The sequence below is a fragment of the Myxocyprinus asiaticus genome, chromosome 18 (genome assembly GCF_019703515.2).
Source record: "Myxocyprinus asiaticus isolate MX2 ecotype Aquarium Trade chromosome 18, UBuf_Myxa_2, whole genome shotgun sequence".
NCBI classification, from domain to species: domain Eukaryota; kingdom Metazoa; phylum Chordata; class Actinopteri; order Cypriniformes; family Catostomidae; genus Myxocyprinus; species Myxocyprinus asiaticus.
The window spans coordinates 46,192,382-46,264,470 of record NC_059361.1 but is presented as its reverse complement, the minus strand read 5'-3'; positions in this window follow the sequence as shown (position 1 = coordinate 46,264,470).

Here is a 72,089-nt window from a genome sequence, read left to right as displayed (position 1 = left end):
GGAATGGCGGAATCTTTGCAATGTGCATGCTCGGCGTCATTACACTGACACACACTTCACAACACACACACAACAGCGCTTCAGTGTCAGTGATAAAATGATGGAGAAAGGATCTCTTAACATTATTTGATGTTCAAAACAAGCCCAGACTGGACTTGTGATGGTAAAGTATTTTTCAGCCTATGTTAGGCACATTTTAATTACCACAGAAGCACCCCAAGTCTTATCTATCACCAAAACGCTGAAAGAGACATTAATTATGTTTTCTTTTTCTTCCTAAGATGGAAATAAATGCATTTTGACAGGAAAAGAAGTATATGTAGTGTTGTATTATATATTATATATATATATAATTTCAGCACTTTCAAAATCTGCAATTAATTGCGATTAACTATAAAAAATTATGCGATTAATCGTGATTAAGAAACAAAATTGCTTAACTGGTTTTTATTAAGAAATAATAAAAAAATATTAATGCCAAACAACCTAATAATGTTTTTCAGACTTCAGACATTATGATCTCTGTCACACCAGCTGACCTCTTGACCTTTTTCACTTTATGTAATTAAGTTCATTCAGAAATGGAAAACATGTTTATCATCGAGGAGGTATATTCAAGTCATTGTCTGTTTGAATTAAATTTTTTATGCATTTTTTAATAACTTAATAGATCTAGACTGATGAGGATTTATTCATTCTCAAGTGGAAAGATACACTGAGTCAGTGTGTCCATACATGCATGTGTATGCATGTGTGTCTGTGTGTGCGAATGGCTCTTTCCACTTTTCAAGGAACCCCTAACCCTGAGGTCTGCTTCCCATCACAGTATTTATATCAGAAACTGACACGAGTATGTGTGTGTGTTTTGTGTCTCCATCTGTCTGTTCACACATCACAAGCACATACAATCTAATTTCACAGCATCAGATCTCTGTAATGACACATTAACACATTAACACAGCACTCTGCGCTGTCACACAAGAGCTTTATCACATGACCGCAGCACGTGGAAGGATGTAAACACACCGGATGTCGTAAAGTAAAAGTGCTGATGACAACGTATGAATGCTGTAGTGTAAACGCATTGCGTTTATGTATATGCATATGTCTGTGTTCTCAAGCTTTTCTCGGGAGGAGCATATTTAATTTATCTCTGTTGATGTGATGCAAGAGCTGCCTGGAAGCTCATCCCGCTTGGGATCAGAGGTCCTGGGTAGGAGGTCTTGGGCCAGTATTGTAACAGCGCAGGTCATTGTGGGGCTCGAGGTAGCTGCTTCCGGCATATCCCTGAAACAAATCCTCACCATTGGCAGGTCACGGGGTAAGCTCAAGCCACTTACCAAAACAGTTAAGATGGAGACAGGAAACACAATATTTACCAAATGACTGCCAGAGCGACCCTTATGAAAATCGAGAGTTCATGGCAAATTTGCCGCAAATTCGCCACTGATAAATTTCACATGCAAATTTGCTTTGCGGCAATCTTGCGGCAAGTTGTCCATTGTTGCCAAAGGTTTGCCGGAGGTTTACTACTACTGGCGAAGAGCTGCAAACTTCTGGCAAACATTTGCGGTGAATCAAAAGCTAATTTGCATGTGAAAATAACGAGCATCAAATTTGCTGCAAATTTGCAGCTAGTTTAGATTTTTTTGTAAGGGTATGTACTGCACAGCACAGACCACTCTGGGTTAATAAGCCTTTGTGTTTCTGCTCTTAAATGCTCAGAGAGAGAGAGAGAGAGAGAGAGAGAGAGAGAGCAAATGTTCTGTTCTGATGTAGATGATCGCTTGTGGCCCCTAGTGAAAAAGTAATATACCAAATTGTATATAAATATATTTATTTCATGACAAGTATACTACAAATACATGAACATATCTATGTACTAATTAAAAGTACCATGTAATTGCACTTATTTCATGCTTTCTTCAAATGCACACAGAGAAACTTTGATCAATACAAATGAAGTGGTAAAGTAGTATAGCTTTTACAAATGCAATTAGGGGAAGTATACATTAAGATCAAATATAGGGTACTTTAAGAAAGTACACTGGTTAGGTGCTTGTTTCCATCTTATGATTCTACAACTTATACTCATAATAATGTTCTTCAAGCACATGGGGGGTGGGGGCCTTAAACGGGCTGGTTGTGACATCATCACAACAACATTAAGTAGTCAGTATGCAGAGTGTGTTGTACACCCAATTTATACCAGACCAGTTTCCAAAATTGTCAAAACCACAGTGATTAGTTATTTATCTACATAAATATTAGTCAAAACCTGTCCCCTTACACAGTTCGAATGTCAAACTAAAAAGATTTAAATCTGCTTCCGCGGCTATGTGCTTGTCATTATTTTCAGTTCACACAAACCGCTGCTCAATTTTTTTTTTTTTCAACAAAATGAAATACTGTTTGTTAAGCCATCAATGATGATACTACTGCAACACTGAATTGGGTCAACTGCGGGATCTTGTGTATGGCTTCTTCTTCTTTACGTATCTACTAAAGTCTCAATCAGACAGTCTTTTGTTGTTTGAGTCTGCATTTAACAATGTTACACAAGTACAGTATGCTCTGTGTTTTATTCCATTTTTAAAGCATTATATTGCATACGATATTGTGTGACTTGAAGAGATAAGGGTTAAAGTAATTTCCTCATCCCCAATAATAGGGTACAAAGCAATATTTGTTCATTAACCTACTTTATCTTATGCTGCTTGTCTGCTCAAACTTGTCTCACTTTCCCTCTTGAAAGAAGAATAAACCCAAACCAACAAAGCATGAAAAACTGTTAATTTGCTTGTTAACATTGTGCTATCAGAATATGGTCATTCTACAACTATCACACAAGTCATATCATCTAAGTTATGACTATCTAAATAAACATCTGGATTTATAATATATTAGTGTATAATGGAGCATCTCATTGTTGTTCTACACACGTCTACAAACAACACAGAATGGCAGTGACAACTAGCTAGTCATTGGGAGAACCAGGACTTTTCCTGGTGGGCCGGCCACAAAATGGGGCCGCATGGGCCGGCGCCTTATGCAGAACGTGCCACAAAACAGTAACGTGATATGCGGAAGGGGGCAGCAATATGCAGAAAAGGACACCGACTGAGCACGATCGGTCGTAAAATATGCTTTGAGAATGACGAGTCCAACTCCACACTAAGAAAAGAGATGCTCTGCACAGGGGAGAGCTTGCTCTTCTCCCAGTTGACCTGAAGCCCGAGTCGGTCGAGGTGCTGAAGCACAAGGTCCCTGTGCACACACAATCGATCTCGTGTGTGAGCTAGGATTAGCCAATCGTCGAGATAATTGAGAATGCGTATGCCCTGCTCCCTCAGCGGGGCCAGGGCAGCCTTTGCGACCTTGGTAAAGACACGAGGAGACAGGGACAGACAGAAGGGGAGGACCTTGTACTGGAATGCTCATCCCTCGAAGGCAAACCGAAGAAAGGGTTTGTGTCCAGGAAGGATCGATACGTGAAAGTACGTGTCCTTCAGGTCGATGACTGTGAACCAATCCTGATGTCATACTGACACCACCATCCCCCTCTCTTGGGCACGATAAAATAAGGGCTGTAGAAGCCCTTGCACAAACCATGTGGGTGCCAAGGCCCAGAAGGCACTTGGCGATCTAATACTCACCACACGCTGGCCCAGGGGCGATGGTGGGGCTGGAGAGATGCCCCGGGCCAGACCAGTCAGGAGTAGTTGCCTCATCCCTGGGCGGCCCATGTCAGGACCACTTCGAAGCCCGTCTGTGGTTCTTGGGGTCCGGATGACGGGCAGGTGGATCCAACTTCCCGTGGAGTCTTCTCTGAGGCCGGCATGTGGGCTCTGATGGTACAGGAGCCGGGGCCAGCACCGCAGGGGAACGGCTCTGGCGAGAAGCAGATGGGGTGCGGGACCTCGGTGGCCTGAAGGCGGCCAGGACGCGCCGTGGCAGAATGTGTTTAATTGCCTCAGTCTGCTTCCTCAGCGTCGAGAACTGATGGCCAAAATCCTCGGCGGTGTCGCCAAAAAGCCCCCCTTGGGAGATGGGCGCATCAAGAATGCGGACATTCTCGGCGTCACGCATCTTCGCAAGGTTGAGCCACAGGTGCCGCTCTTGGACCACAAGAGTGGACATCGTTTGGCCCAAGGCACGTGCCGTGACCTTCGTCGCACGTAAGGTGAGGTTGGTCGCAGTTCCTGCATCAGCCCTGGGTCGGTCCTACCCTCGTGCAGATCTTTCAGTGCCTTGGCCTGGTGGACCTGCAGGATGGCCATGGCATGCAGGGTGGAAGCGGCCTGACCCACGGCCTTGTAAGCCTTTGTCATTAAAGAGGAAGAGAACTTACAGGCCTTGGAAGGGAGCCTTGTTCGGTCACACCAGGTGGCTGCACCCTGTGGGCATAAATGCACCGCTACAGCGCGCTCTACCTGGGGAAGCTCGACATATCCCTGCTCCGCTGTTGAGGGTAGTCAGAGTGGACGAGCCTGCAATGCGTGTATCAGCAGTAAAAGGTACCTTCCATGAATTCGTTAGCTCCTCTTGCACTTCCGGGAATAAAGGCACCAGGGCGGAGTGCGGCTGTGAGTCGCATTCCGAGCCCAGAAACCAATCATCCAGCCGCGAACTCTCAAGGCAGAGTGGAGGGTTCCACTTCAGCCCGATGTTCGCAGCCACCCTGGCAAGAACGGCTGCCATCTCAGTGTCCGCCTCATCCTGTGCTCTACCATTCATGGGCGGGAGCTCAGAAGATTCTTCCACTTCCGATAGCAGAAGCCCACCCTCCGATGCTGCGACCGAAAGCTCATTCTCGTCGCAAGCCGTGAACGGCACATTAAACCCGCCCTGAGGCAGACCGCCTGCATCGCTTGACAGTTCATCCGAACAGAACAAGCATGCTTGGGGATGGCAGGTCCATGGGGGCTGAGCCGGCGGAAATGCTCCCATGTCCACATCCAGATCGCCCGCGGTGCTTACCGACCCAGCCGACTGAGCAACAGCCCAGGATGGACCTGGTTGGGGAGCAGCTGCGGTGGCTCCTTGCTTCATGAAGAAGGAAGTGAGCCACGACCGCAACGAGGCAGGCAAGGATGGAGGATCTAAATGCAGCTTTTAATGTAAACAAAAGATGAACAAGGTAACTCAGAATAAAATGAAAACAAAACACAGGGATCCAGGTACAGAACTTGACAATATATGTGAAGACTGATAAACTAACCAGGGGAAACAAGGGCTTAAATACACAAGGGAAAACAAGGAACACCTGGGGAAACAATCAGGGAACGAGGAACACCTGGAAAAACAATCAGGGAGAACCAATCATGAAATAAAACTACAAAGGACTATAAAACTAACACAAGAAACAGGAACGGGAATTTCAGTATAAAAGTTTAGACAAAAACAGGGAATACATGACACTGCGCTCCCTGGACACATCTAAATAAAACGTCCTGGTTACTTTCATAATCTCTGTTCTCTGATGGAGGGAACAAGTCATCGTGTTGATGTAGTGACTTTTGGGGTCACTCTTGGGAGTCCAAAATACCTCTGCTTTTTTTTAAAAAGGCCAATGAGAATTGGCGAGTGGAATTTGCATGCCACTGCCCCGGACATACAGGTATAAAAGGAGCTGGTATGCAACCACACAACCAACTCTCTTCGGAGGTGTTTGGGGCTCCCAAGAGTGACCCCTAGTGTCACTACATTGACACAACGTCGAGTGAGTGACAGACAGGGAACTGTGTACTGCGGATGAATTGGGAATTTCTACCATTCGTCAGCAGAATAATCTATCAAACTATATACTATGCCCTCTCCAGACCGCATATCATCTAACAATTAATTGTGTATTTTTTCCTATGGATCCCGAGAAAATTTCACAATTCTCAAAATTAGCAGAGTGTATCAATGAAATCAAAGATTGGATGGCCATAAATTTCCTTCTACTCAATTCTGACAAAACAGAGGTACTAATTATTGGACCAAAAACCTCTATGCTGCTAAAATATAATTTGACTCTCGATGGATGTATTGTTACATCGTCTTCTACAGCGAAGAACTTTGGTGTTATATTTGATACCAATCTGTCCTTTGAAAATCAAATTTCCAATGTTTGTAAAACAGCATTCTTCCACCTCAGAAATATAGCTAAGTTCCCTATCTGTCACTCACTCGACGTTGGTGTCGATGTAGTGACACTAGGGGTCACTCTTGGGAGCCCGAGACACCTCTGGTCTTTGATAAAAGGCCAATGAAAATTGGCGAGTGGTATTTGCATGCCACTCCCCCGAACATACGGGTATAAAAGGAGCTGGTATGCAACCACTCATTCAGATTTTCTCTTCGGAGCCGAACGGTCATGCTCGCTGAGCTGAATACTACTGTTCATTCACCTGCTGGATCTGACGGCGCATTTCAGCGGCTTCTCCCTCCTCTGCACTGGTGCACTGCAGAGAATGCCCCTGGGTGCTTCGGCAGAAAAACTAGAGAGTATATTTTCTGAAAGAGCATTTTTCCCCTCTAAAAGAGTATATATTTCTCTAAAAGAGCGCACACACGGAACGTCTTTTTAAAGACGCGTCTTTTCAAAGATGCTTTTCCGATTGTGTGTTATTCCTGGTTGTGCTCGTTATCTCTCGCCTTCTAACGGTCACGATCACTGTCTTTCGTGTCTGGGCACTGCTCACGCGGAGACAGCGTTCGTGGATGGTCACGTTCTCATTGCGAGAATATGTCCATGGCAACGTTGTATCCCCCCGCGGACCTCCCATTCCCCAGCACGCTCATCTGCCCCGATCGGGCTTCCGGGTGAGTCCACCGGCTCGTCTCACGGCGAGTTCGACCTCTTATTCAGAGCCTGTGAAAGTGATGAGCTCTCGAGCGCAGCATCGGAGAGCGGGCTCGTCCAGTCGGAAGCCTCAGCTGGGCTCCTCCCTTCGGGGTCGATCGCCCAGTCACAGGCTGACGCGGAGATGACGACATGCTTTCCCGGACAGCTCGGTGATTGGTTCCTGGGCTCGCGGCGCCACTCAAAGCCACGCCCCGCCCCATTCCTTTCTTCCCGGAAGTGCATGAAGAGCTGACAAGGTCGTGGGAGGCACTTTTTACTGCCCGGTCCCGATCTTTTCAGCTTCCCCGCTCTCACTACCCTCGATGGTGGGGCGGCCAAGGGTTATTCGGCAATCCCCCGGGGGATAAAGGCGCTCGCGGTGCACCTATGCCCGCAGAGCGCCGCCACCTGGCGTGGGTGCCCAAAGCCCCCGTCCAAGGCCTGTAGGTTTATGTCGTCTCTGACGGTCAAAGCCTACGGTGCTGCTGGACAAGCCGCCTCCGCCCTGCATGCCATGGCTCACCTGCAAGTCCGCCAAGGCGCTAAAGGAACTGCATGAGGGTAGTTCCGCCCTGGGATTGATGCAGGAACTGCGCTCGGCGACCGACCTCGCTCTCCGAGCGACGGAGGTCATGGCGCGGTCTCTTGGGCGGACGATGGCCACACTAGTGGTCCAGGAGCACCACCTTTGGCTCAACCTGGTCGAGATGGGTGAGGCCGACAGGACACGATTCCTTGCTGCCCCCATTTCCCAGGCGGGTCTATTCGGCGACACCGTCAAGGACTTTGCCCAGCAGTTCTCGATGGTAGAGCAGTAGATGGATGCTAGCCAGCTTATCCTGCCCCGGCGCAGCTCAAGATCCCGCACCCCATCTACTCATCGCCGAGGGCGTCCCCCTGCGGTGACTGCACCGGCTCCGCCGCAGCCCGCCCCTTCGGCCTGGCCCCGGCGTGGGGCCCACAGCAGGAAGCAGACGCCACCCGTCTCACGGCCGCCCAGAACCCGTGAAAGGCTTCAAAGCGCCCTTGAGATGGGCGACCCAGGGACAACGAAACCCGCTGCTCTGGAGCTGGTAAGCAGATCTTCATCTTTTTGTTACCTTTTGCATTTAATTGTGCTGCATGCCCAAGTGGCTGCAGTACTCAAGAGCTCAGCAAGAGTGGTTTCCTTGTTCCCTGGGCCACTCCATTTGGCAGGTTTGCACTCCAGCGGCGGTCTCCCGCCCTGAGCGCCCAGCTGTGGCACAAATCCGCCCCCGATGTGACAGTCTCCACGGGTCACGAGGACAGGCCTCTTGCTCCCCCATCCCAGGCTGTTCCGGGGGTGGTCACAAGGAGCCAGGTAAGTGCTTCGATGTCCTCGGACTCAGCACGGCCAAGATGTGATGTGGCACCTCGAGCTCCGCCCCGCCGCGAGGCCCCACCTGCTGGTACATCCGAAGATGTTGTCCCTTTGGTCCCCCTTGCGTGGAACTTGGACGCATGGCTTGCGCTTTACAGTCCGTCACGAGGGCTGGTCTGGAACATCTGACTCGGCTGCGCGATTCACTTCGCCGGGCATCCGCCCAGGTCCAGCGGTGTCCACTTCACCTTGGTGAAAGACGGAAACGCTGCTACCATGCACGGAGATCGCTATCCTCCTACGGAAGGACGCGATAGAACCTGTCCCTCCAGCTGAGATGAAGAAGGGGTTTTACAGCCCCTACATCATTATACCGAAAAAAGGCGGTGGGTTGCGGCCAATCTTGGACCTGCGAGTACTGAACCGGGCCTTACACAGACTCCCGTTCAAGATGCTGATGCAAAGACGCATTCTAGCGAGCGTCCAGCATCAAGATTGGTTCGCGGTGGTGGATCCGAAGGATGCGTACTTTCACGTCTCGATCCTTCCTCGACACAGACCCTTCCTGCGGTTCGCGTTCGAGGCTCAGGCGTATCAGTACAAAGTCCTCCCTTTCGGCCTGTCCCTGTCTCCTCGCGTCTTTACGAAGATCGCAGAGGCTGCCCTTGCCCCGTTAAGGGAGGTGGGCATTCGCATTCTCAACTATCTCGATGACTGGCTAATCTTAGCTCACTCTCGAGACGTGTTATGCGCACACAGGGACCTGGTGCTCTCACACCTCAGCCGACTAGGGCTTCGGGTCAGCTGGGAAAAGAGCAAGCTCCTCCCAATTTAGAGCATCTCTTTTCTCGGTTTGGAGTTGGACGGTGCACCTTATGAACGAGCGCTCCCAGTCGGTGCTGGCCTGTTTGAAGGCGTTCAAACAGAAAACGGCGGTTCCACTGAAACTTTTTCAGAGGCTCCTGGGGAATATGGCATCCTCGGCGGTGGCCACCCCGCTCGGGTTGATGCATATGAGGCCGCTTCAGCACTGGCTCCAGACTCGAGTCCCAAGACGGGCATGGCGCCACGGGACACACCGCGTGGCCATTACGTCGGTCTGTCACCATCTTTTCAGCCCTTGGACCGATCTCTCGTTTCTACGAGCAGGTGTTCCCCTAGAACTGGTCTCCAGGCACGCCGTGGTCACGATAGACGCCTCCAAATCAGGCTGAGGCGTTGTTGGCAACGGGCACGCAGCCGCCGGCCTCTAGACGGGTCCGTGGCTGCGTTGGCACATCAACTGCCTCGAGTTACTGGCAATTCTGCTCGCCCTGCGGAGGTTCCGGCTGTTGATCCAGGGCAAGCACGTGCTAGTTCGGACAGACAGCACGGCAGCAGTAGCATATGTCAACCGCCAAGGCGGTCTGCGCTCCCACTGTATGTCACAACTCGCCCGCCGTCTCCTCCAACGGAGTTAGCAGCACCAAGTCGCTGCAAGCCACTCACATCCCGGGCAACCTCAACACTTCGGCGGACGCGCCATAACAACAGGTTACCCTCAAGGGAGATTGGAGACTCCACCTTCAGGTGGTCCAGCTGATTTGGAGTCGATTCGGTCAGGCACAGGTGCACCTGTTCGCCTCCCAAGAATCCTCCCACTGCCCACTCTGGTACGCCCTCACCGAGGCCTTCCTCGGCATAGACGTGCTGGCACACAGCTGGTCCCCTGGCATTCGCAAATATGCATTTTCCCCAGTGAGCCTGCTCGCACAGACCCTGTGCAAGGTCAGGGAGGACGAGGAGAAGGTCGTCCTGGTAAGCACCCTACTGGCCCGCCCAGACGTGGTGCTCGGACCTCATGCTCCTCGTGACAGCTCCCCCCGGGCAAATTCCCCTGAGGAAGGATCTTCTTTCTCAGGGAAGGGGCACCATCCGGCACCCGCGCCCAGACCTCTGGAATCTCCATGTCTGGCCCCTGGACGGGACGCAGAAGACCTAAGCTGTCTCCCACCTGCAGTGGTAGACACGTTCACTCAGGCTAGGGCTCCCTCTACGAGGCGCCTGTATGCCTTTAAGTGGCGTCTGTTCGCTAAGTGGTGTTCTTCCCATCAGGAAGACCCCCAGAGGTGCGCAGTCAGATCAGTGCTTTCCTTCCTGCAAGAGAAGTTGGAAGGGAGGCTGTCCCCTTCCACCTTGAAGGTGTACGTTGCTGCCATAGCAGCACACCATGACGCAGTCGACGGTAAGTCCTTAGAGAAGCATGATCTGATCATCAGGTTCCTAAGAGGCGCCAGGAGGCTGAATCCCTCCAGGCCGCGCCTTGTTCCCTCATCGGACCTCTGTAGTTTTTCAGGGTCTACAGAGAGCCCACTTTGAGCTTTGCAGTCAGCCGGGCTTAAGGCACTCTCCTTGAAGACTGCCCTCCTGACTGCACTCACTTCCATCAAGAGGGTAGGTGACCTGCAAGCGTTCTCTGTCAGCGAAACGTGCCTGGAGTTCGGTCCGGGCTATTCTCACGTGATCCTGAGACCCCCGACCGGGCTATGTGCCCAAGGTTCCCACCACTCCTTTTAGGGACCAGGTGGTGAACCTGCAAGCGCTGCCCCAGGAGGAGGCAGACCCAGCCCTGTCGTTGCTGTGTCCGGTGTGCGCTTTACGCATCTATTTGGATCGCATGCAGAGCTTTAGAATCTCTGAGCAGCTCTTTGTCTGCTTTGGTGCACAGCGGAAAGGAAGCGCTGTCTCCAAGCAGAGGATCGCCCACTGGCTCATTGATGCCATAACTATGGCATGTCTCGCCCAAAATATGCCACCCCCGGTAGGGCTACGAGCCCATTCTACCCGTGGTGTAGCGGCTTCTTGGGCCCTGGCCAGAGGTGCCTCTCTAACAGACATTTGCAGAGCAGCGGGCTGGGCAACACCCAACACCTTTGCAAGGTTCTACAACCTCCGGGTGGAACCGGTTTCATCCCAGGTAGTGGCACGCAACACAAGCGGATAAGCCCGGGATAGCCGGCCGGGTGTATCGCTTGCACATAGCGCCTTCCACCTCTTTTTGAGCTGAAGACGTGCGCTGTTAATTCCCAGTAGTGTTCACAAAAGTTGTTCCCTGGTTGACTTCCTCCGAGCCCTGTGGCAGTCGAGTTTTCAGAGAGACTCGCTGCTGGCCCAGTACACGCGCTAACTAAGAGCCCGGTTCTGGGGTAGGTGCTCCGCATTTGGCGGTTCCCTGTAAGGCTAACCCCATGCGATCTATATCTTCTGCTAGTTCGTTTCCCTACTGACAAACTGCGTCTTCCTTGGGCAGAGCCCCTCAGTCTCCATGTTGTAGTAACTCCTCCCCCATTGGGCAGGATCTACCTTGAAGGCTCTCCACATGGTTGGAAAGACCATGTGATGTATTCTTCCACTTAAATATCCCCCCCTCTCTTGGGGCGAGGTGTGGTCTCGCGGTGTCCTCCCCTTGGGAGGGACACCCCCCGACTAGACCTGGCGGCCCAGTCAGATAATCCCCCTTCTTTTTTAGGGAGTGGAAAAAGAGAAGGGGAAAGAGGCCACGACTGCGTTAAGCCTGTCTCTATCTCTGGGTAGTTGACTTGTCTCCAAAAAGGGCCGTTCGACACTCATAACTGTGTTGGGGGAGGTTACGTGTCAACCTGGTGCGCTGGCTATGAGGCACACAGCAAGTCTGCCCACCACACACTGCCAGTTCACGTAACACAGTTCAGCCTTGTGGCGTTTTGTATAGGGACCCCTAGTGTCACTACATCGACACCAATGTCGAGTGAGTGACAGATAGGGAACGTCATGGTTACTGGTGTAACCTCCGTTCCCTGATGGAGGGAACGAGACGTTGGTCCCTCCTGCCACAACGCTGAAGTACCCGCTGAAATGGCCGGACCTTATATCGGCTCCTCAGCGTAAAACCTAAATGAGTGGTTGCATACCAGCTCCTTTTATACCCATATGTTTGGGGGAGTGGCATGCAAATACCACTCGCCAATTTTCTTTGGCCTTTTATCAAAGACCAGAGGTGTCTCGGGCTCCCAAGAGTGACCCCTAGTGTCACTACATCGACACCAATGTCTCGTTCCCTCCATCAGGGAACGGAGGTTACACCAGTAACCATGACGTTATGACACATGCTGTCTTTTGCTGATGCCGAAAAACTAATTCATGCATTCATGACCTCAAGACTAGATTATTGTAATGCATTACTGGGAGGATGTCCAGCAAGTTCAATAAATAAACTTAAAATGGTTAAAAATGCAGCAGCCAGAGTGCTGACTAGAACCAAGGAATATGTTCATATTGGCCCCATTTTATCATCGTTACATTGGCTACCTGTTAATGTTTAAAGTTAATATGAAATTTGTTAACTATGTACAAAGCTTTGAATGGTCTAGCTTCACAGTACTTAAGTGACCTTCTACCACGCTATATTCTATCACGTTCATTACGATCACAAAATTTTGGCCTGTTAATAGTTTCTAGAATTCAAAATCCACAAAAGATTGTAGATCATTTTCCTATTTGGCTCCTAAACTATGGAATAGTCTCCCTAACACTGTTCGGGATGCAGACACACTCACTCAGTTTAAGTCTAGACTAGAGACTCATCTATTTAGCCAGGCATACACCTAATTTATCCACCAACTCACAATTAGGCTGCTTTAGTTAGGTCTGCCGGAACCAGAAATATTTATCATTATCTATAACTCTATAACATTGAATGGCATCTACTCTAATGTTATTCTATTTGTTTCCCTGTCTCAACCTCGGGATTTATTACCAGAGCCAGCCAGATCTACCTCCATTCCTGCTTGGTGTCGGACTCCACTGCTATGTATCTCTGAGTGATGATGACTAAATGCAGCCAGTGCCAGCCAGACATCACTTCAGTTTATTACGATGGACTTCAGGGGATGAACTGATGCCAACTCCAACCAAAAGACATGGGATACTACATATTCCACTGCCTGAACCTTGGACTTAGGATAGACCTCACCAAAATGACCTGCTGGTTGAACTGCGATGCATCACCTTGGTCTAATGATGGACTACACTCTTAAAATGGAATACAGAGACTTTCAATTATTTGCCAATAAAAGCCTTCATCGGCCAATTAACAAAGGACAATGCATCTATATGAACTTCCAGGCTGAACTTCAAAGACATTAGTCATTAATCTTACAGTTCAGACAAAATCTTTGTATAAACACTGGCCCTTAACACTTACTTAAGTTTAAGTTTTAAACCATGACCTGCACTGCACACAAATAACTATTATTGGCATTATATTCATGCTGGTTAGCCAGAGGGGAACTGGCCCCCACAGTGAGCCTGGTTTCTCCCAAGGTTATTTTTCTCCATTAACCAACATCTTATGGAGTTTTGTGTTCCTTGCCACAGTCACCTTTGGCTTGCTCACTGGGGTTCTAAATACAATCATGATTTAATTTTATTTACAGTTTTCAATCATATTTAATCAAACTACACATTGATGACTAAGACTTTATAGATATTATAGTTTTCATTTTCTGTTAATGCATGATTTTCTGTAAAGCTGCTTTGAAATGATGTTTGTTGTAAAAAGCACTATACAAATAAAAATGGCTTGACTCGCTGCAGAGAAAAAGTGGGGCATTCATGGGGAATCATGGCAATCGCAGGGAAGGTGTTTTGATGCTGTTGATGGGATGCACACTCGTTTCATTACATCAACACAGGATGAAGAAATGTTCATCAACCGAAAAAAATATCTATCTATCTATCTACTGTATATATATATATATATATATATATATATATAAATATATATATATATACACACTACTGGTCAAAAGTTTTGAAACACTTACTGAAATTTTTTTTTACATTTTTGAATAATAGTGAAGTCATCAAAACTATGGAATAACATAAATGGAACTATGGGAATTATGTTGTGACTAAACACAATCCAAAATAAATCAAAACTGTGTTATATTTTAGCATCTTCTAAGTACTCACCCTTTGCCTATAATTTTCAGAAATGTACTCTTGACATTTTCTCAATCAACTTCTTGAGGTATCACCCTGGGATGCTTTTTAAACAGTATTGAAGGAGTTCCTATCTATGTTGGGCACTTATTGGCTGCTTTTCTTTATTATTTGGTCCAAGTCATCAATTTCAAAAACTTTTTTGTTTTAAATTAAATGTTAGTTTTATAATGAAATAAATTAATATGGTGGCACAATTATATTTTTGTCTACAAAACTAATTTCAAACATTTAAACATACGCCTTCAGATCAAAAGATTTTTAAGATCATGTGAAACATTTCAGTCAAGTGTTTCAAAACTTTTGACCGGTAGTGTATATATATATATATATATATATATATATATATATATATATATATATATATATATATATATATATATATATACAGGGTTGGGGAGTAACGAAATACATGTAACGGGAATACGTATTTAAAATAAAAAATATAAGTAACTGTTTTCCACTAAAGTTACAATTTAAATCAAAAAGTATTTTGATTACTGAAAAGATTACTTTGCATTTTATTGTCATTTGTTTCATTTCATTCATCTGATTCATCAAAAATGTATACATATAAATGATGCGATCCAATGTGCATTTGAACAGCGATGAAACACTTAAGATGTGTTACATTCATACGAGCAGACAGAGAAGTACGTTTGAAGTAAGTTTGGAGCACAAGAAATAGAAATAAACCTTGTGTAAATTGTCAGCTTTACGCTAAGCTAAAATGCTATTTCTAGCCATTTTACATGCACATATTATTAGGCACAATCATATTTTTTATCAAGAAAATTCATGTTAGATCATAATTTCTTTTTTCTAGTAAGACATTTGATATTAGGGCAAAAATCATATTCTTGATCATAATTTTTTTATTGTTTTCCTGTAAAAATATCTAAAAATCCTTAAAACAAGATCAGTTTGATTTATCTTATTTTAGAAACAACACTGCATAAGATATTTAGGTTTTTCAGAGAATGTATTTTTAACATGTGTATTTTGTCTTACTGTACTGGCAGAGTTTTTATAGTCAAAACAAGTGAAAAAACCTACCAGTGCTGAAGAAGTAATCCAAAGTATTTAGAATACATGACTGACCTTGAGTAATCAAAGCATGTATTCTGTAATCTGTAGTGGAATACATTTCAAAAGTAACCCTCCCAACACTGTATATATATCGTTGTCTGTCTTAGCTGACAAATAGCAGTTCCCTGTCTACCAGTCACTGAGAGTGATTTAAAAGAGTGCACTAATAAAACATGATGTCATTCATAGCAACGAGGTCAACTCCGCCTTACTTTTATATTAAGATATCCTTACTAAAACTTGCCCTTTTGACAGTTTTGTGAATAGGTTTTATGCAAAAACTTCTAGCTAAGAACTCTTTGGAGAACTCCTAGTGGTAAGATAAAAATCTTTGCGAATACAGACCCAGCTCATCCGGGGCGGAGAGCGGCATGCAAGTTCCACTAATCTTTTAACATGAATATTAGGTTAATAGTAATAAAGTGTCATTATATCAAAATATGTTATGAAACCCCTTTAGGTAAAGAAAACTCTTAGTCACAATATACTTAGAATTATAACATCTTGGATACTGATGTAACCTCTGTTCCCTGATGGAGGGAACGAGATGTTGTGTCGATGTAATGACACTAGGGGTTCACTCTTGAGAGCCCCAGTCACCTTTGCTTTATTCAGAAAAGGCCAGTGAAAATTGGCGAGTGGAATTTGCATGCCACTCTCCACCCCGGACATACGGGTATAAAAGGAAATGGTGTGCACAACTCATTCAGATTTGTGCTGAGGAGCCAAGAGAGAGTCCCGGCCATGTCAGCGGTCAGTTCAGCGCCGCAGCAGGAGGGACACAACGTCTTGTTCCATCCATCAGGGAACAGCGGTCACATCAGTAACCAAGACGTTCCCTGTCTGTCACTCACTCGATGTTGTGTCACTGCAGGCGCTGAACCATGTCACGAGGTACAGAGGAGTGGACACGGGCAAGCTGCTGTGTGCCTCGAAGCAAGCGCTTGACCACGTCGTGACCTTCCAGCGAGTTAGGTAAGGTGTCTCCCTGGTCCCATTAAGGGTGGGAGGAGGCACTTACCCGAGGAGGCTACAGGCGGTGGCCTTTCCTGATTTTTGTATTAAGCAATTTCCCACCGAGCACCTGATAGAATAGCGCTGGGGAAGTGCTCTTCCCTCTCCAGGAGGAAGAGCACTACGGAGACCACATCCTACCAGAGGGAGTTTAACATGTGGAGAATACCTCACATGGACTTACTGACCGGGAAGTTCACATATGGAATGATGCCACTGGGGAGAACCCTATCTATGGAGAGGGTACACAGCAACAGTGGCCGAGGCAGAGGGAAGCTCTGTCGAGGGGAAACACAAGGTTCACCGAGGGGAAACCGAACAGTGGAAATACATCATACGGGATTACTGAGGGGGGGAATCACCACATATGGAGCACTGAGCCCAAGTACACAGGCTCACCTGGAAAGGGGCGTACCATGAGTACTGGTCCTGGTGGCGTTACTCCTCTGCTGAGTTCGTCACCGAACAGTGCTTAAGAAATTAAGAAGGCGTCCAGTGTTCACCAGTTGCGGGGAACTGTTGTGGACAAGATAGCGTACATTATCACCTTGAAAGGGGAAAGGCGCTAATACAAGCAATACACCTGATTGGCTGCCCGGCCTACCTGTTGTTACACTGTAACACTTGGGTCAAAACCAGTTCTATGTGCAGGGTGTAGACCTCACAAAGGTATTGGGTGTAGCCCAACCTGCTGCTCTGCATATGTCTTTTAGGGAGGTGCCCCTCGCCAGTGCCCAGGAGGATACAACACCTCTAGTGGAGTGCGCCCAGACTTCCAAGGGGCACGGCAGGTCTTGTGATTGGTAAGACAAAGAAATGGCATCCACAATCCAATGGGCCAGCCTCTGTTTGGAGACAGCTTTCCCCTTCTGCTGTCCTCCAAAACAGACAAAGAGCTGCTCCGAGCATCTAAAGCTCTTTGTGTGCGGTCCAGATAGATGCGCAGGGCGTGAACTGGACACAGCAATGACAAGGCCGGTTCTTCCTCCTCTGAAGGGAGCGCTTGCAGGTTCACCACCTGATTCCGAAAGGGAGTGGTGGGAACTTTGGGCACGTAACCGGGCCGGGGTCTCAAGATCATGTGAGAATGAGCTGGCCCAAACTCCAGGCATTCACTGGTGACAGAGAGTGCCTGCAGGTCCCCACCCTCTTGATAGAGGTGAGCGCCACCTGGAGGGCCGTCTTTAGTGACAGAGTGCTGAGCTCAGCCTGTTCCAGGGGCTCAAAGGGGGCTCTCTGTATGGCAGGTAGGACCACAGAGAGATCCCAAGAGGGAATCAGGCACAGCCTAGGAGGATTCAATCTCCTCGCGCACTTGAGGAACATGGTGATCAGGTCATGCTGCCGTGAAGGTCTCCCATCCAGTGTATCATGATACGCTGTTATAGCAGCCATGTACACCTTCAAGGTGGAGGGAGACAGCCGTCTCTCCAGCCCCTCCTGTAGGAAGGACAACACAGACCTGACCATGCATCTCTGTGGATCTTCCCTGCGGGAAGAATACCAATTTGTGAAGAGACACCACTTCATTGCGTACAGCCGCCTCGTGGAGGGGGCTCTGGCCTGAGTGATTGTGTCTATCACTGCTGGCGGAAGACCTGCTAGGTCCAGAGGTCTGGCCGTGGGTGCCGGAGCATGCCCTGCCCCTGAGTGAGAAGGTCCTGCCTCAGGGGAATGCACCATGGAGGGGCTACTGCCAGGAGCATTAGGTCTGAGAACCAAGTCCGGTTGGGCCAGTACGGCGCAACCATCAGGACTTGCTGCCCATCCTCCCTGACTTTGCACAATGTCTGTGCAACGAGGCTCACTGGGGGAAACGTGAACTTGCGCAGCCCCCGAGGCCAGCTGTGCACCATGGCATCCGTGACGCTGACATTAAGTCCGCCCTGAGGCGGACCGCCTGCATCGCTCATGAACTCTACCGGGCAGAACGAGCATGCTGGAGGATGGGAGGACCACGGGGACTGATCCGGCGGAAACACTCCCATATCCACATCCAGATCACCCACGGTGCTTGCCAACCCAGCCGCCTGAGTTTCAACCCAGGACAGACCAGGTCAGGAAGCAGCCGTGGTGGCTCTCTGCTTCACGAAGAAGGAAGAGAGCCGCGACCGCAACGTTCTCATGGGCATGTTCTCACAGTGAGAACATGACCCCTCCACAAAAGCTGCCTCGGTGTGCTGGCGACCAAGGCACTCGAGACAGATTTCGTGGCCATCCGGTGGGGAGAGATAACGGCCACACCCAGTAGCACATAGGTGAAAGGACATCTTTAAAAAGACGCCAATCCTTTGTGCGAGCTCTTTTAGAGAAAATATACTATTTTGAATATACTCTTTTTACACCTGTGGGCTCAGCCGCCAAAGCGCCCAGGGGAAGCACAACACTCGATCGTGCAAGGGTGACCGCTGATATGTGCTGTAATTCCAGCAGCAATAGCGAGGTGACGGGACGAACACACATGTGCGCTCGGCTCCGAAGAACAAGTCTGAATGAGTGGTGCACGCCATCTCCTTTTATACCCGTATGTCCGGGGCGGAGAGCGGCATGCATTTTCCACTCGCCAATTTTCATTGGCCTTTTCTGAATAAAGCAAAGGTGATTGGGGCTCTCAAGCACGAACCCCTAGTGTCACTACATCGACACAATGTCGAGTGAGTAACAGACAGGGAACTAAGGTGTTTTCTTTTTTTTCTTTTTTTTTTTTTTAACTTAAGGGACCTATTGAAACTTTAATTGAAGACCTCTGGTATATATCAAACTACTACGGATATTTACAATGTACTCCAAGATGCTTTAAATAATTCCATGGTATTACCATGGTACCTTACAAAAACTAATATTATGGTTATTTTTGTTAGTGCCAACTGTATGGCCCACCCAAAGAGACTTATGGCCCACCCTAGATCTTAGAGCTGGAGCCAGGCCTGTCATTCATTCCATATCTTTCATTCTGTCAAGACTTTTGACCCCATTTACATGCACTAAGGAAAATGGCTTATTACGGGTTTTTTGCACGTCATATACTTACATAATTGTAAATTAGCAAACTATCGCAAATTAGCGCCCCCTAGAGGTAATGGAGTAGAAATATTTATATGAAAATAAAAGTCTTTCACAAAGCACCTAAATGGACAAGTCATACCAGTCAAAAGTTTTGAAACACTTACTCATTCTTTATTATATTTTAGAATAAAAGTCATTAAAACTATGGAATAACATAAATGGAACTATGGGAATTATGTTGTGACTAAACAAAATCCAAAATAAATCAAAACTGTGTTATATTTTAACATCTTCTAAGTACTCACCCTTTGCCTATAATTTTCAGAAATGTACTCTTGACATTTTCTCAATCAACTTCTTGAGGTATCACCCTGGGATCATTTTTAAACAGTAACTGAAGGAGTTCCCATCTATATGCTGGAAACTTATTGGCTGCTTTTCTTTATTATTTGGTACAAGTCATCAATTTCAAAAAAAAAAATTGTTTTATTACATTTTCGATTTATAATGAAATAAATTAATATGGTGGCACAATTATATTTTTGTCTACAAAACTAATTTCTAACATTTTAGCATACGCCTTCAGATCAAAAGATTTTTAAGATCATGAGAAACATTTCGGTCAAGTGTTTCAAAACTTTTGACCGGTAGTGTATATCAAATGAAAGCTCTCATTCTCAGGATTGCAACTGTATAGTTTACTTTCTTGCCCTAATACCACAGTTTGAAAGATTTCAATAGAATCACAAAGTGAAATATGATTTCTGTAAGTCATCAAATACAAACGTCACCTACATTTCAGATATGTATATTGTGATGGAATGTGATAGAGAATTTATTTTTATTTTTATTTTTTTTTATTTTTTTTTGTGCTTTCTGCCATCTAGTGAAATGAAATAAGACTTTTGAAAGTGGGGTAGAGTGAACTGAACCAGAATTACATGTTTACAAAGACAGAAAAAGAAAGATTATTTATTTATTTATTTTTTTAGAAAAACTCTGTTTATCATAAGATTATAAACACATACAATATTATTTATGAATAATTGGAGTCTTTTTATAATTTGGGGATTTTTCTGAAGAATTTGATAGATGTTTTTTTTTCAATTAGTCCATAGTATGTGTGAATGGTGAGAAATTTGAGTGTGAATAATTGCGGGCGACAGCCCAAAAATGTACCAGAGTTTAAGGGGATAAGCAAATAATATATGAGGTATATTTGATATAATGTATGATAAGCATATAGCAAATTTAGTTGTTTACAATGTACATTTAACACATTCATTGAGATTGCATTAGATCTATATGAGTCTTGTCTCAGGCTGAGCCTCTTCTGGTCTCAATACAGACTCGGCCCTCTTCGGTATTGGTCATGACTTGGACTTAACCCTCTTTGATCTCTGTCTTGACTTGGACTCGACTCTCTCTAGTCTTGGCCTGGAATTGTACTTGGATGAGCTGGTCTCAACTACAACACTGCCACCTTACAAGATCTAACGAGTTGAACAAGACCCTGTCACCACCACGGTGCTTACTGGTTGTTTATGAATGGATATGTGAGTAAAAATAAATGCAGACTACTACTTATGTCTTTGCATTTATTTTTAATTCAGAAAGTAATTTGTTCAATTGAAACCATCTATTTTTAAGTGTGATTATTAAATATGATGATATTAAGGTAAAAATGTTTTATTTACTGTACATCAAGTCAAGTCATTTTTATTTGTATAGTGCTTTTCACAACACACATCGTTTCAAAGCAGCTTTACAGAGAATTATGCATTAACAGAAAATTAAAACTGTAATATTTATAAGGTCTTAGAGTCATCATTGTGTAGTTTGATTAAATATGATTGTAAATTGTGTATAAAAATAAATAATTATATCAATTGTATTTAGAAACCCAGTAAGCAAGCCGAAGGGGACTGTGGCAAGGAACACAGAACTCCAGAAGGTGTTGTATAATGGAGAAAAATAACCTTGTGGGGCTCAATGTGGGGGTCAGTTCCCCTCTGGATAACCAGCATGAATATAATGCCAATATTAGTTATTTATGTGCAGTGCAAGTCATGGTTTAAAATTAGTAAGCTAAGTAAGTGTTAAGGGCTAGTGTTTATACAAATATTTTGTATGAACTGTAAGATTAATGACTAATGTCTTTGAAGTTCATCCTGGATTAACTGCAGAAGTTCACATTGATGCATTGTCCTTTGTGAATTGGCTGATGAAGGCTTTTGTTGGCAAATAATTGAAAGTCTATGTATTCCATAGTGTCTTCCATCATTAGACCAAGGTGATGCAGGCAGAGATCAGTGAGGTGCATCGCAGTTCAACCAGCAGGTCATTTCGGTGAGGTCTATCCTAAATCCAGGGTTCAGGCAGTGGCATATGAAGTATCCCATGTCTTATGGTTGAAGTTGGCATCAGTTCATCCCCTGAAGTCCATTGTAATAGACTGAAGTGATGTCTGGCTGGCACCGACTGCGTTTAGTCATCATCACTCAGAAACACATAGCAAGTGGAGTCCGACACCAAGCAGGAATGGAGGTGAATCTGGCCGATATGAATCCCGAGGTTGAGACAGGGAAACAAATAGAATAAAATTAGCGTAGATGCCATAAAATTTTTTGCAGAGTTATAGAGCATGATAAATGTTTCTGGCTCCGGTAGACCTAACTAAAGCAGTTTAAAGCAGTCTATTTGTGAGTTGGTGGATCAGTTAGGTGTATGCCTGGCTAAATAGATTAATCTTTAGTCTAGACTTAAACTGAGTGAGTGTGTCTGCGTCCGAACAGTGTTAGGGAGACTATACCATAGTTTAGGAGCCAAATAGGAAAATGATCTACCTCCTTTTGTGGATTTTGATATTCTAGGAACTATTAACAGGCCAGAATTTTGCAATCGTATTGAACGTGATGGAATATAGTGTGGTAGAAGGTCACTTAAGTACTGTGGAGCTAGACCATTCAAAGCTTTGTACGTACTTAACAAAATTTTAAAATTAATATGAAATTTAACAGGTAGCCAATGTTACGATGACAAAATGGGGCTAATATGATTATATTTCTTGGTTCTAGTCAGCAATCTGGCTGCTGCATTTTGAACCAATTGAAGTTTATTTATTGAACTTGCAGGACATCCTCCCAGTACTGCATTACATTAAACTAGTCTTGATGTCATGAATGCATTCATTCGTTTTTCGGCATCAGCAATATTTCTGAGGTTGAAGAATGCTGTTCAACAAACATTGATAGTGTCAATTGATGTTTTGATTTTCAAAGGACAAATTGGTATCAAATATAACACATAAGTTCTTCGCTGTAGAAGATGATGTAACAGTACATCCATCGAGAGTCAAATTATATTTTAGCGGCTTATTTTTAGAGGTTTTTGGTCCAATAATTAGTTCCTCTGTTTTGTCGGAATTGAGTTGAAGGACATTTCTGGCCATCCAATCTTTGATTTCATTGATGCACTCTGCTAATTTGGAGAATTATAACATTTCGTTGGGTTTCAAAGAGATATAAAGTTGGGTATCGTCGGCATAACAATGGAAACTTATTCCACAATTCCTGATAATATCTCCTCAGGGAAGCATATATAAGGAGAAAAGCAGAGACCCTAAAACTGATCCCTGTGGCACTCCATGCTTAACTTTTGTTTTATTTGACAATTCCTCGTTTACACAAACAAATTGGTAGCAGTCTGGTAAATAGGACCTAAATCATGTTAATGCCAGTCCACAAATGCCAACATAATTCTCAAGCCTATTCAAGAGAATGTCGTGATCTATGGTGTTGAAGGCAGCACTAAGATCTAAAAGCACTAGAAGAGAAATGCAGCCACAATCAGATGATAAGAGCAAGTCATTTGTAACTCTGATAGGTGCAGCCTCTGTACTGTGTTGGGGCCTAAATCCTGACTGAAATTGTTAATATATACTATTTCTCTGTAGAAATGACCATAGCTGGGAGGACATTACCTTTTCTAGTATTTTCGACATAAACAGGAGATTTGAAATCGGTCCATAAGTAGCCAATTTTCTATGATCAAGCTGTGGCTTCTTAATAAGCGGTTTGATAACTGCCATTTTAAAGTTTTTTGGGACATGTCCTAAGGATAGTGAGGAGTTAAGAATATTAAGAATAGGTTCTGAGATTACAGGGAATATCTCTTTTAAGAGCTAACATAAATGTTGTGGCTTTTGATGTTTTGATAAGTTTTGTTAGCTCTTCATGAACTATGACAGCGAATGATTGGAGTTGCTTATTTGGAAAATTATGAGATACTGTTTTCTGTGGTACTGTGACAGATGATTGCATAATACCAGTTTTATTTCTGATTATTTCTATTTTATTACTAAAAAAATGTCATGTATAGTAATAGTAAGTCATTACTATTGTGCTGCGATGGAATATCTGGTTCAGTCAAGGCTTTATCCTTAACCAATTTAGCCACAGTACTGAATAAACACCTAGGATTGTTGTGGTTATTTTTTAGGAGTTTGCTAAAATATGCTGACCTGGCAGCTTTTAGTTCCTAGCTACATACGCTGTCCTTCCATGCATCCCAAAATAACTCCAATTTTGTATTCTTCCACTTGCACTCCATTTTCCGAACTGCTCTCTTGAGAGCATGAGTGTGATTGCACCATGGTGTGGGGCTTTTTTTTTTAATTTTCTTTAATCGAAGGGGGCACTATCAAGAGTGCTAGGGAAGACTGTATATATATTTTCTGATATTACTGCAAGTTCTTCTAGCCTTTTAAGCTTACTGAGTATTTGAGATAAATCTGGAAGATTATTAGTGAAGCTATTTTTAGTGATCGAAAGAATAGCTCTATCTGAACGATAGCGTGGTGTAGATTGAGTAACATTAGCTGATCGCAGCATACAAGAAATGAAGTAATGATCTGAGATGCATCGCTCTACGGCAGAATTTCTATAGTATCAATATCAACTCCATATGACATAATTAAATCTAGTATATGATTATGGCCTATTCGGCGACACCGTCGAGGACTTTGCCCAGCAGTTCTCGGCGGTGAAGCAGCAGACGGAGGCGATCTGGCACAATCTGCCCCGGCGCGGCTCAAGATCCCGCACCCCGTCTGCTCGTCGCCAAGGGCATCCCCCCGTGGTGACTGCACCGGTTCTGCCGCAGCCCGCCCCTTCGGCCCGGCCCCGGCGTGGAGCCCACCACAGGAAACAGACAGCACCCGTTTCACAGCTGGTGCCTAAGAACACACGGAGGTTGTCAAAGCGTCCCTGAGACGGGCGACCCAAGGACGAAGGAACCCACTCACCTGGAGCTGGTAAGAAGACCACTCCATCCCCCGGTGGAGGGCCGGGTGGAAAATCTTTTGTTGCCTCTTTGTTTGATTTCGCTGCATGCCCAAGTGGCTGCGGTACCCAACAGCTCAGCAAAAGAGTGGTTTCCTTCCTCCCTGGGTCACATATCCGGTGTGCACGATCGTCATCACGATTACCATCCACGGGCTTTTTCTTGAAGGATTGGCGCTCCAGCGGTGGTCTTTCTGTCCCTGAGCACCCAGCTGTGGCACACAGCCGCCCCTGATGTGGCAGTCTCCATGGGTTACAAGGACAGGCCTCTTCCTCCCCCATCCCAGGCTGTTCCGGGGGTGGTCACAAGGAGCCAGGTAAGTGCTTCGATGTACCTAGACTCAGCACGGCCACGATGTGGTGTGGCACCTCGAGCTCCACCCCACCACGAGGCCCTACCTGCCGGTACGTCCGACGACATTGTCCCCTTGGTCCCCCTGCGTGGAACTTGGACGTGTGGCTTGCGCTTTCCAATCCGTCGCGAGGGCTGATCCGGACCATCCGACTCGGCTACGTGATTCAGTTCACAAGGCGCCCGCCCAGGTTCAGCGGTATTCACTTCACATTGGTCAAGAACGAAAACGCTGCTACCTTGCGCGCAGAAATCGTTACCTTCCTATGGAAGGGTGCGATAGAACCTGTCCCTCTAGCCGAGATGAAGAAGGGGTTTTACAGCCCCTACTTCATTGTACCGAAAAAAGGCTGTGGGTTGCGGCCAATCTTGGATCTGCGAGTACTGAACCGGGCCTTACACAGACTCCCATTCAAGATGCTGACAAAAAAACGCATTCTGGCGAGCGTCCAGCATCAAGATTGGTTCGCGGCGGTAGACCTGAAGGACGCGTACTTCCACGTCTCAATCCTTCCTCAACACAAGACCCTTCCTGCGGTTTGCATTCGAGGGTCAGATGTATCAGTACAAAGTCCTCGAAACCCCTATGTCCACGAAACCCCTATGGAATTGCATTGGATTAATGGGCAAGTGGGACGTCTAGAAAAGGGGGTTTCGAAGGCCACAGGATCATGAAATTTGAGATCCTCGACTGTCAGGGGCCCCCAAATCGGGCCTCAAAAAAACCTTCCTGAGCATAGGTCCAAACCCTTCCCTAGTTGTCTCTAATCTAATTCAAGAGGCTCTGTCAAGCTGTGATTGCAAGAGGCCTGTGTGTGAGAATCTTGCATAAACTGTAAAAAAGACTTTTCCTCTTTTCTAGAGCCTCGTGCTCTCGATATGTCTTTCGAGGGACATTGGGCTACCACCGTGTGAAATTTGGGGGCTGCAGGACCTTTCTAGAAAAGTCCCACCTGCAATTTATTCCATTCATTTCTATAGGTGTTTCGTGGACACCACTCAGAAAGATCCAAATGACTCAAGTTTGATATCTAGAGCTTATCAGGGGCCCCTTAGTAAGTGCACAAAGTTTTAAGTCTGAATGACTTCGTTAAGTGCTTAATTGGCTGACTTGTGAATGAAAAGTGACAGTTATTTTTCAATAATATATTTCTTGATTTTTTTAAAGTACTTCCCAAACTCTGAGGGACACAGCTTTTTAATATGTTGTTTCTGAGGGCCCTATGATGAAGCATTCAAAGCCCCCAGGTCTTAGCACCAAATTTAAGGCTGTCCACAAAACACCTATGGAATTAAATTGGTTTATAATGGGCAAGTGGGACGTCTAGAAAAGGGGCTTCCAAAGGCCACAGGACCTTGCAATTTGAGATTCTTGACCGTCAGGGCCCCCCAAATTAGGTTCTAGAACTTGGAGGCCACAGGTGCTTGCTAAGTATTAAAGTCTCTGATGAATGTACTGCTGCATATGGGCCTACAGGGCAGGCTGTCTCATTGATTCCTATGACAAGCAGGGAGATCTATTGAAAATAATGACAAATACTTTTCTGCATCCTAAGCCTTAGTCCTCTTAATATGGTGTTGAGGGGTACTCGACGTGTCACCGTGTGAATTTTGGGGTCTGTCAGACCTCTGGGCACGCTGCCAGGGCGCATCCCACGAGCAATTTATTCCATTCATTTCTATAGGTGTTTCGTGGACACCCCTCAGAAAGCTCAAAATGACTCCAATTTGAAATCTATAGCTTCTCAGGAGGGCATTAGACAGTGTGCAAAGTTTAAAGTCTGAATGAATTCATTAAGTGCTTAATTAGCTGACTTGTGCACCTAAAATGACAGTTATTTTTCCATAATATATATCTTGATTTTTTTTAAGTGCTTCCCAATCGGGGAGAGAGAAGGATTTTTAATATGTTGTTTATGAGAGCACAAAGATGAAGTATTCAAAGCCCCTAGGTCTTAGCATCAAATTTAAGGTTATTTTCACCAGGTCACACAGGAAGTGCCCACATACAATTTTACTTGAATGGATAAAAATACATGGTTCCTGGACAGTCATTTTTTTAGCTAATTATACATTTTAAAGAGTAGTAATTTGCATAAATGGGTTCCATTGAGTATGTTGAGTGATATACTTGATGTTTGATTGATAATATTATATGCAAATAGCAAGAAAAGCTTTTAAAATGACAGCCCACAAACCATGTATTTGCCACCATTCAAATAAATTGCACGTGGGCACTTCCAGTGTTTTTGCTAAGTCATGTAGGAAGTGCCCACGTACAATTTATTTGAATGGTGAAAAATACATGGTTTGTGGACAATCATTTTAATGCAAATTATACATTATTTTGAGCTGTAAGTGCATAAGTGGGTTCCATTGAGTATGCTGAGTGCTATACAGGGTGTTTTATTGATAATATTTCATATACATGCTAATAAAGTCATATAAATAAAACGTGTGGCAACACATGGTTCGTGGACAGTAATTGTTAAGCTAATTATACATTTTAAAGAGTTGTAAGTTACATACATGCATTTATAGGAGTGTTCTGAGGGCCATACATTATGTTTTATTGATAATATTTAATATAAATGCTAATAAAGTCATATAAATAAAAGAAATTGGCAATTTTTCCTAAAAAAAAAAAATGTCTAAGTCCAAAACGAAGGTCCCATCTGCAGCTTATTTAATGGACGCCAAATACATGGTTCATGGACAATCATTTTAATGCAAATAATACAGTATTAAGAGTTGTAAGTTGCTTAAATGGGTTCCATTGAGTATGTTGAGTGCTATAAAGGGTGTTTGATTGATAATATTACATGCAAATAGCAAGAAAAGCTTTCAAAATGACGGCCCATGAACCATGTATTTGCCACCATTCAAATAAATTGCACGTGTGCACTTCCAGTGTTTTTGCTAAGTCATGTAGGAAGTGCCCATGTACAATTTATTTGAATGGTGAAAAATACATGGTTTGTGGACAGTCATTTTGTTTAGCTAATTATACATTTTAAAGAGTTGTAAGTTACATACATGCAATAAAAATTATAATAAAGTCATATAAATAAAAAGTCAAAAAATTCTAAGTCCAAAAGGAAGGTCCCATCTGCAGCTTATTTAATGGATGGAAAAAAACACCGAAAGGGCAGACAGGTAGAGAGATAGATAGATACATACATACATTGATACATACATATATATATACATACATACATACATAGTTGATATATTGAGAATTTCACTGTGCAAAAGTGCTAAAAATTGCATGTTTTAGCAAAAAATCACAGACAGTTTAAATTTTTTGCATGAATTTTTTTGACTTTCTCTGGTTCTCTCAAAATTCACACCATAGATAGATTTTGAAAGAATCGGAGAAAGTCCAAAATTTCATCCAAAAATATCAAAAGGCCCTTGGAGTTTTTTTGCACTAAATTTTTGACTTTCTCCAATCTTCTTGAAATTCACACCATAGATAGAGGAGGTTGAGATGAACACAGAAGTACCAGTTTCAAATTGCTAGCTCAATCTAGAGCTGAGACATGGTGATCCCACGTACAATTTATCCTATTCAAAATTTTAGGTGGTTCGTGGACAGTCGAATTTTGATGTTTTGAAGGGTGTATATTGTTCAGGGGGTGTCATACAATCACTTAAATGTGATATTCAGTGAATTAATCTATCCCACATATTAAAAACAGATGTCCACCAAGTGACTATTTCAGGCAATGCAAATAAATTGCCCGTGGGCTGTCCCACTTACAATCTATCTAATGGGCTAAAATAGGTGTTTGGTGGACATAATTTTTATAACTCCAGGATAAAATGTATGACTCAAAACCACATTTTTGTGACTCTATGATGCCCCCTGAACAACATACACCCTTCAAAAGCTCAAAATGTTACTGTCCACGAACCACCTAAAATTTTGAATTGGATCAATTTTACATGGGATCTGCATATCTCAGCTCTAGATTTAGCTAGGAAGTTGAAACTGATACTTCTGTGCTCAACTCAGTCTCCTCTATCTTTGGTGTGAATTTCGAGAGGAGAAAGTCAAAAATTTTGTCTCAGGGTTAATTCAACTATACAATAAATTGGAAATGGACATTTAGTATGTTGGTGGACTTAGCGTTAATACACCTATACAGTAAATTGGAAATGGACATTTAATATGTTGTGGACACAGGGGTAATACACCTATACAATAAATTGGAAATGGACATTTAGTATGTTGGTGGACACAATAGACCAATACAATAATTTAAAAATTGACATTTAGTATGTTGGTGGACTTAGGGTTAATACACCTATACAATAATTTGGAAATGGATATTTAGTATGTTGGTGGACTTAGGGTTAATACACCAATACAATAAATTGGAAATGGACATTTAATATGTTGTGGACACAGGGGTAATACACCTATATAATAAACTGGAAATGGACATTTAGTATGTTGGTGGACTTAGGGGTAATAGACCAATACAATCAATCGAAAATGGACATTTAGTATGTTGGTGGACACAGGGGTAATACACTTATACAATAAATTGGAAATGGACATTTAGTATGTTGGTTGATACAGGGGTAATAGACCAATACAATAAATTGAAAATGGACATTTAGTATGTTGGTGGACTTAGGGTTAATACCCCTATACAATAAATTGGAAATGGGCATTTAATATGTTGGTGGACACAATAGACCAATACAATAAATTTAAAATTGACATTTAGTATGTTGGTGGACTTAGGGTTAATACCCCTATACAATAAATTGGAAATGGGCATTTAATATGTTGGTGGACACAATAGACCAATACAATAAATTTAAAATTGACATTTAGTATGTTGGTGGACTTAGGGTTAATACACCTATACAATACATTGGAAATGGACATTTAGTATGTTGGTGGTGACAGCATGTCAGAGTGTGCACCTCCTCTCTGTAGGCTACAGACAATACTGACTGTATTGTCAGTGATTACTGCACCCACTTGCAAGTCATAAATATTTTAACGTGGTAAAAGGGGACAAATAATTTGTCCTTGGACAGACCCACTGCCTCCCGGACACACACAGAGTGTCCTCAGACCAACAGTGAGAAAGTTATTAAATTTAGTGAGTAAATGGACAAATAGTTGTTTTGTGGTCAGCCCTGTCCCCTACTGGATACAATCCAGGGGTCCGTGGTCCCCCAGGGACAAAGTCTTGTAATATAGTGGGAAGTTGGACAAATATTGTGTTCTTGGTCAGCCCCGCCCCCTCCCTGACACATCTCCGGGGTCTGTGGACCCCCAGGGACAAAGTCCTGTAATATAGTGGGAAGGTGGACAAATATTGTGTTCTTGGTCAGCCCCGCCCCCTCCCGGACACGCCCCCGTGGTCGGCCAATCAAAGGCTCGCTTCAGTGGGCTCTTCCCCAAAATAGCTGGTAAGGGGCCGTTTAGTGGCTCCGTGGGTCGTGGGGGCAGTCCTTGGCACCCCGAGGAGGAAGTGATGCAATATAGTGGGTATTTGGACTTATAGGGTTTTCGTGGTCAGCCCCCACCTTCCCCAAAAAAAGAGCCCACCTGTGGTTTATTTGAATGGAGAGGGAGCCCATTGCAATAAGCCTGCGGTGGGACATGGTTGTGCCACCCAGCGGTCGGCTGCAGATCTGCAAGAAAAACGGTCAGTTTTTTAACACTCGTAGCGCAGCCACCGTGGGGCACCTTCGGGGGACCCACCGGTCGACGCGGAGTCACGCTGCGCATCAGCAAAAATCATCTAGGGGGTGTCGCACAGCATCCACGAACCAGCAGCAACGGAGCTACCAAATAAGTGCTCCAAGGACCTCCCGGCCTTACTACTTCCCTACTGTAAGTTGTTATTGCACCAAAAGGGGAAACTGATGCCTATGGTTTTGAAATTGAAGGTTCATCAAGCACATATGGTGTCCACAAACTTTTGGCCACATAGTGTATATTTGTGTGTGTGTGGTATTGGTAATATGTTATCAGTGTTTTAGTGGCTTTAAGCTGATCAGGACACATCTGTTTGATTGCAGTAAGTTAAACACTGTTTTGTTGGGGTGTCATTCAGAGAGGGGGTCGGATCATACCAGAGAAAATATTCCCATGGCTCACTCAGGTCTGAGCAGATAATATAGGACCCTTGAAGACCCCAGGGGATGTAACCCTGTCTCTCTGAATGTCTGCAGCTGAGCTTTTAAAGAGCAAACACAGGGTCATGCTGATTAAAACCAGATATGAGTACACGATGCCCAGGGAGTCCTGTCATGCCAGGAGTCTCTTTCGCCCTTAAGTCTTATACTGTCTGTCTCTCTCTCTCTTCTATTATGTTGTTCTGTAGGCATATTTTCACATCCATTACTCTTTAATGTGTGTATGTGTGTTTTGAGCTGTGATTAAGACACAGACAGATGCTGTTTTGACAGCCCAGCGTGTGTGTGGGTGGGTGGCCGTACAGTGATGGTGCTCTCAGAGGAAGTGTCTTTATAGAGTCTGAGCTGAAGTGAACTGTTGAAGGTGGTTTAAAAGCCTGAGTGAAATCACAACATTCCTCCATTCTGAAAGCCCCTCCAGAGGTTATTAGGCGAGATATGGCGCAAACGTCCCACAGGCATCCTTTTGGGGTGAGATGTTTGAGACCCTCGTCGCTCCACAAAGCCTTGCATTCAGGGACGAGCACACAGATGTATCACTGACATTCTTATAGAACTTTAAGAGATTTCATTGGCTGGGTGGCCACTTCTGGTATTCTTCTAATTCTGGCCTGGACTTTAAGGAATATTTTATTTTATACATTTTAAGGAGTGAGTTCAGAGTCAACATAAAATCCAAATTTACCCTTTTTTCTTTTTTAAAGGGTCATGAAACACATCTATATTTTCTGAGATGTTAACAGATATGTATGTGTTGAAAATATATACTGTATGTTGCACAGACAATGTTAGCATGTGTTAAATTTAATGTAAGGAGAAAACATTTTAATTTAAGGATTTATTGGGCCATTTTCATCTTCTGGGATTAAAATACCAGTTGTAGCTCAACTGGTAGAGCATGGCACTTGCAAGGCAAAGATAATGGGTTTGATTCCCAGGGAACATACAAACTGATAAAATATATACCCTGAATGCACAGTAAGTGGCTTTGGATAAAAGCATCTGCTAAATGCATACATGTAAATGTAAAATCTACATTGAGTCACTGTCACAGGATATTATGAGCTGTTAACTGCGTTATTGAAATAAAACAGACTGGATTAGATAGACAGTTGTTGTTTTCTCTTCCCCCTGACCACGGCCACTTTCCCTGGCATTTTTTAAAACTGTGGTAGGAACTCAACTGTGCTGAAACAGGGGGTTTCATGGCCCTTTAGGGGCTGTAAATGATTTAAGCCATACTGGAACTTCCAACAAACTGTGGGGTGATCTATTAAAAGCTCATTGGTTATGCAAATAAGACACAAGGTTACGAGACATTCAAGGAGATCGGGAAAGGGTGAAGAGCTATCTTGGCTGTCGGACACACTTATCACGGTTATCCGACATGGTGTCAGAAGCACACTGCGTGTGGCGACTCGTTCACTCGTATTGAGTGTAGCCTAGTTCACAGTTTAGTTTAGGGGCGAAAATAATGGTGAGCACGGCGAACAGCCATGGATAGGGCAGATGGAACAGCACCTGTTCGGGACGGACATACACTGGGGCCGCCAGAGCCATTTGATTTCTCTAAACCACAGGAGTGGACCAGATGAATACAGTGATTTTAGAGGTTTCGCCAAGCTAGCAACCTGCATGCATCTTTGGACAAGAACCCCGTAAACACCCTCATCTGCTGCATGGGTGATAATGCCAATGACGCTCTTTGAGGATTGCCATTGCAAGAGGTGGAGAAATTGCAGTATGTGTGGGTGAGAGATGGCTTCAGCTAATTTTTCATCATTAAAAAGAACGTGATTTATGAATGCACTAGGTTCAGCATGTGGAAACAGTGAAAAAATGAGACTGTAGATTAATTTGTGACAGCCCTGTATACTTTAGCCAAGCACTGTAATTTCTGAACACTGCATAATGAACTGTACGAGACAGACTCGTGGTGGGCCTTGCGGACATGCATTTATCAGAGTGAATGCAATTGGACAAGGACTTAACCTTACAAAAGGCCATCAGTATGGTGAGACAATCTGATGAGGTGAAGTGCCAGCAGAGCAGCCTGCACTGTGACGTCACTGTGTCTGGAAAAGAGTCCTGTTCAGTAGACAGAGTGTCAAAAAGCAGCTCTCCATGCAAAAAGGGAAATGTACAAAAACAAAAATTGTGCTGTTGAAGGGCATGAGGCTCGTCATACCATCAGCAATGAGAAATTATGTTCTTGCCAAACTTCACGAAGGACACCAGGGAGTGGCAAAGTGCAGGGAGCGTGTGCACCAGTGTGGTGGCCGGGACATTGACAGCAAATAAACAAACTTGTGCAGAAATGTAGAGACTTAATAAAAGAAAGAACAAATCCTACAGAGCAACTCATGCCTACAGTTTACCCAGAAAGGCCCTGGCAGAGACTTGATGCAGATTTGTTTGCTTTGAATGGGTGAAGCTATCTCCTAGTAGTAGATTACTACTCAAGATACATGGAAATCGCACACTTGACCCTACCAAATTGTCCGATGTCATTGTCCATCTAAAAACAATCTTTTCTTGTCATGGCATACCAGAGAATTTGATCACTGATAATGGGCCACAATTTTCTGGGACTAACTTTTTTGATTTTGCAGCAAACTATGGATTTTGCCATGTCACAAGAAACCCAAAATTTCCCCAGAGTAACGGAGAAGCTGAACGTGCTGTTTAGACAATCAATGCATTGCTGAAGAAGGCATCCAACCCTTACCTGGTATTACTTGCCTACTGATCTACTCCTTTGCAGAATAGATACAGCCCTGCCCAGCTATTAATGGGCAGACAGCTCCGCACTACAGTGCCAGTTCTTCCTCAGTTGTTGCACCCTTTATCCCCTGAAGATGCTGCTGTTTGCTACAGGGAAAGGAGAAAGAGTCAATACCGTCATCAAGTCATGAACCTGTGCAAGCCATCTGGAAGTGAAGACTGGATGACTGATTCAATTATGTCAACAGTATGCAGAAGGGGCAGCCTTCAAAAACTGTAGAACAGTCTCCTTCTGCATCACCCAAACAAGTGCTTAATGCTACACTGAAACAGCCCTCAACTCTCAGAACCAGATCTGGGAGAGATGTTGTAAAGCCAAACAGCCTTAATTTATAAAGCTAAATATGCAGTAAAGTAAAACAAGCCTTTGTAAGTAAAGTCGTGGGTTGATGATAAAAGATGGAAATTATTTTCAAAAGAGTTCGAGACACATTGTTTTCATAATGATTATTTTTGTTGTGAAGTTGAATTAGTATGTGAAGAGATAAAAAGAGGAAATGTTAAATTTATGGCTTAATAATAATGCCCTTATGTTAGACTTAAACCATGTGTTAAAGTATTCATTGCCATTTTGAATGTTAAATAAGATATAATTATCTAAAAGGGGAGATGTGGGGTGATCCACTTAAAGCTCATTGGTTATGCAAATGAGATGTAAGGTTACGAGGAGGGTCGAGGAGATCGGGAGAGGGAAAAGAGCCATATTGTTTTTCTTAAGCACTGAAAATTGATTTTTTATTAAAAATGTTTAAAGTGGACTCACATTTACTGATCTAATTACAATAGGGATTAATTTGTTTAAAGAATACTTGATTTTCTGAAATGCCAAATGTGGTTGAAATTAATAAGAAATTGTGCATCCTTTTCTGAAGTGGATATTTTGAAAAAGCATTATCGTAATTTGTTACTCAAAAAAGTATCTTGCAGTTTCAAAATTATTTCCATTAGTTGACAAATTTTTCACTATAACTATTGCCCCTATATCTACACAATATCACCACTCCCTATATGCATATTATGCAGTCTGCATAGGGAACCAGATGGCTAGGGGGGCACCATTTAACCCAGAAACTCCACTGGCTGCCCTTCCTCACACGTTATTATAGATACTTTACTCAAGGACCCGATAGCAGTCACGGAACACAGACGATCACCTCGCAGACCGCACCACGCCTCGCACACCACTCCACCCCGAAAATGAAAACTACCATGAGACATGCAATATGTATATTTACTGCTTCAATTATTAACCCACATACAGTAAATGTTAACATTTTACTTATAATATTATCATATTCATATTACAATATTATCATATTCAGTGTTCACACTATATATCATTTTAGCAGTATGGCATTATTTGTATTCATATGTCCTTTCACAAACAGTAGACAAGCGATGGAGACGAGATCTCATTCTTTCCGTTATTAGACCTTTTATCATTTTTTTTTTTATTGGTGTTCATAAAAGATCATTGTTAGATCATATTTGACCTCATATCTCTCACAGCGAATGCACTTTAAAAACAGCCGTTTGTGTTTGGAGTTTTTGCAGTTTCTTATTGAAAAGTTTAAATCCACCAACAACAGCTGTGTGTAAATTGGATCTAATCAGCAGACACTATAACAATGCCTTTGATCCATGAAATATTTAGAATATAAGTGTTTTTACTGATCCAAAGATCCTGATGGAAATTTAAAGAAGCCCAAATCTAAAATAATCTGTAGGAAACTGGGTGATTCAACCCCACAACTTTTAGGGCATCTTAGGAAGCTCCCCTTGAACGTAGCTCTTTTCTAGGCTGAAAAAAGGACCTAGAAGTGGTGGAGTGGTGCACTTGTTTGTAAAAGGTAACTTAGTAAAATTGTACCTCAAGTCAAGTCATTTTTTATTTGTATATCCCTTTTCATAACACACATTGTTTTAAAGCAGCTTTACAGAAAATGATGCAATAAAAGAAAATGAAGCTGTAATGTCTGTAATATCTTAGAATCATCACTGTGCAGTTAGATAAAACACATTATTGTGATTGCAAGCCAAAGGCAACTGTGGCAAGGAAAACAAAACTCCATAAGATGTTGGTTAATGGAGAAAAATTACCTTGGGGATAACCAGGCTCACTGTGGGGGCAAGTTCCCCACTGGTTAACCAGCATGAATATAATGGCAGTATTAGTTATTTATGTGTATAACATGTCATGGTTTATATTAGTAAACTAAGTAAATATTAGGGACCAATGTATAAACAAAATCAGTTTGTTTGAACTGTATGATTAATGACTAAGTGTCTTTGAGGTCACATCCTAAAAGTGAACACAGATGCATTGTCCTTTGTTGTTTTGCTGATAAAGGCTTTAGTTAGCAAATCATTTATTGTCTATATATTCCATTTTAAGATAGTGTAGTCCATCATTTGACCAAGGTAATGCAGGCGCAGGTCAGTGCGGTGCATCGCAGTTCAAACTGAAGCTTGTGACAGTTCATTTCAAGTCTATCCTGAGTCCGAGGTTCAGCCAGTGGCAAGTTTAGTGTCCAATGTCTTACGGTTGGATATGGCATCAGTTCATCCTCTGTGAAGTCCATCGTAATAGCCTGAAGTGATGTCTGGTGGGCACAGGCTGCAATTAGTTTTCAACACTCAGAGACACATAGCAGTGGGAATCGGACATCAGTCAGGACCAGAGCTGGATCTGGCAGGCTCTGGTAACCACAGGATATGTATACAGAGGTTGAGACAGGGAAACAAATAGAATAATATTAGCATAGATTCCATTCACTTTAAAGCAGATTTATACTGAAGAAAATGAAAAGTGTTTCCATTCCGGCAGATCTGACTAATGCATCACAACTATGAGTTGATGGATAAATTCGGTGTATGCCTGGCTGAAGAGAAGAGTCTTTATTCTAGACTTAATCTGAAAGAGTCTGAGACCTGAACAATGCTAGGAAGACTATTCCATAGTTTAAGAGCCACATAGGAAAAGGATCTCAATGCTTTTGTGGATTTTGATATTCTAGGTATTATTAACAGGCCAGAATATTGCAATCATAGTGAATGTGATGGAATATAGAATGATAGAAGGTCACTTAAGTACTGTGGGGCTAGACCATTTAAATCTTTGTAAGTAATTAACAGAATTTTAAACTTAATACAAAATTTAACGGGTATCCAATGTAGCGATGATAAAATTGGGCTGATATGTTCATATTTCTTTATTCTAGCCACATACCTAATTATGAAGAATCAGTCACTTTAAGCAAGTAGCTAAAACAACCTGCAGTGTTGCAGACATGCATTCTAAATTATGATTAATATTCATCCATTAGCCTATAAATAATAAACTATAAAATTAGTCAAGCTTGTTTGTAGGCCTAATCGGTGGGCACAGATTTCTAAATTGAGAGAGGGGCTAAAAATCTGCATGTACGGATTGCAAAACCGTGAGTATGGATTGCAAAATTGAGGGTATGGTTTATAAAACCGTGGGCACGATTTGTTAAAATGAGGGAAGCGTTTACAAATCTGTGAGTACAATTTATAAACTAAGAGTAAGGATTACAAAATCGTGGGCAGAAATTAACAGATTTTCTTTCTCCAAAGTGATAATTGGGGGGCTCTGTACGACTCAGATTGATAGGGCAGTTCATACAATTTTATTCATTTACATTTCTTTTGAGAGAATTATCATTCATTTTATTTTCATACATACACATATGAGAGCGCTATGAGCGTGCATCAGCTGTGAATGAATCATAATGAATCATCAGTATCCACAAAAGACAGCAATTGGAAGTTCTTTAAAACACTCACTGGTGTTTTGGAGTGAGTTCTGAGCAGAATTAGTCTGTCAAACGTGTCTCAGTTAAATGGTCAGCTTTATGTGTATGATGTTCTTCATTAAGAGTGTCCCACCCACAGGAATAACCATCTGGTATGAGATTGGTTACTAAAATGCTGATACACTGGTTTGAGCCAATCACAATGTCCTGTTTAAAAAGATAAAAATAGACTCCAATAGTAGAACTGATTCCTATACTAGAGTTGACTTTGATACTATTTGGAGTCGAGCAATTTACTATTTTAAAGTCAACTCCCCATCACTACTTAATGAATGGTCCTTGAACAAAGAAGAGAAGGGATAGAAGAGAGTACCGGCAGATTATACAAGCTGCTGTTACGCAAGAATTATTCACGATATTGTGAAAAACATTGCACATTAATCCCATTTTGAGGTACTGTACAGTCACCTCATAGGTTTTCATGCTTATTACTGTTAATGTTGTCCCTTTGACGGTCGAGCTGAAACTATTTTATGTGGTAATGGAGACAAGGGCATAGATTTGGCAGCGTGAAGCATTTACATATTTCAGTTGATCATCGTATAAATAATGGGGGGGTTGTACTTGCTTGCTTTGATTACTTGGTTACCTCCCCACCCCATCCCCCCTGGAATGTATGCCCCTGAATGGAGAGCATATCACAGAAACCGTGATGGTGTGCTGATAGAGATTAAGTTCTAATTAACCCTGAATATTCCTATAAGAACAGGGACACCCGTCGGAGGGGTGGCATGTATTGTGCAGTGTAGCTGTTGGTGGTCTGGTGTGCTGGTGGCTCTGTAATCACCTCTGGCTGCTGACCTCAATGTATCACTGTCACAGATCTGGTGGAAGCCGTTTACTGTGATTAACTTGAGCAGAACAACTCTGTTGGATCACCAAGAGTCAGATAGGGGATTACACACACACATTTGTTTTCTATCATGTTGGGGATTTTCCATTGACCTCTATTGTTTTTATACTGATCAAATTATATTCTATATCCCCTAACCCAAACAAAATCCTCACACAAACCTTTCTGCATTTTTACATTTTCATAAAGAAATGTAGGAAAAAAGAATAATAATAAAAAATAAATAAATAAATAAATAAAAATAAAAAAATGATGTAGTATGATAATTAAGCTGTTGTACACTTGGGGACTGTTGGTTGCTCCCCACAATGTAAGGGAGCATCCGATTTTCTTAATGAGTATTTTTGTCTTATTTTCTAGTAAAAAAATATAAATAAATATCCAAATATCCTTAAAACAAGAAAAATAACTTGAAGCAGAATGACATAGATTGACAAGATATTAAGTCTTAACAAGATTTAGCGGGGTTTATGCTTAAAACATGTGTGACACAGGTCCCAGGCCATCTGAAAAGCATAGCAGCTTTACTCTAAGCATCATGGTGCCAAGACAGGGAAAAAGAGACTCGACCTTCAATCAAAGCAATGCCTGATAGAATAAATCCTGAGATCTTCCTGCTAGAACTACGCTTACATTTCTGTTACTCAGAACACAATGAATTAAAGTTCATAGTGACAAAGAGTTCATGAGTTCGACAGTTTTCATGAGTTTAAGAAATATCATATTTAAAATAATTTGATTGTGAAGTGGTGGGTGGAAGGTAAATGCTGATGTTTGAGATATGGATTTTTGAACCGGTTGCTGAATTAGTAATTGGTAATAATAATTGAATACCAGAATCTCACTAGTGAGCTGTGAGATTGTCTTTCTGTAATGCTGATCTCTGTTAAGGAACATGCTCATGGTATCCGGTGTAAATATGATTGCCGGTTGAGCGCAGATTGGAGCATATACTGTACATAAGCATCACACAAGTGTCCATGGTGATAAATGGCGAATGGCCTTCTTGGGCAGGCTGACAGTAAGAACATAACTATGCGGAAAAAGGTTTAAAAATACTTTCATTTTCTCACATTTTTAATTTCAAACATTTACAATAGCCTACATTTCGTGCCAAACATTCAACACAAAAGATTTTTCAAATTGCAGGTATAGCCTACTACCTGTACAAAGTGCAATGTTCACACTCCATACAAACACTCCAGCTGATTACATTTTTTATTATTGACAGTACATATTGCTAATTATTTTAGCAACTCAAGACAAGAGCAAGCATATGAGTAACTTGTTTTCACAACAAACTTGAATAAAAAGTACAAGTGCTGTTTTTTGAAGCAAAATGAAATAGAAACGTCTGAACTGTTTGGATTCCATATGCCCTTTTCCATAAGCACTTTTGTCAACTTTGTTGTTTTAAATGTGATATAAAGTTTGAGTTGAGATTAAAGTGCAAATGCTGTGATTTAATTATATAAATGTGTAGTTTACATGTGCTGCGTGGTTCACAGTGGATGAGTGCTCTGCTCTCTCATCTGATACAACACGAATGATTCTCAATGTCTGATGTGTTTCCAGTGTTTGAGTGGTCAGATTTATACATTCAAAGTACGCAGCTCATCCACGCTAAGATTGCAGCCATTAGCGGTTTAATAAATCACAATAGGACGTCATGATTTTAATTACATAAATCTTCCATTTCAGTGTAAAAGGAGTAACAGAGCAGGCATTCAAAATAAGCCCGTGAGCATTTTAAAGCAGTAATGTGTCAGTCATACTGCTTGCTGGTACCGGATAAAGTCGGTGCTTGGTACTACCAGTACTGCAGAAACACTGGTATCGTTACATCTTTTTTATTTTAATATCGACTTGGTACCGAAGTACCGGTACTTTTGACAACACTAGCTGCTTCCCCTTGCATACAGCTGCCACATGTTCATACCTTTGACATTTTAAGCATCTAAGCACTGGCGGGACATTTGGCCGAACCGCATAACTAAAAAATCCAAGGAACACTCTGTCAGGCAGTTGTTCTTCATCAAAATGCACAATTAAAGAAAGAACTTTCCATCTTTTCCTTTTTTTCTGACATACTTTACTGTTTGACCTCTGTAATAACTTCTCTTACCCATTTCATTTCTTTCACCACAGAGCTTGTAATTTTCTGTCCTGGCAAAGATTTTAATCCTACAGCCTCTTTTTGTCGCTTACCATCCTTACAGAATAATAACAGTTTGCCATCAATCATCATTGCACGATCTATCTTTCCAATCACTTCCTTCAATGCTTCGTTCACTTTCAATGGATTCAATGCATTCACAGACTCTGATAGAAATGTTATCAGTACCTTAGTTTCTTCCTTTGTCCTTATATCCTGATGATTCTCCCTTTCACTATCTGATCCGGAAAGTTGGCTCCACATTTTCTTTCTTTCTCTGTTTTCTGCCAAGGTCCAGTTACTTTTTTGATACCTTCTTTTCCTCCACCACCTAACTCATCCTCTATTTCCAAATCACTTCCGGAATCTACGCCACTTCCCTCTATCTCCGCTCCAGTCACATCCTAGTGTTGCGATTGCCCTCTGCCTGACTGTGTTTTTCTCCCCATGTGCCTTTGTCATGTATTGACCCCGCCCCCCTCGTTGGCCTTGTTACCCATCTGATTATTAGTTGATTTGCCTCACCTGTCCCTCTTGTTACCCTCCTGGTTTACTTTCTTTATATTTCCTTTGTGAACCTTGTCTTGTTTCTTTCCCTCGTGTCTCCTTGGTCTGTATCACTGAATTGTGATCTTATTTTTGCTGGTTAGTGCTTTTGTTTTTTTCCCTGGTTTTTGTTTAGTTTTGCCATAGTTTTCATCGGTTTGTTTTCTTTCTTGCTTTGCCCTGCCGTGGGCCTGTTTCGTGTTTTCTAGCCTTAAGGCGCGGTCACACATACCTTTGCATGGCGAAATTCTGCGGCCAAAATGCAGTCATCTCATTGGGAATCCACGTAATCATGAATTTCGCGCTATCGACTTCTGGTGCCGAAGAATTCCCCTTGTTCATTTCATGTGGAGTTCAAGTTTGGTGAACTTTGCAGCATTGACCAATAGGAAGTTGCTTGGTTTGGTAGTGACCCCTGAGTGGGCAGTGCTTTGTACACAGCTACTCTGAAAATACACAATGGACAAGGATATCATTTTAGTGGCAAGTTTCTTTTCAGCTTCATTCTACCAGAGTATGAAGTACAACATTAAAAAGAGGCTGCTTGGCAATTATTTGTTTTGCTGATTTCACACGTGCTCAGCATCCGCCCACGTCATCTTCACCCACAGAATTTCACCATGCAAAGGTATGGTTTTGTTTTTGTAATAATTTTATTTTTTTAAGATGAAAGAGTTTAGGCTGCACACTGTTTTGTGTTAGATTAGATTTCTACACAACAGCAATTTTCCTCTTGGTTATCATGGTTAGGTTAGGTATTATATTTTATGGTTATGTTTATGTTTGGGTTAGGTGTTAAACCTCCGGTAAATTGTCAGAACGCTCCTTCAAAACACCTCCGTTTCTCTTTCTCCCAAGGTACAAAACTGTTCAAGTCATACGTGTTGTATGAGCCAACTTGCCATGAGATCAGGTTGAAATATGTCATTTTGCTAAAGTACATTTATCTTGTTTTAAGAATGTTTAGACATTTTTACTCAAAAACAAGATAGTGAGAAATTATTTGTTTGCAGTTGATTTCAGGTTTTACTGTCCTTTTACATGCATGTTTAGTTAGCTATTAAAATTAGGACCAAAACTTTTTTTTTATCAAGCTAATTATAAATACAAAAGTTTAAGAGCTAGGCTAGGGTATAGCTATGCACAAAAAATGTGCTGTGTAAAATGTTCTGCGTGTGTGCCTTTAATTACTGCAAACGATACTCTGGCCCCTCATTCTCTCTCTCACTCTTCTCGTTTCTTTGGCCCTCAGGGGCCCATCTCATCTCATCTCATAATCCTCTTTAAAAGGGCCTCATGTCCTTTCCTCTCTTCGTTCTGTCTGTCTCTATGTTCTCATTGATAATCCAGTGAGCTTTGATAAAATCAGATCAGGACTTCTGGAAAGTTTTAGGCAAGTCTCAGAAAATTATGAGCACTGCAGAGCATTTATGAATGTTGTTACACATATTTTCTTTAGTTCACATTTCCATGTATTATTGTATTATTACTTCTCTCTCTCTCTCTCTCTCTCTCTCTCTCTCTCTCTCTCTCTCTCTCTTTCTGTGTGTGAGTAATGGTAAGATGCACTGGCAGAGGCACAGGGGGAAATTAACTGAGCAATGGCTTCCAGATGCCTGTTAATTACAGTGCCCGCGTCTCACTGCTGCTGGACACACACGTGCACACACACACAGTCTTTTTTCCCCACCATATTATCAAAGACCTCTCATAGACTCAATGGATTTTATACTAATGGTTGGTTTTTAAATTCTTGTAATCAGATTAAAGTTACTGACTTTTAATTAAAGTACATTACTTGGGTGAAGGCCTTTGCACACCAGAAGCGACCCGATAATGCGAAATGAATCGCAGACGAATGGCCCTTTCACATTAAAAGCAAAGTGAATGATCACCGTTCGCACATTCACGTCTTTACAATAGGTGGCGCAAAGCACCTTTCAGGTGGTCTGCCCTTCGCCCATCACGGATGGGAACTACTTGACAAGTTTGCAAAACTACCATGGAACCATAGCGATCCAGTGAGACGATCATTAAAATAAAACACATCTCTCTACAAGCTGCAGCAGCGATTGTTAATTTGCTCAATGAGGAAGAAAACATTCAAGACACTGTCACAAACTATTGCAATTCACCTGCTGGACAAGTTGACTGACAGCATTATCATGAATACACAGTCCGAGGGTTAAGACAAACGTTGTCAGTCACAATACTGATTGTATCTTATTTTCATGTATATTTACTTGTTATACATTTGTTTAAAACCCTGCATGTTACAAATTAAATGTGATGACATCTAAACACAAAACCCATCTTTAGTCTGACCCATTATTAGATACTTTACTGTTAATGATAGTACAGCTGTTTATGACTGTTAATGATAGCACAGCAATAATGATTACATAATGTTTTGGAGAAACCACCATGTTTTTCGTATACAAAGGCATACAGAGTGCACTGCATGTCATAGCAAAAGTATTAAGAGAATTAAGTATTAATAGGATTAAGAGCAAGAATCAGTGGAGTGGAGTCATTCAGGTTCCTGGGCTCTACCATCTCTCAGGACCTGAAGTGGGACACCCACACAGACTCCATTGTGAAGAAGGCTCAGCAGAGGTTGTACTTCCTTCAACCTGCCACAGTTCTACTCAGCCATAATTGTGTCTGTCCTGTGTACATCTATAACTGTCTGGTTTGGTTCAGCCACCAAATCAGACAGAGAGAAACTACAACGGACAGTCAGGACTGCTGAGAGGATTATTGGTACCCCCCTGCCCACCGTCCAAGATCTGTACATCTCCAGAGTGAGGAAACATGCAGGTAGAATCACTCTGGACCCCACACACCCTGCTCACTCCCTCTTTGAACTGTTGCCCCCTGACCAGCGCTACAGAGAATTCAGTGCCAGGACATCCAGGCAAAAGAACAGTTTTTACCTCAGGCCATTTACCACATGAACAATTAAACTGCCTTCAGGACTCCCATAGTGCAATAATGTATAAATATGTCATGTACATATGTACATTCACTCATATTTAATTCAATAACTCCACATACCCTTATCTTGCACATATATTACCACTTGCACACATGTATATATTCCATTCTATTATGTCTATTTATACTCATACCTTGTTTTATATTCTGTGTCTCACTGTAATGTTCTGTGTGCACTTGTTCCCTGTCTGTCACTCACTCGACGTTGTGTCGATGTAGTGACACTAGGGGTTCGCTCTTGAGAGCCCCAATCACCTTTGATTTATTCAGAAAAGGCCAATGAAAATTGGCGAGTGGAATTTGCATGCGGCTGTCCGCCCCGGACATACGGGTATAAAAGGAGATGGCGTGCACCACTCATTCAGACTTGTTCTTTGGAGCCGAGCGAACATGTGTGTTTGTCCCATCACCTTAACTGTTGCTGCTGGATTTACGGCACAGATCAGAGGTCACCCTCACACGGTCGAGTGTTGTGCTTCCATTGGGCACTTCGGAGGCTGAGTCCACAGGTGTAAAAGAGTGTATTCAAAAAGGGTATATTTTCTCTAAAAGAGCTTGCACAAACAATTGGTGTCTTTTTAAAGATGTCCTTTCGCCTTTATTCTACTGGGTGTGGCATTATCTCTCCACACCGGATGGCCACAAAATCTGTCTCGAGTGCTTGGTTCGCCAGCACACCAAGGCAGCTTTTGTGGATGGATCATGTTCTCACTGTGAGAACATGCCAATGAGAATGTTGCAGTCGCGGCTCTCTTCCTTCTTCATGAAGCAGAGAGCCTCCATGACTGCTTCCCGACTCGGTCCGTCCTGTGTTGAAACACAGGCAGCTGGAACGGCGAGCACCGTGGGCAATTTGGATGTGGATATGGGAGTTTTTCCAACAGCTCAGTCCTCGCGGACCTCCCATCCCCCAGCACGCTCGTTCTGCCCGGTTGAGTTCACGAGCAAGGCAGGCGGTCCACGTCAGGGCAGATTTAATGTCTCGTTCGGGGCTCATGATGAGGATGAGTTGTCGGTTGCAGCATCGGAGGGTGGGCTCCTGCTTTCTGAAGCGGACAAATCTACTGAGCTCCCGCTCTCGGACGGTATAGCTCAGGACGAAGTGGATGCTGAGTTGGCAGCCGTGCTTGCCCAGACAGCTGCGAACATCGGGCTTGAGTGGACCCTTCGCCCTGCCATGAGCGTTCGCGGGTAGATGATTGGTTTCTGGGCTCAGAGCGTGACACTCGGCCACACCCCGCCTGGTGCCTTTCTTCCCGTAAGTGCACGATGAACTTGGTCGTGGAAGGCACCTTTCTCCGCCCATATACGCTTTGTGGGCTCGTCCACCCTGACTACCCTTGATGGGGGAGTGGCCAAGGGATATGTCAAGCTTCCCCATGTAGAGCGCGCCGTCGCGGTGCACGTGGTGCAGTCACCTGGAGGAACCGACCAAGGCTCCCTTCCAAGGCATGTACGTTTTCTTCGTCGTTAGTGGCGAAGGCTTACAATGCCGTGGTTCAGGCCGCCTCCACCCTGCACGCCATGGCCATCCTGTAGGTTCACCAGGCCAAGGCACTTAAAGATCTGCATGAGGGTAGGACCGACCCAGGGCTCATGCAGGAATTGCGCACCACGACCGACCTCGCTCTACGGGCAACGAAAGTCATGGAGTGCGCTCTGGGTTGGACGATATCCACTTTGGTAGTCCAAGAGTGACACCTGTGGCTCAACCTTGTGGAGATGCGTGACGTCGAGAATGTTCGCTTCCTCGATGCAGCCATCTCCCAAGGGGGGCTCTTTGGCGACACTGTCGAGGACTTCGCAGCCTGCCCGTCAGCCGGCTGCCAAGAACCCCGGACGGGCTTCGAAGCAGCCCTGAGACAGGCGACACAGGGATGAGTTTGCTGACACTGACTGGCCTGACCCAGGTGAGCATACAGGCTCCACTCCCGCCCCTGGGCCAGGGTGAGGTGAGTTCGCTGTCACTCACAACATCACCGGGTGCCCCCTGGTACCCAATTTGTCAGTAAAAGAGCAGTAAAAGAGCCCCTGGCTCATTCTCTTATGCTTTCTGGTGTACCAGTAAAAGGTCCTCCCTTTCTGTCTGTCCCTGTCTCCTCGCATCTTTACCAAAGTTGCAAAGGCTGCCCTGGCCCCGCTAAGGGAGAAGGGCATTCGCATCCTCAATTATCTCGATGACTGGCTGATCCTAGCTCACTCGCAAAATCAATTGGGTGCGCACAGGGACCTCGTGCTTCAGCACCTCCACCGACTGGGGCTTCAGGTCAACTGGGAAAAGAGCAAGCTCTCCCCTGTGCAGAGCATCTCTTTTCTCGGTATGGAGTTGGACTCGGTCACCATGATGGCACGCCTTACGAACGAGCAGCCGGTTGGGTGTATCACTTGCATTAGCGCCTTTCCTCTTCCGAGGTGATAATGTGCGCTATCTTGTCCACAACAGTTGCCCGCAACTGGTGAACACTGGATGCCTTCTCGATTTCTTAAACACTGTCTGGTGACAAACTCGGTGGAGGAGTAACGCTGCTACGCCCGGTACTCGTGGTATGCCCCTTTTCAGGTGAGCCTGTATACTTGGGCTCAGTGCTCCATATGTGGTGATTCCCCCCTCGGTAATCCTGTATGATGTATTGCCACTGTTTGGTTTCCCCGTGGGTGAACCCTGTGTCTTCCCCTCGGCAGAGCTTCACTCTGCCTCAGCCACTGTGGCTGTGTACCCTCTCCATATATAGGGTCCTCCCCAGGGGTTTCATTCCATATGTGAACTTCTCGGTCGGTAAGTCCATGTGAGGTATTCTCCACATATTAACCTCCCTCCAGTAGGATGTGGTCTCTGTAGTACTCTCCCTCCTGGAGAGGGAAGAGCACTTTCCCAGAGCTATTCTATCAGGTGCTTGGCGGAAAATTGCTTAATACAATTATCAGGAAAGGCCACCATTTGTAGCCTTCTCAGGTAAGTGCCTCCTCCCACCCTTAACGGGACCAGGGAGACGCCTTACCTAACTCGCTGGAAGGTCATGACGTGGTGGAGCACTCTCTGCAAGGCATGCAGCAGCTTGCCCATGTCTGCTCCTCTGTACCTCGTGACACGGTTCAGTGCCTGCGGCGTTTCGTATAGGAACCCCTAGTGTCACTAGTGTCACTACATCGACACAACGTCGAGTGAGTGAAAGACAGGGAATGCCTTGGTTACTGATGTAACCTCTGTTCCCTGATGGAGGGAACAAGAGACGTTGTGTCCCTCCTGCCTGAACTGCTGAACCGCCCACTGACATGGCCGGTACTCTCTCTCGGCTACTCAGCACAAATCTGAATGAGTGGAGATGCCATTTCCTTTTATACTCATATGTCCGGGTCGGAGAGTGGCATGCAAATTCCACTCGCCAGTTTTCATTGGCCTTTTCTGAATAAATCAAAGGTGATTGGGGCTCTCGAGCGAACTCCTAGTGTCACTACATTGACACAACATCTCATTCCCTCCATCAAGGAACAGAGGTTACATCAGTAACCAAGACGGTTCTCCTCTCACCAAAGAAATTCCTTGTGTATGTGAGCACACTTGGCAATAAAGCTCATTCTGATTCTAATTAATATTACTAATATTTGGTGGATAAAAAAATAAAAAAAAACACTTAAAGGCAGAGTAAGCGATTCCTGAGAAAGACTGTTGATATTTGAACTCAACAGCCAAACAAACACACCCCTCCCTTCAGTGCTCCTTCAGAAGCTCCACCCTCCAAATTCATGCACGCGCAGTAGCGTTGTGTGGATTGGTCCGATCCACTTAGTTTATTTTATCATTTACAGAGCCAGGGCTGTGTACAAACACCTGATTTTGTTTCTGCGCACACACAGAATGGACAGCTAGCAGACCATGAAGAGATATTCGCAGAATTTGACAAAAAGTGTATTGGATTAAAATGACTTACTCCAACTTTAAAATCCTTAAAGTTGTTTATTTAAAAAAGTGATAATAAGGCAAAGATGCCACAATATACAGTATATTTTATTCGATATATAAGAAAGCTCAAGTAAGAATAAATGAAAAGGTAAAAAATGCAGACAATCCACTTAAGATCAGATATTTTTTAAAGGGGATGCAAGGCAGTGATGCAGCAATATCATTTACTGTTGCAATCAAAATTATTCAATCCCCCTGACCAGCAATACATTCTGGTGATGTGAATTCAAACACATCAACTAAAACCTCAGTAAACAGTCAAAGTAAGTTTTTAATACACATTTGAGTGATTTTAAGAACAAAGAGTTCAGTTTACCCAAATTAAAAAAAAAATAAAATAAAAAATAAAAAAACGAATTCTCTCCACAAATGTCATGTCAATAATATTCAACCCCCAAAGTCAATCATTAGTGGAGCATCCTTTATCCTTAATAACAGCAAATAAATGTTTCAGGTAAGTGTTCTCAGGCTTTGGATGCCTCTCTTTTAGAATTTTTACACATTTCTCATGAGCAAAAGCTTCCAGCTCATTGACATTCTTTGGTTTCTGTGCTGCCACTGCTTCCTTGAAATCCCAACAAAGGTTTGCAAAGGGATTTTAATGATGGACTGAAAGGGCCATTTAAGGACATTCCACGACCTATCCCTGAACCAGAATCCTTGGTGTTATTGTCTTGCTGGAAAGTCCAATGATCACCGAGCTTCAATTTACACACTGAAGGCATCACATTTTTCATGCCAAAATGGCCTGATACCTGAAAGAATCCATGGTGTTAGTCACATAGTCAGGATAACCGTTTCCTGCAGCCGCAAAACACCCCCATAACAGGACTGACCCACCTCCATGCTTGACTGTAGGGATGGTGTCATTCTTGTCATCACCTTGTCAACTTACTTCAGTTTAGTGTCATACGTCTATAAAACCTTCTTCCAGGACTCCACAGGTCTTTCCTAATTACTTCTTGAATATTCAAGTCAACATTTCCCTTGGTGAAGTTTTGCTTTCTTCCACACCCCAAGAAGGTTGCTGTTGTACCATATTTAAAAAATGTATGAATGGTGCTGCCAACTTTGTCTATTGGAAATTGAAGTGCTTTGGAAATGTACTTTTAGGCATGACCTTTCTTGTGTAATGAAATAATCTCCTCTATTAGCTTTTTAGACTGCTCATTTTTAATTGCATTTTTTGCATAGAAATACATTTTTGCTTACAACGCTAAACGTAAATTTTAAAACTTAAATAAGTGCCATTGCAGATTGAGGACTTATGGTTCAGGATTTCTTCCTTGAGTTACCTTAGTGTTTAATGTCAGTGATCAAGGCAGCTTTCTGTGCTTTAGCACCACCAGTGCTATATATATATATATATATATATATATATATAATTTCAAATAATTGTTTTTTTTTATTGTAGACAAACAATTGCACACACACACACTCACACATAAGAAGGCCTTCTTTTAATGTAACACAAACACACACATGAGGGTACGCTGTCAGGTGGCATCACCTCTTTTCGCTGCCTCTCTGGTTTCTTCCCACGTGGCTCTGCTCATACAATAGCTGCAGTGTCAGTGTGGCCATGTTAAACATGCCAATAAAACCAGCCACTTCAGCACAGGTCAAAGCCTGTGTGCATGTGGACATATGGGTGTGTGTGTGTGTGTGTGTATGTGTGTACATAGCTATACTTTGGGGACAAGTTTGTACCCAAAAGTGAACAGTACTGAATAACCACCTAGGATTGTTGTGGTTATTTTCTATGAGTTTGCTAAAATATGCTGACCGGGCAGCTTTTAGTGCCTGTCTGTAGCTATAGACATTATTCTTCCATGCACCGCAAAATACCTCTAATTTTGTATTCTTCCACTTGCGCTCCATTTTCCAAGCTGCTCTCTTGAGAGCATGAATGTGATCATTGTACCATGGTGCGGGGCTTTTTTCTTTAATTTTCTTTAATCAAAGTGGGGCGACACTATCAAGAGTGCTAGAGAAGACTGTATTTATATTTTCTGTTATTTCATCAAGTTCTTAGTGCCGACATGAATAACAATTTTAGAAAATCTACGTTTAGCATTAGCCAGCACTTGCAAATTTGATCTGATGTCAGATGCTCTGGCACCTGAAATGCATTTAACGATGGTGGCTGGAGTCTCTATTTCCACATTCCTTACAATAGAATCACCTATTACAAAGGCTCTTTCAACATGATTCTCAGTGGATGCATCACTGAGTGGGGAGAATCGATTGGAAACCCTAACAGGAAGGGGAGAGTGGTTTCGCTTTGCTGAGTGAGTATGCACCCAAGACGTCACCCAATCGCCCTGCTGCGGGGGCTAGAGCCGGAACCAAAGTGTGTGTGTTGCTCGCTGTTCTACCCAACAGTATCTACCGGCTTCTCTTTCTCACTGACCTCCGTTAGTGTTCGGATGCGTGGCTCTAACTCATTAACCTCCGTCAGCCTGACTAAATCCTTACATTTATCACATGTGAATCCTTCACTGCTGACGGAAGAAGCTATAGTTAACATGTGGCATGTTACGCAGGAAGAAATAATATGAGCGGATGCCATGACTTATCGCAATTGTTTGTTGTTGTTGTTGATTGTTCCTGAGCGGCGAGGGTTTGAGGTCGATGTGAAACCCTCACGCAATTGTTTGTTGTTATGGTTGTTCTTGATAAGCGGTGCTTTGAGATTGATGCAATAATCTGTGTATCACAGAGGAGAAAACAGGTGCGCGCTGTAAAATGCACGCAGTTTAATCATGATAAAAATAGAAAGTGGATGCACGTGGAAAAATGCACACAGTTGAATCGCGATAAGAGAATAATGCAGGGAAAAACCTGATACATGCTGAAAAATGGTAGCTATTAAAAATGAAACACTGAAAACAGATAGATAAGCGATGCTAAAAAGCAAGCAGGCTACAAACACAGACTCAAGCTAGGTGCAGGCAGCAACAGGAAGTGGCGCTCTTAGCATTAATGTGATCTCAGACCCTTTATTGTTCACACCACAACTCCTTAAGAACTCAGACCTCATGGCAGTCACTTATGGAATTTGGCTAACAATAAAAATTGTCATGTTCTTAAGGTCTATGTGTGCTTAATACACGTACACCTTAAGAAGTAGTTTATTAATTAGAGGTCCAAGCACCGAAGGTGCTGGAACCCTATTGAATGTTATTATTATTCCCTTTTTCTGAACTAAAAGTGAATGGGCAGCAAAATCTGTAAGTCCTAGGGCACCAAATTTGTCAGGATGGTTCCACATCCCCCACACTACTCAGGCACATACACACAACCCGTCCGACCCTAGGTGGCTCTATAATAAGCACTTTTACATTTTGGCTCATATCTTTGCAACCGCAAGGGCTAGAAATAAAATATTTTTCCCTCTGATTCCTTGAATTAAGCCCTACGAAACTTATTTTGTAGATTTAATTTCTGTCCATAATATTTTTCCGGCATTTTGAATTTTCAGAAAAAACAACTTTTTTTAACTACTCGTTTGTCTGATTTGCATGAAATTTGGTATACATCATCTACAGATCCTCCTGGAAAAAATTGCTTGCAAAATTTTGATATGTCATTTTGGAGGTATAAGCAAATCAGTTTGTTCGTTCATACGCAGTTTGATGAATTAACTAATGTCTTTGCAATGTAAATTGCAAATGTGATGAAATGGGGTACCCATAGTCAACAGGATATTTTGAGCATGTACGCTAATGATTGTACAGTTTTGTACACTGGCAACATAGGGGGTGCTACAAATAAAAAACTGTCATAGTTTCGCAGCTGTTTGAATGACAAAGTTCAAATTAAATATGCATCTTCTTTGGGTTCAAGTCCTAACATATCCTTAAAACATATCCATAGCATCCTGACTGGCTGCATCTCCGCCTGGTACGGCAATAGCACTGCCCACAACCGCAAAGCCCTGCAAAGGGTGGTGCGAACTGCCAGACACATCATCGGAGGTGAGCTTCCCTCCCTCCAGGACATATATACCAGGCGGTGTGAGAAAAAAGCTCGGAGGATCATCAGAGACTCCAGCCACCCGGGCCATGGGCTGTTCTCACTGCTACCATCAGGCAGGCGGTATCACAGCATCAGGACCAGCACCAGCCGACTTCATGACAGCTTCTTCCCCCAAGCAATCAGACTTTTGAACTCTTGATCTCCCACGATCAAAATACATCAGCACTGCACTTTATTACTCTTATATCTCACACCGGACTGTCATAAATTATATTATATTCTCTCTTAACAACACACTGGCAACTTACTATCAACCGACAGCCTGAATGTCAATACAGTACAATACAACCTACTGTACATTCTATATATACTATATATACTTTTTTATTGTATAATGTATATTCTATATTGCGTGTATTGTATACTGTACATTGTATGTTATTATTTGTATATTGTGTTATGTGTAATTATGTGTATATTAGATTTTAAATTGTGCTGTGTTAATCTGATGTTTATTGTAAATTGGTATATGTCTCATCACTGTCACGACTACAGTGTTGCTCGGAACTGCACCCAAGAATTTCACACACTATTGCACTTGTGTATATGGTTGTGACAATAAAAGTGATTTGATTTGATTTGATTTGATTTAAAATATCAATTCGATAAATCAACAAAAATGGCCACCAGCAGCTAATCAAATTTCAGCAGCTAATAACCTGTGTTGTGAATGGTCGATCATTATTAAATTTGGGTCCATTTACAGGTTGCCAAAATTAGGCTGTATACCAAATTTTGTGAGAATCTGCCACAGGGTGGTGCTATAATAAGCTAATTCATGTTTTTGCTAATAACTCTGGAACCATAGGGGCTAGAATATAAAGTTACCTTTAGTGCATCTGAATCATATGGATTTTAATTTCTTTTTTAAAAAGTAAAAAAAAAAATGCAACTTTAAATAAAAAATAAAAAAAAAAACTACTTTTTTGAACTTGTCCTATACCATTCATCAGATCATGCCCAAATTATGGCCAAATAATCTTGAGACAGTGATGCTCAAACAATACTCATAGATTTTTGATACATCAAACCATTCATGTGTAATAAATCAACAAATCTGAGCACACCAAACATTAAGTGAGGCTGTTTTTTTGCACACTTTGAAATAGTGAAACAAAAATGTGTTATATGTCATAAGCATCATGTCTTGAAGGTCCCTCAGCATTTTGGAGACAGTGCCACCTACTGGTCAAGAAATCAGATTTATTTTTTTATTTTATTTTTTTGCTTAGAACTTTTAAGACGTTTGGCCTAAAATCATGAGATTGACTTATTTGGACTCCTTAGGACATACCGAGTGTATGGATGGCAATTTACCCTGGTCAGCCATATGACACATTGGCCATTTTGAATTATGTCTAAAAGGTGCTTTTTCGAACTTCTACTTGGCCGTTTGTCAGATTCACACGATATTTAGTACTAGAGGTCGACCGATATATCGTTTTTTTTTTTTCTTTTTTCTGGAACTATCGGTTATAAGCAAAAATCCACACCGATAGTTTTTCCCCGTTGCCTCCGGTGCTGGAGCGACTGGGAAGGGTCAGCTGTCATTATACAGTATGCGAGCAGCCTCTAGAGGCGAAATAAAAACTATCACTTCACTGATGCCTTGTGGTGTTTTTGACATGTGAAACTACACTCTGCATGGAGAGGAACACTTCAGATGCGGATTTAGAACATCAACAACAAAAAGGTATGTATAAAGTACACTACAGTACACATTGTCATATCATTATAAAGTAATTAATTTGTTGACTAGATGCTGCATTAGTAGAGAACAGCAGTATGTTTGCCGACAAGGCTGAGAGGACGCTAACATTAAAGCTAACCTCAAGCGGTTAGAACAATGTGACAAAAATACATGCAAGTCCTACCCAAATATTTAAATGTCACGATTGTTACCATCTATTACCATCTATTTGCATTAGTTTATATCCAGCTTGTCACGTTTATGCATTCATTAGCCAGCTAAGTTGCATATTTAAAGCTAGTGATGTGAGATAGCAAATTAATATCTTCATGCACCCGAGAGAAACATATAAACAAATCAGAAGCGAATCTGATTTCAATAAAAAAAAAAAATAATAATTATCCTCACTGTAATACAATGACTTCAGATCAATCACATTCTTGCACTAAAAAAGGCTAGACACAGCGCAACAAATATAGTTGAACAGAAAGCAGGTGTCTCAATATGCTTTTAAAGTTCTTTTTAATTAGACACATCATCTAAAAAACAGCACTCCTGCACGAGATGCTGAATAAACAAAAACAAAGGGAAACAAAGACGTTCGTCTAGCATGCGTTTACATAGAAAAACAAATGGATGGTTGCAAAAGCGTTCGGTGTGAACAGCCCTTTACTGTTGGTGGAGGTCTTTGGCCATTGCATCTTGCTCTCTTATAAGCGTTTCTCAGATTAAGCAATGAGTTGTTTAAATGCTTTGTCACGAAAGATGTTCAACTTGGAAATGTGTGTCTCGAGATACTCACATTCGGTTCATTGTCTGAGCTGCTTCACCACCGAGTTCTGCCGAATACCATTGCTATCTGTGAATATTGCTACTCTACATACAACTGTACTGAATAAAAAACAATGTGGTATTTCACTGTTATTATAAAGCTTGAGTCTGGAGTAGTAAGAATTAGTGATGGATAGAACAATTATTTCGACCACTTAAGATAGCTTCACTAATAATCTTCCAGATCTATCTCATACACTCAATAAGCCACAAAGTCTAGAAGAACTTCATGAAATAACAGAAAATATAAATACAGTCTTCTCTAGCACTCTTGATTGTGTCGCCCTCCTTTGATTTTTTTTAATTTATTTTTATTTTCTCCCCTTTTCTCCCCAATTTGGAATTCCCAATGCGCTCTATGTCCTTGTGGTGGTGTAGTGACTCGCCTCAATCCAGGTGGCAGAGGACGAATCTCTGTTGCCTCCGCATCTGAGACTGTCAATCCACGCATTTTATCACATGGCTTGTTGAGCATGTTACCGCGGAGACATAGCGCATGTGAAGGCTTCATGCTATTCCCCACAGCATCCACGTACAACTCACCATGCGCCCCACCAAGAGCGAGAACCATGTTATGGCATTCACGAGGAGGTTACCCCATGTGACTCTACCCTCCCTAGCAACCGGGCCAATTTGGTTGCTTGGGAGACCTGGCTGGAGTCACTCAGCATGCCCTGGATTCGAACTCGTGACTCCAGGGGTGGTCGTTAGGACATGTCTCAAGAAACGTTAAAATGGCAGTTATCAAACTGCTTATTAAGAAGGGACAACTTGATCCTGGAGAATTGGCTGATTACAGAACGATTTCAGATCTCCCGTTTATGTCGAAAATACAAGGAAATGTTGTGTCCTTCCAATTATGTTCATTTCTACAGAGAAAAAGTATATATGAACAATTTCAGTCAGGATTTAGGCCACACTACAATACAGACTTCACTTATCAGAGTTACTAATGACTTGCTCTTATCATCTGATCACGGCTGCATTTCTCTTCTAGTGCTTTTAGATCTTAGGGCTGCCTTCGACTCGATAGATCACAATACTCTCTTGAATAGGCTAGGGAATTATGTTGGCATTTGTAGACTTGCATTAGCATGGTTTAGGTCCTATTTAGCAGACCGCTACCACTTTGTCTGTGTAAATGAGGAAATGTCAAATCAAACAAAAGTTAAGTATGGAGTGCCACAGGGATCAGATTTAGGGCCTCTGCTTTTCTCCTTATATATGCTTCCCCTGCGAGATATTATCAGGAATCATGGAATAAGTTTCCACTGTTATGCCGATGATACCCAACTTTATATTTCTTCGAAACCTGATGAAATTTCACAATTCTCCAAAATAGCAGAGTGTATCAATGAAATCAAAGATTGGATGGCCAGAAATTTCCTTCTGCTAAATTCAACAAAACAGAGGTACTAGTTATTGGACCAAAAACCTCTAAAAATAAGCTGATAAAATATAATTAGACTCTCAATGGATGTACTGTTACATTGTCTTCAACAGCGAAGAACGTAGGTGTTATATTTGATACCAATATGTCATTTGAAAATCAAATTTCCAATGTTTGTAGAACAGCATTCTTCCACCTAAGAAATATTACTAAGTTACGACACATGCTCTCTGTTGCTGATGCCGAAAAACGAATTCATGCCTTCATGACCTCAAGACTAGATTATTGTAGTGCATTACTGGGAGGATGTCCAGCAAGTTCAATAAATAAACTTCAATTGGTTCAAAATGCAGCAGCCAGAGTGCTGACTAGAACCAAGAAATATTATCATGTTAGCCCATTTTATCATCGTTACATTGGCTACCTGCTAAATTTCATATTAATTTAAAAATTCTTTTAACTACATACAAAGCTTTGAATGGTCTATCTCCGCAGTACTTAAGTGACCTTCTACCACACTATATTCCTCCACATTTATTACGATCACAAAACTCTGGCCTGTTTATAGTTCCTAGAATATCAAAATCCACAAAAGGAGGTAGATCTTTTTCCTATTTGGTTCCTAAACTATGGAATAGTCTCCCTAAAACTGTTTGGGATGCAGACACACTCACTGAGTTTAAGTCTAGACTAAAGACTAATTTTAGCATACACCTAATTTATTCTTCACCACACAATTAGGCTGCTTTAGTTAGGTCTGCCAGAACCTGAAACATTAATCATGATCTATAACTGTGCAAAAAAAAAAAAATGTAATGGCATCTACGCTAATATTATTCTATTTGTTTTCATGTCTTCACCAGAACCGGCTGGATCCAGCTCCATTCCTGCTTGATATCGGACTCCACTGCTACGTGTCTCTGAGTGATGATGACAAAATGCAGCCGGTGCCAGCCAGACATCATTTCAATTTATTACGATGGACCTTAGAGGATGAACTGATACTTCATATGCCATTGCCTGAACCTTGGACTTAGGATAGATCTCAATGAATTTTCCGGCCGGTTGAACTGCAAAGCACCTCACTGATCTCAGACTGCATCACCTTGGTCTAATGATGGACTACACTCTTAAAATGGAATACATAGACTATCAATAAATTGCCAACAAAAGCCTTTATCAGCCAACTAACAAAGGACAATGCATCTATATGAACTTCTGCAGCTAATCCAGGATGAACTTCAAAGACATTAGTCATTATTCTTACAATTCTTACAAAATCTTTGTTTAAACACTGGCTCTTAACACTTACTTAGTTTAATAAATTTAAACCATGACTTGCACTGCACATAAATAAGTAATATTTGCATTAAATTCATGCTGTTAACCATAGGGGAACTGGCACCCACAGTGAGCCTGGTTTCTCCCAAGGTTATTTTTCTCCATTAACCAACATCTTTTGGAGTTTTGTGTTCCTTGCCACAGTCGCCTTTGGCCTGCTCACTGGGTTTCTAAATACAATTATTAATTAATTACTTATTTTTATACACACTTCATAATCATATTTAATCAAACTACACAATGATGACTCCAGATCATCAGATGATGGGGGTGCTAAAACTAAAATCCTAATTGTGCAACTGTGATCAAAGCAGTTGAAATCTGACATCAAAACAGTTATGACCAAGGCCGGCACTAGCTATAGGCAGACTAGACCTCCGCATTGCCGCGGGCCCCCAAAAGACATGTAAACTTGGTAGTTAGCCAGGGCTGCACAGTGCGACAATTTTGCTAGAATTTTTTATTAAAGAATAGAAATTTTAACCTGTTCAGACGTGTGTGATAAGTTTAGTTTCTAGCACTTGGAAAATCCACAAAAGACGCCTATTGACAGCATTCCAACAAAGAACATGTAAAATGAGTCTGATGTTTACTTTGCTATTGCAAAATCTCAAGCACTTTAGCGCATGGCTGTGGACGTGTTTTAAGGGTCGAGGTTATGTTCCCTCTGCGCTGCACGCTACTCACTCAAACTGCGCTCAAAAGCCACAAACCTCAATTTTATGTGCTGTATGCAACAACAAGAACAGCAGAAAATGAGAGTTGATCAAGTGAGTACTAGATGCCTGACTTATAGAGAACGAGCTAAATGATGGTGAGCTTTGATTCAGAAACACTGAATTCAGCATGTTTCTTAGAGAACGTGTGATGCTATTCATACTGTATTAGTGGTCGACAGATAAGGGGTTTTCAGTGGTCTATTCTTAAACCAGTAAATAAAAACATTTATTAAAATAGTTATATTTATTATATTAGTGTTTATTACAAAGTAGGGAATAAGAAAATGCATATTCTTTGGTGTGCTGAAGCTTTAGAAATGACTATAAATGGGGGCCTGGGTATCTCGGCGAGTATTGATGCTGACTACCACCCCTCGAGTCACGAGTTCGAATCCAGGGTGTGCTGAGTGACTCCAGCCAGGTCTCCTAAGCAACCAAATTGGCCCGGTTGCTAGGGAGGGTAGAGTCACATGGGGTAACGTCCTTGTGGTCGCGATAAGTGGTTCTCTCTCTCAATGGGGCGCGTAGTAAGTTGTGCGTGGATCGCGGAGAGTAGCATGAGCCTCCACATGCTGGGAGTCTCCGCGTTGTCATGTACAACGAGCCACATGATAAGATGCACAGACTGACTATCTCAGAAGCGGAGGCAACTGAGACTTGTCCTTCGCCACCCAGATTGAGGTGAGTAACCGCGCCACCACAAGGACCTACTAAGAAGTGGGAATTGGGCATTCCAAATTGGGGAGAAAAGGGTATATATATATATATCATATATATATATATATATATATATATATATATATATATATATATATATATATATATATATCTATATACATATAAATAAAAGAAATGGCTATAATTTATCTAAACATTACTATTAATAGTAATAAAAGTATGTCATTATATCAAAATATGTTATGGATTTGGGATTGTTTATTTTGCACTTTTAGTTGCTATTCTTGTAAAACACTAAACAGTTAAGACAAAGAAGTTTCAAGGATATTTAAATTTGATCAATGCTAAATATTAGTCTCAGTCTCAGACAGCATGGAGTACCCACAGACAATTCACAGCAAGATGATGCATATTGCAGCAAAAATGGCAAAAGCTGGTAGAAAATCCATTCTGATTGGCTGACTGCTATAGGCAACTCTTATGAGACAGGGGTGTAGATGTTTTTATCAGATAAGTTACCAGGCAGCTACAGTGAGCACCTACGAGGAAAAAAAAACTATTTGATTTGTTTTTTGTTTTTGTCATTGAACCTTTTAATAAAAATAAAGAGTACTGCTTGAAGCAGATTATATAATTAAGTGATTATTTGTATAAGTTATTACTTTGTTGCATGTCCTACCACACTAAATAATAAAAATAAAAATAATAAGTTAAAAAAAAAGATTATTTGAGCATTCAGGGGGCCTCCAACATAAATTTAGCCTAGGGCCTCTTAATGCCTAGAACTGGCCCTGGTTATATCCACAGTATCTACAGGATCTATTCTGTCAAATCTAATTATTTTGGTCATCTCTCCACATGTGCTTAGACCTCGATAATTGCCAATTGTAGCTATATTATTTAACTTAGAATCATATACTGTCAAAAAATATGATTTCCTTTAAGACTTTAAAAACTTAAAATATTGCACAGGGATAGAATGACATAAAAGATTATACTTTAAAGTTAACATATTACCAAATACTTAAAATGTGTCTCTTTTTGGTCAACTTTACATTTATACCGTTTTGAATATAACCCAGACAACCCAGCCAATTCTGTTCTTTTCTAATCTATTCTATTATGCAATCAGTGCCGGTTAAGCCTCCCTAACCCTCTCTGGACCAGCTCATGAATATTAGTTAGGTCACATGATCTACAGCTCTACACAGGTTAAACAACGTCATAATAGCCTAATTAACATTCATGAGCCACGTCCCTAAACCGTTGCTAATGACCCAGAGAGTCTCAAACTATAATCACAGAAGACTCGCTGGTGATAAATATGTCAAAACTTTAGACTGAGGATAGATAAATTTACCATGCAGTCATGTTAAAACTACTAAAACAGTCAAGCAGAGACAGGGGCGATTCTAGAAATTTTTAAAGGAGGGGACCACAGTGTGCAGAAAGGGGTCATATTAATAATACATCAATATGGGTCTATGTTCTTGAAATGTGAACATGACCTAATACACAAGGAAAGAAAAACGTCTCAGGTTACTATTGTAACCTCCATTCCCTGATGGAGGGAATGAGACGTTGTGTCGATGTAGTGACACTAGGGGTCGCTCTTGGGAGCCCCAAACAGCTCTAATCTTTGAGAAAAGGCCAATGAGAATTGGCGAGTGGAATTTTCATGCCACTCCCCTGGACATACTGGTATAAAAGGAGCTGACTCACAACCGCTCATTCAGGTTTTGTGCTGAGGAGCCGAGACAAGGTCCAAGCCATTTCAGCGGATAGTACAGCGTTGTGGCAAGAGGGACACAACATCTCGTTCCCTCCATCAGGGAACGGAGTTTACAACAGTAACCGAGACATTCCTCTTCTGTCACTCACTCGACGTTGTGTTGATGTAGTGCCACTAGGGGTCCCTATAGAAAAACACCATAACATCTGGACCGTGTTACGTGAACTGCCGATGCAGGTGCAAGCAAGCTGCTGCGTGCATAATAGCAGGTGCATCACTCCGCACGTAACCTCCCCCAACGCCCCACAAGACGTCATGTAGTTCCCCACATCCCGGGGGGGGACAACGTAACTAGCATGGGAGCAGGCCACGCCAGCCGCGGCCTTTTCTCTCTATGTTTTCTCTCCACAGAGTATTAGATTCAGCTGGGGCCATCAAACATTATTACACACACCGGGGAAGGTGTTCTTTTCCTTTCCTATTCTTTCAGGGGGAAAAGACCCCGCAGAGACCACATCCTACCTGAAGGGGAGGTAACATGTGGCAATACGTCACGTGGGCTCACCAGCCGCACATGGAAGAGGCGCGGTGGTAGGTCCTGTCTGGAAGGGGAGGAGCTCTGCTAACACTATGACCGGGGGCAGAGAGGGCTCTGCCCAAGGGAGACGTGGGTCTGCCAACAGGGAGAACGTACTGCGGAAAATACATCACAGGGGGTTACCGGAGTAACCAGCACCTGTGGAGCACCTGTCCCAGTACAGGGCATATTAGTACCTGAAGTGTGTCTGGCTGTGAATTCCTCCGCCGAATTCTCAAGCCACAGGGCTAGGGAGGAAGGACATCCAGGGTTCATGGTTCATGAACTCGCATGGGAGAAGAAGCGTACATCTTCACCTCATGGAAGGGAAAGGCACTATACGCAAGCGATTCACCTGGCCAGATGTTCCGTATTACCAAACTTACCTGTTCGTACCTGACAAAACACGGGACGAAACCGGCTCAACCCGGAGATTGTAAAATCTCGCAAAGGTATTGGGTGTTGCCCAGCCCACTGCTCTGCAGATGTCTGCTAGATAGATGCCACTGGCCAGTGCCCACGAGGATGCCAGACTCCTTGTAAAGCATGCTCGTATTCCCAAAGGGGCGGGCACGGCCTGGGCTTGGTATGCCAGAGCGATGGCATCCACGATCCAGTGGGCAAGCCTCTGTTTGGAGACAGCGTTCCCTTTCCGCTGTCCACCAAAGCAGACAAAGAGCTGCTCAGAGCATCTAAAGCGTGCTCGTATTCCCAAAGGGGTGGGCACAGCCTGGGCCTGGTATGCCAGAGCAATGGCATCCATGATCCAGTGGGCAAGCCTCTGTTTGGAGACAGTGTTCCCTTTCCACTGTCCACCAAAGCAGACAAAGAGCTGCTCAGAGCGTCTAAAGCTCTGCGTGTAATCCAAGTAGATGCACAAAGCACGTACCGGACATAGCAACGACAGGGCTGGGTCTGCCTCCTCCCGGGGCAGCACTTGCAGGCTCACCACCTGATCACTGAAGGGGGTCATGGGAACCTTGGGCACATAGCCCGGCTGGGGTCTCAGGACCACGTAAGAGTCTACCGGACCGAACTCCAGGCAGGTATCACTGACAGAGAACGCCTGCAGGTCCCCAACCCCCTTGATGGAGGTGAGCACAATCAGGAGGACCATCTTCAAAGAGAGGGCTTTCAGCTTGACTGACTCTAGCGGCTCAAATAGGGCTCTCCAAACGCCCAGGAGGACCATGGAGAGATCCCATGAGGGAAAGAGGTGTGGCCTAGGAAGATTCAGCCTCTGGGCACCTCTCAGGAACCTGATGATCAGGTCGTGCTTCCCTAAGGACTTACCATCCACTGCGTCGTGGTGTGCCGCTATGGCAGCCACATACACCTTCAGGGTGGAGGGGGACAGCCACCCCTCCAGCCTCTCTTGCAGGAAGGAAAGCACTGACCCGACTGCGCATCTCTGGGGGTCTTCACCTCGGGAAGAACAACAACTCACGAACAAACGCCACTTCAGGGCATAAAGCTGCCTTGTAGAAGGAGCCCTGGCCTGAGTGATCGTGTCTACCACTGCTGGTGGCAGGCCACTTAGGTCTTCTACGTCCCATCCAAGGGCCAGACGTGGAGGTTCCAGTGGTCTGGGTGCGGGTGCCAGATGGTGCCCCGTCCATGAGAGAGGATGTCCTTCCTCAGGGGAATCTGCCAGGGAGGGGCTGTCGTGAGGTGCGTGAGATCCGAGAACCAAGTCTGAGTGGGCCAGTATGGTGCCACGAGGGTGACCTGTTCCTTGTCCTCCCTGACCTTGCACAGGGTCTGTGCAAGTAGGCTCACTGGGGGGAACGTGTATTTGCGCAGCCCCTGGGGCCAGCTGTGTGCCAGTGCGTCTGTCCCGAGGGGGGCTCCCATCAGGGAATACCAGAGCGGGCAGTGGGAGGATTCCCGGGAAGCGAACCGGTCTACCTGTGCTTTGCCAAATCGACTCCAAATCAGCTGGACCACCTGGGGGTGGAGTCTCCACTCTCCGCTGAGCGTCACCTGCCACGACAGCACGTCTGCTGTGGCGTTGAAGCTGCCCGGGATATGAGTGGCCCGCAGTGACCTCAGCCGCTGCTGACTCCAGAGGAGTCTATATCTATATAATCTATATAAACAAATGGTAACACTTCACAGTAAGGATCAATTTGTTAACATTGGTTAAAGGAATATTCTGGGTTCAAAACAAGTTGGGCTCAATCGGCAGCATTTGTGGCATAATGTTGATTACCACAACATTTTTTTGACTCTTCCATCCTTTTCTTTAAAAAAAGCAAAAATCAAGGTTACAGTGAAGCACTTACAATGGATGTGAATGTGGGCAAATTTTTGAGGGTTTAAAGACAGAAATGTGAAGCTTTCATTAATTCTTAGGTTAAAATGTGTGTATTATTTGAGCTGTAAAGTTATATAAATCGTTGTTTTATAGTAGTTTTAGGGTTTTAGTGTATACAGTGTTAGGTTGTTATGGCAACAAAGTTTTAAAAATTGATATAACTTTACACAAAAAAGGTTATTAAATGATTTTATCACACTAATCATGTTAACATATATAAGGTTTACGTCTTGTAGTTTTACTTAAAAAAAAAAAAAAAAACCTGTTCAATTTTAATGTTCAAAAATTGGCCCCCATTCACTTCTATTGTAATTGCCTACAAAACTGCTTTTTTTAAAGAAAAGGAGGAGCAAGTCAAAATTATGTTTTTGTGTCAATCAACTTTATGACACAAATGCTGTCGATTGAGCTTAACTTGTATTGAACCCGGAATATTCATGAACAAACAATTAACAAAATATTTTTTACATAATTCATTAATCTTTGTTAATGTTAGTTAATAAAAATACTATTGTTCATTGTTAGTTCATGTAGTTCATAGTGCTTTAACTAATGTTAACAAATGCATCGTTTGATTTTATAAATGTATTACTATATGTTGAAATGTACATTAACTAATATAAAAAAAAATGCTTAATAAGTATTGTTTATTGTTAGTTTATGTTAACTAATTTTGTAAACTAATGTCAAAAATTGGAACATTATTGTAAAGTGTTACCAACAAATCTAACATAAACAAAATTTAAATTGCCTGAATTCAATAAAATTTACTGAGTAGAAACTGGCAGTCTGTCTGCCAGCCACATTTGGCTAAATGTGTTCATTACACTAAAGCTATCAGATACGCAACACAGATATCTATGTTATAAAAATATAAATAATTCCATCTGAAAGACATTGGCTACTCCATCAGCAAAGACTGTTTCATACTGCATCTGTGGGGAGTGAGCTGATGATAACAGAGCATGACAGCAGAACAGAACTGCAGTTCTCCTGTTTTCTCCTGTTTTTTTTTTTGTTTTGTTTTGTTTTTTTTACTTTTTCCTGCGATAATGGCAATACATTATAAAATGGTTATCAAGAGTGAGGCATTGCAAACTATTTCAAACTTAATCATCCTTAAATCTGTTTTGCATGTGGAGGAATGCCACATTTACATTCGCATGGCAATTAATTAACATAGAATGGATCTCAAATCACAATTTGTAGAATATAACCTTCTTATATCATCTGGATTTAGTCCAATTCACTGAATAGAAATAGTTTTTGTGTGTCTGTCACTGCATGTGGAACTTCCAAATATTCAACAGACATCTTTTAACTACATTATTTTGCATTGCCTTATTAATGCTTTTTTTGCAGCTTTGATGATAAATAGGGTTAGAGTGCATTTCAAAGTGCTTTTGTTAAGTTCAGCATTTCACACATCAACAGAGGGCCTGACTTCTATTTCTGTCGCATCTGGGACACAGGCAGCCCTGCGTTGCTGCAGGCAGCCTACCTGGTGAACTCCACGCTTTGTCTGTCGGGTCTGTGAAACCTGGTCGCTCAAATGAGTATCTAGTGACCACTTGTGTTCGGATTTCGAAGGGAGATTTCATGACAACATACATCAGTCACTAAGCCAGTGTGTTACTGCATGATAGTAAACCGTAAAAAATTGCACAAAGAAAGCATGACAAAAACAGGTGTGCTGTTTCTTCCAGATACAGCTGATATTTAATCTAAGCACAAATGTATCATTTCGAGCAGAATTCTAGTTTTTCTCATTATTATAGTGCAGTACCTGTTCAACTGTGCTTCAGATGTGTGCAGTGCTTCTCTTCTGTGTCACTGTATGTTGATCATTTTGTTGGTTTTGCATGCGGCGAGAAATGGGCAAGACGTGTTTCGAGACGTAAGTTGAACTTCTTTAACACAGTGCTCCTGGCGCAAGATCTAACTCACACTGAAATGTTTCAGTCAAAAAAGTATGCTTTACCTGATGACATGAAGTTGTTTGGACATTCGAACATGAGTATGCATATGAGCATTTTTGTTTTTTTTTTGGACCAATGCTTTTCCAGGACAGGGTCACTAATGGGACCAATCACATTTCAGCTGGGACCAGTGCCTCCTTGGCCCCTCCACTAGATATGCCTCTGAGGAAAGATCTACACAGAATTAAATGTCACTTAACACTATCCTCAAACCACTCAAAATGCCCTCTTCATGGTCTTCTTGAAAGCGAGCCCTCAAATAAATAAAAGTAAAACACAGCAGGCACAGGGGGTTTGTCGTTTTGCTCTGTTTACATCATCATCGTAGAGTTGATTCTGTTTTAATTCACTGAATTCCTCAGCTAAATTAAATTAGGCTGATCTCCAAAAACAAACTCTCTGAGGTGGATTTGAGACAGTAAGGGTGAATTCAATTATAAGCGCTACGATTATGGAGCCATGATCGGTAATGCATATAAATACATATTTTTATAATGTGAACCAACCTCCCCGTGTTAAAAGTGTGTGATTTTTCCAATGTTAAAATAATGTTTCTTATCGTAGACACAATTATAAAGTAAGTAAGCCATTTGTAGGTTGAGTTCCCCCGAAGAATGTAAACACTGGCTCTGTAGCACTTTCAGAATTTTGTTCCCTTAGTTTGAGTGACATGTAAACCTCTGGCTCAACCAATTGCATCGTCATTTTTATTTGTATAGCGCTTTTCACAAAACATATAATTTCAAAGCAGCTTTACAGAAAATTATGCTTTAACAGAAAAAGAAGCTGTGATATCTGTAATCCCTGCAAACACATAACATACCAGCTACGTAATTTATTTGTCTTTTTTGGTAAATTTATGACTTACTAATTGGCAACGTAACTACAACATCACAGGCCCATAATTTCATTACCATTATATGACCAATTTATAACGTCATCATGTCCTTCTAATATCCCAAGCTAACCCAGAATGGTCCAGCTATGCAATATATTCAAGATTATTTATTTGCACATTACATTTCTAAGAGCCTGACATGTCCAATTCAAGTAAAAAAAAAAAGATTACCAATGATTTGAATTAGATCTGTTAGAGGGAGACATCCACAAAATGTGCATTAATCAAGGGCCTCCATGTTTACACAATTACAAAATGAAACCACAATAACTTTGCAACGTCTGGATAAAGACACGTTCTCATGTGTTATGATGACCAGAATTTGCTATTTAAAATATTTAAAAGGTATCCAGTCGCAACACAGGAAAAGTGCATCTCTCAAGATAGGATGTGTTACTTTTCGCAACGTTAAAATAGTAAAAAAATAAAATAAAAATAGTAAATAGTAAAACAGTAAATTGTAAAAAAAAAAAAGTAAAACAGTGCGAGCATCAGCTGAACTCAGAACAGTGCGTGCTCAACAGACGTCGAGAGAGTTGGTGGGGGAGTTTGTTTTTCTGAGGTAAGATACTTCTTATTTCACAACAAAATATATAAATATCTTAAGTTATGAAAATAACATTAGAATATTTACATAATTAGCCTGACAGGATCTTCTCTGACAGCAGATAAACAGGAAAACGTATTTCTGAGGCACTTTTTACTGCGTCTGACAGGAGAGTTCATTTCTCTGAGGCGAGACACTTCACAACAAATAAATGACTTTTATAAAAAAATAAATAAATATTGAAATAACATGTGTAAAGGTTCCTTGAGCTTTGGAAATACAAATAAAACCTTTTTTTAAGTTGTTTTTTTTTTTAGTTTTTTTTAAACATTATTCACCTTATTCAGCCCCGACCCTTTCCCGCGCTCTGCCCTTCGAATTTTTTCATCTAACTTCTGGTTTGTATTGAAGCTACTGAGAACAGTTGATCAAAATGGATTACATGTGGGAGTACAGAAAGTATTTTTCACCAAGAGTTGATGGTGAGTCTACACCCCCCTTTACTACGTGAAAATGCTAGTGAGTTGTTTTTTCTGTCACTGTGCATGTTCATTTTTTCCGACACCCGCAGAGGTAAATTAGTCCTGACAGATCACAATCAGACAGCTGTGACACGCTGCACTTTTTCATGATACAAGCATTTAATTGTTATACATGTAATTCTGCTTAATTTTTAGGTTTGTGTGTGTATGTGTGTATAACTATAGTTGCACCCCTTCCCCCATCCCGGTGTAACACACAAAAAAATCTGCTCACCTGAACTATAATGCGGTGGGTGAATGACATAAAAAGATGGTCAGTTTGTCGTACAGAGATATTTTTAATTACTTTGTGTTGTCTCTTGGAGTCCCATGAGCACAGAGGCATATCAGTCCGAAGGCAGGATCTTGTGGATTTATGTACTCTTGTTTTAATATATCCCCACTCTGCTTCCAGTTGTTATGACATCCCCTGAAGACTTTAAAATACTCATGATAACTTTTGACAACTCTATAACCTGTAAATCCACTTCACTAGCTAATTACACTGTGACATCAATACCATAGATATCTATGGCCCTGTCCCAAATGGCACACTTGATATGGACTTGCAGTCTCGTGGCCTTCATTTGCACTTACCCGCAAAGTCCACGAGACCATAGAGTGTCCCATTTGACATTTTATTGCTCCAAGGGGTGCTCGCGAGCGCCCCCTTTGCACCCTTAATGCACCCTTAGGCTGAGCCTGCATCAGTGCAGGCTCCACAGTGGACTATTACCCAACAGTCACCGCTGCTGATCCTCTTGACCAATCACAGTGGACAGGAGTTTCTGAGCTGGACGAAAAAACATGGTGGACGAGGTGATGATCAATCGTAAATTAAACATTTATTTTAATAATCGTTTTTTACTAGGGGCCTGGGTAGCTCAGCGAGTATTGACGCTGACTGGCACCCTTGGAGTCGCTAGTTCAAATCCAGGGTGTGCTGAGTGACTCCTTCCAGGCAGTTTCATTCAATTCTGTGTGATTTCTGATGCCCAATACAACGTTTTAAAGGATTATATCACTTTAATCAAGACTACACTTTAAAATGAATAAAAACTCTGCAATAGTTTAATCATTTATTAAGCATATAATTTTATTTTTGTTTGCCACGTGACACAAAAGGAGTTTTCAGAATATGCCAAAAAACAAAATAAACCACAAAAAGCACCATAAAACAATAATAAAATTAATCCATAAATTTAACAATAATCAAAACCTTCAGATTGCTTTCTGTGAAGAAAAGACCCAAATTTAAGCTTTTTATTCAACGATCTCAGTCTCCATCTGCCGTAGCGCCATCGCGCCCGACCTGCGTTGGTTTAGTTTTTAAAATTCTAAAATTGACCCTTCAAGAAGCATTATGACCACCGGTTTTACATCAGTGGTGTCGCATGCTCATTGGCTCTCAAGTGTCTCGTGACCTTTTGAGACTGCTATATTCTGCAAAGTATATGTTTGAATGAAATATGACAGTGCTGTTATGGTGTGCATCAGGAGAAGATTTACAACGATTCATCATTTAAATTCCACTCTCTACCTCACATAAAGCTATTGTATGCCGTCAGGGAGCACATCGGATGCAGCGCATCGCCCTTTGGACTACTTTTGTTCTGAATTAGTAAATTATTGTGATTAAATTTGTCTGCTGTTACATGTTTCATATGCTTAATAAATGGTTATGGTTAGGTTTAGGAGTAGGTGTGGGATTAGCGGCTGTAAATTATATATAAATTAATATATTGTAACAAATATTATTGCTACTGTACATTAATCTACTTGTTAAATGTTTTAATATTGTTGAAAAGTGGTTATGTTTAGAGGTTGTGGTAGGGTTAAGGGATCTAAAATAGCTATAATTCAGTAAATATGAACAAATATATTTATAAACGAAGCGTGTGGCAGTGCCCTGGGCTGCAGGTCATGTTGCCCATTTGGTTAACGATATATGCAATAGTAATATATGGCTATCCTAAATTCTTCACTTTCACATGTTATGTTAAAGCTGTCTGTTTAAACCCACAAACCCTTATTTCACATGAAGGAAAAAATGTGAGATTCTATGTGTATTTGAAAATATGTTTCTCCACAGGAATAAAGTAGGTAGGTGTCTTCTCCTGTGTCATTAATACTGCATGTATGAATTAACCCAAAACATTTGCAATTATATAAACGTTAAATTAAAGTAAAATGAAGTGCTTTACGTCCACTTTCAATATCCTCGCTTCTATTTTTGTGGGAGTTTGGCGCAGACCTCCGCAAACGACATGCGTATCACAGCACTTCAAAGCGTTTCATCTTCACGCACTCTTCAAAGCGCATTTGGAGTGCTCAGATAATACGACAAGACTGGATAATGAGACACAACGCGGTCATGATAATCATGGTATTTCTATATTCATAAAAAATCCTTATTTAGATAGTAAAATGTGATTCTAATTTTAAGTTCACAATAATCACGGTTAGATTAAATAATTTAGATCAGGCGATCATGTAATACAGCTATGTATGGCAAACTGAAGGTATTTATGTCGTAACGAAATGCAAAATGGACTGGTACCTTTTCGCCTTAAAGACCCTGTGAAATCAAAATTAAAGTTTTGCTGCTTTTTGTCTATATCTATTAGCTTTAAGGTCATCTATATGCTAGTGTACTTCTACACACTGACAAAATTTGTTTCCAGAAGATAGAAGCATTTAAAATCTGCAGTCTCTCAGTCAATATGGATCAAACATTTTGATGACTCATTCTGCACTTCAGATTTTCATCAGATTTTCTGTCCAATCAAATGCTTCAAGTATCAAAAGCATCCCGCCCCCTACATTATAATCACCTTGCCGATGTCACCATTCATTGTTAAGCAAGAGAAATTAGCAAGCATGGGTCGTAGGTAAGTCTTTGGCTGTTCGAACGCACGCATTTTAGTCAGTTTTCAAACCGTAATTTGGTTGAGAAGGAAATGGCTTGAGTACATGCATTTTGAAGAAGGAGGTATTTGTGCCAGCTCGCGGCTTTGTGCAGGCATTTCTCCGATGATTCCTTCACCAATTTTGGGATGTTCGCTGTGGGGTTTGTGAGCTACCTTCAATTGGCAGTGACAGCTGTTCCTACCCTTTACACTGTGGGGACATCGCCTCCGGTATGAGTAAGTATTTTTATTGACAATTATTAAATGAAATGGAATCAAAATCAATTAATTTTATAACATACATTTAGAGATATTGGATGTCAGTATGACTTGGCGCGAAACAACACTAACGTGGGCATTCATGTCAGGATGGCAAAAATGGATAGGAGGAGTAAAGCTAGCATATAATATAAAACATTTTAATTTAAGTAGTGTGCTATATAACAATACTGTCATAGTTTTAGAAGCAACTTTAAATGTAACGTATAGCGCTATACTGTAATGCTAATTTTACGGCCATTTGCATAAGGACTTTGGTTTTAAGGAACATAGACCAAGTGCAGCCTATGGTCTAGAGTGAGCCATGCATGACAGCTGACTGTGGCAGAGATTTGGACGTACCAGTGTGCACATCAACGCTGATAAAGAGACCAAGGCTTGGTGACATTAGTTCCAGCACTTTGTCATCTCATGCCAGCACATATGTCATTCCACTGCAGCCAGACTCCACTTTCCTGCCTGATGCCACTCAGGAGGATACCACCCTGTGTTCTAACAGGTGGGTGTGCGCACAATTCTAGCTTTAAATGTTCTTATGTAGCCTTGTACCATTCAGTGTTAGGATGGAGAAAGAAGGGTTTCTGAGAAGCCTCGAGTTTCTAGAGTCTGCTGGTTTGAAAGTTGGTGCTGTTGTTACAGACCGTCACCCATCAATTCAAAAACACTTGCGTGAGTAGCAGAATGTCATCCAGCACTTCTATGAGCCATGCCAATGTAAAAAAATAAAATAAAAAAAATAAAAAAATAAAAATAATATATATATATTTTTTTTTTTTTTTTTTTTTTAAATGGACCTTGTTTTACTTTTTGATCTGAAGTTTTTCATTTATCTACAAAGGCCTATCCAAGAAGTTGGATGCACTTGGTAAAGAGCGGGGATGTGAGGACGTGGAATAGCACAATCAACCATTTGTTCTGGTCAGTATCGTCATCAAAATGTGGTGAAGAGGCCATAATAAAGTGGATGTCTATCACCAACCATGTACAGAACATCCACCATCATGACAATGAACTGTTCCCAAAGTGTGCCCACCCACAGCTTGAAGACAGAGCATGGCTCAGACCAAGTAAGTTGTGTACAGCTTGTGCCACATTGCCATTGAACATAGTGCTAAATTTGATGTGTTCAGGTACCAAAGCATGTGAAAAATTCTGCCATCTGATTGTCTGCAAAAAGACATTTTGAGACTCAGTCCCCACTACCAGACATCATCAATTGAGGGTTTTCACAGCCTCATTCTCAAGTTTGCACCAAAGAATGTTGTGTTCTCTTTGGGAATGCTGTGCAGGTTGGTTGGTTCATAGTATACACTTTGCATTTCGAATTTTAGTTTTTTTC